Below are 71752 nucleotides of genomic sequence, written 5' to 3'. Positions count from 1 at the left end.
ATATCTGGAAAGGTGTGACTTTGTATATGCAGGTAGTGTGAGATAATAGAATATTTGCATATTTATATGTAGCTATTTGATGCTTGTGGAGATTTACATGTGTATTGAATTTGTAGTTACTAGCATTCCTCAGGTGTCTGTGGGGTATTTTAGAATCTGAGTTGTGTGAAGTAAGATTGTTCAGGGGACATGGGTAACAAGTATTCGAGGGGTCTGGCAGTTTTGATGAATATCTTCTGGGGGAATGTGTTTTAAGTGGGGACTTACTAGTATGTAACTAGGATGTAAGGCTGTCTGATTCTGATGGAATGCTGGGCTTGTGCATTTATGCCAAAAAGTGGGAATTATGTTTGTACGTATTACAGGAATGTAATATGCTACAAGTATTTCTTACTATTTGGGGGATGTAGGAGCTGGTTTCTATTTTTAAAAATAATTTTTTTTTTAAATTTATAAGTGGTTTGATGTATATTTTTAAGTGGCATGCTAGAGAATATTTTGGGTCTTTGGCATGTGTATTACTTTATGTATATTGATCTATGGGGTGGATGAATCATGTAAGTTTATTTTCAGAAATGTGGTTTTTATATCAAAGTGTATTTGTTTGGAGAATGCTGGGGTGTCTACATGTGTGTGGAAATATTTGGGGATAAGGTTTATGTTATGTTCTGAAGATGTGGAATGTGGCAGTGTTTGAGAGAGGTCTCTTATATTTCAGATATTGGGAATGTTTGTGTATATGTGTTAGTGTGTGGGAGTTATGTGTGTATTAGTCATTGTACCTTTGTACATGCGTTTGCTCTTCTGACTGTATTGTTTTGGTACTGTGATTTTAGCCCAGGGCCTCACACTTGTGTAATTAGTGTTTTTGTATGTAGGCATAAAAGTGTTTGGGTATGTTTGGGCTCAAGGGTCCTGTTTCTGTTTATTCTGGAATGTAATGTTTAGAGAGACTGGTGATGTTGCTTGAAAGAGTGGTCCTGATGTTTGTGTCTGGTCTTATGTATTTGAAACCTATAGGCTATTGGTGGTCATGTGAGTATTTTAACTCATGGATATTTGGTGAGTATTCTAGGATCGTGGGAGGTTCCTTGTGTGTGTTTAGAAATAGAAAAGCCATGTAGACTGGTTGTGCATTTGGAATAGCAGATTGTAGGAATTTTAGAGCTTTAGGCTTTTGCTTCAGTCTTGGCTAGGGGTGGTGTGTGAGAAAACTTGTGTATGCTAGGTGGTTTTCTGGAATCTGTGCCCATAGTATTTACACAGTGTGCATATGGACCATGTGTCTATTATATGTTTGTATCTAGTGCATGTGTATGTGTGTGTATAGTTATAGGAATGATGTGAACATTCAGGGTACTAGGGTTTTCTATTTTAGGTAGAAACGGGTAATTTGTCTATGTGTTGATGGTGCATGTGTCACCAGTGAAGGGTTTGAGAATGTCTTCAAAAATGTAGGATCATCTACTCAAACCTTCAGGGTTCTTGGCAGAGAAGAATTTAAGGCCCAGATTTTAGGGAAAGTGAAAGAGCTTGTTTGCAAAGCAAAAGTACACACTTGAAAGGCTGAGTGTGGGCATACTTAGAGGCCAAGTAGCCTCCCAGTCAGATGGTTGGTGGCTTATAATGTTCAGGGGAAGTAATATTTATAAGCAGGGGTTGAATATTAAGGGGATTCTCTTGATTTTGGAGGTCTTTTGTGGAACCCTGCTCAGTTTCATTAGCATCTATTTATGCAACCGACAGGTGTATATGTACATGGGTTAAACAGCCTCAATAAATAAAAAGGTGAAAATTAGGGTTAGGAATGTCTCTGGAGCATCTGCATGAGGAACCAACCTGAGCTTTCTCAAGATTGTGGTCACTTTGTAGTTAGGTAGAATACTGGCTCTGAGCTTGCTGTGTGACCTACCTTGCTTGGAGTCCTCTTTTTTTTTTTTCTATCATTGACAAGAGGACATCATGAGGCCGATTGCTGGAGGATATGGCCTTGGGAGAGCTGCATGTCCCTATCACTTGAGTGAGGCCAGACTGGGGAAGGAGTGCTGTCTGGCAGAGCCATCCCTAATACTGACCCTCAGATGCCGTGCCTGAGAGGATAAATGCCTATCACTTTGAATTGCTGAATTTTCCAGTGTTTGTTAGTCTACAATATCGGTTCACTAGGTAACTAGGGCTCCCCAAAATCAATATACACCATAAACTCAGATTTCAGGTATCAAGTGAAGAGAAAACCACAGAAATTGAAATCATTTTGTACCAGGCAATGTATTCTTCCATTTGCACTTTTCCTCAAGCCTATATTTGTAGCTCTTCCCTTCTTTCTGTAGAGACCCTGTCCTTTAATTGCTTACTGATTCTCTCCAGAAATTCCATGTGTGAATCCATAATACATATATTTGTTTATTGTCTATTTTCTTCTGTGGGATGAAATATCCATAAGAGGGATGGTCTTTCAGTTTCTCTTGGTGCTTAGTAAGTAATCATTGAAGGAATCAAAGAATGCTGCCTTATGTTGAGTTCCTTACAGTTCAGTCCCTGAGACAGTTTTGTAAGCAGGTTTTTTGTTTGTTTGTTCATTTTTTTTTGTTTAAAGTAATATTCAAAGAGAGCATAATCAGGCTGAGGAGAAGTTGAAATATGACCCAGATCCCCAAACAGTCTCAGCTAGCCTTATGTGTCAGTGGAGGATTAATATTGTCATTAGGGGTGTGCTCAGCTTTTTATTACCCATTTATCCATGAAACCACCCTAGAAAGTGATAAGAGCTCTTGCGAGTACTCTCTATAGCTGATGCAAATGTCAAGGGAGCTGACAGCCAAAGCTGTTTCCAGCAGCATTCCCAGAAATTGGTAAAAGAGTCCCTTCATTGAGAATAGATCCAGGTTGCAGATGTCAGTATCCAACATAATCTACTTCTGTTCAGCTCAAATTCATTACTTTCATTTCCATTCTGAGGAAGGAAACAACAAATGTGTGTTTGTGTTCAGGATTGTGGGAGTTTTTTATGTATGTTCAGAGTGCTTTAGGCTTATATGTTTAGGTTTATACGTATGAATTTAGGGGCTGTGAGAACTGTGTATGAAAGGGTTAAAAGCTAGCATATATATTTATATATATATATATATATATATATATATATATATATATATATATAATTTTCAGTTGTAGATGCACACAATTCCTTTATTTTTGTGTGATGCTAAGAATAGAACCCAGTGCCTTACATAAGCTAGGCAAGTGCTCTACCACTGAACCTCAGCCCTAGGCCCAGCCCCTAGCACATACATTTTTGATACAAAAAAATTTCAGGGGAAAATTTGCTAGTTTTTGTTGAGCATTTTACATCATGTGTGTGTGTGTGTTTTCACTATACCCCAATAGAGTCAATGACTTGAGAAGTAGTTTGAATGAGCTTTATTAGCAACAAGCTGGCCTGATGGAATGGAAGATGGTAGGCTCCAAGAAACATATAATGGTCCTAGGTGGGTGCATCAGTTGTCTAGTGTTTCAGAAAAGGAGCCTCTTATGGATTGTGGGCTGTGTATGTCTTATCTTATTCATGTATGTCACCAAGAGTTCCAGTCCAGTAGGTCTAAACAAGACTTAATTGATCAGAGTTTATGTGTTATAATTCTTGATTAGAGTAGTTTGTGGGTTTTTTTTGTGGTCAACATTTCTTTTTCTGTTATTGGGGGGAGGTTATGGTTACTGGGGATTGAACTCAGGGGCACTTGGCCACTGAGCCATATCCCCAGCTCTAGTTTGTCTTTTATTTAGAGACAGAATCATACTGAGTTTCTTAGTTCCTCACTGTTGCTGAGGCTGGCTTTGAACTCTCGATCCTCCTGCCTCAGCCTCCCTCTGAAGGTGCTGGGATTACAGATGTGCACCACCATGCCTGTCATCGTCAACATTTCTGGCAAGCATCTTTTCAGGTCTGACCTTCTCCCAAATCTTTGGACTAGGAGTTTCCAAGAAGGGAGGGTCTTGTGCATTTCTAGCTGGGTTTATAGTGTGCAGATAATCTGTGACAGACAGGGCAGGTATAAGCTAAGAGAATTGGATTTCCATTGGGTGAAAGGCTTATATGTTCTTTCAAGATATTTCTTTGATTATAATTATTAGAAGAGAGCCATTTGACCAAAAGACATTTTGCAATAAAAATTTCTTATCAATTTTTGTGGTTCTCATGTATTGTGCAGTGAAATTGGCGATATGCTCTTATGTGGTATTGGTGGGCTGTTGGGCAGCCCTTGTATGTATTTCTGGATGCTAGGAAAAATTCCTTTCATTTTGATGGGCATGAAAATTATGGGGTGGTTATTTGTATGAGAAAATGAGATGCTGTGCTTTTCTTGGAAGGATGGTAAGAATTCAGAGGGCTTCAGTGTTTTGTACTCTTTTTTTGTGGGTTGCTGGTTTCCCTAAAATGTTGATATGCATTCAAAGTTTAGGGTTTGTTTTGTTTTCAAATTACCCATAAGAATCTGATATATATTCACTGGTATGTGTGATGGTGTCTGCGTGGCTGTTTGAGAACAAGGGAAAGTCATGGTGTCTTGTGAGACTGTGCAGGGTTTGGAGTATTTAGAGGGCTGTTGTTTATTTGTTTAGGCTCATGAATGCACCTTGGGATGTTTGGGTGTAATATGTGTGTTTGCGTATGGGCTATGTTAATGAATGTGTTTGGGTATATATCTATGGGTTTGTCATGTGATTGATATTGTTGGGAAATGGAGGAGTGGTATTTGTGTACTTGAGATATGGCATATACTTGGTTATGCGGGGTTTTATAAAAAAAATTCTTTATTCATGTATATGTACTTGCATGCTTGAAGGCTGGTCAGTTACTAATTTTGTGGAGTAGTAGGATGAATATGTTTAAGTGTGGTGTGGAGTTGGTAGGGTTCTGCATTTTTATAGACAAGGAGTTATTCATATTTGGGAGTGTGTGAACTTGTATATGAAGATAGTATAATATTTGTGTATAATTTGATATATTTGCATATTTTTATGTAATGGGTAACTGTGTAGAAATTAGAAAGTTATTTGTGTCTTCAGTTTGTATTAACTACCACAGCTCAGGTGTGTGTGGGTGTATTTGTGTTGCATGTATCAGTAATAGTTGTGACAAGGAGAATATTTAGGTGTCAATTAGTATGTGTGCTTAAGGGACATGGCAGTTGATGTCTGCTTTCTGGGGCCATATATGTATGAATTAGAAAGTTATTTGTAACTGAGAGGTGAGGAATTTATTTGTAACTTCCTCAAGTAGAAAGTTATTTGTAACTGGTATGTGATGAAGAGGTGACATTGTGCATATATATGGGGATTATGAGAATTTTGTATATATGTTTTAGGGATACATGATACAGCTATTAGCATTTGAGTAAAAACAAGATGTGTTTTACTGGCCCGTGATAATTTGGATTTTGTAAGTGAGCTTATGTGTATTTTAGATGATATTCTTGAGATATTTTTTGTCTCAGGCATGCAAATTGGTTTGTGGCTTTGTAGATGGGTGGTTGAATTCTATAAATTTCTTCATTGGGAATGACGTTGCTAGGAGTATTCAAAGTGTATGTCTTTGGAGAATGCTGTATCATTTCTAGGTGTGGATAGGAATGTTGGCAGGTTGCATTCTGGAGATGTGGAATACTGTGTAATGTTTCAAAGACACTCTATATTCATGATTTGGATATATTTATGTGCCTCTCTTTCCTTTCCTGTTCAGAAATTATCTATATATTGATCCATAAATAGAGATTAATGTATGCATTTTTTATGTGTTTTGCTATTGAACTCTCTGTGTGATTGCATGCAAGACTAGCATTTTTGTGTTTTGTGTGTATGTAGGCACCCAAGTGATTAGGTGTATCTTCATGGATTTGTGGATGTGTGTATTTAAAATCTTTGTATACAGGATTCTCAGGAATTGTGTTTTGTGTTTATTGTGGCATGTAATTCTTGATGATTTTGGTGATGTTCGTAGAATGTGTGGTCCTGATATATAATTATGTTTAGTCTCATGCATTTGAGAAATATAAATTGTTGGTGGATGAGTGTGTTTTGAATTCATTGGGCTCTTGTGATGTGTACTCTGGCAGATGTGAGAGGTTCATTGTGTGCTTGAAAATATATTTGGATATTATGGAATTTGTGTATTTTAGAACTGTGGGATTTCATGTGGGTCTGTTGTGTAGTTCAAGAGATGACTGGTTGTATATTTTTGGTTTTCCAGGGTCTTTGCCTGTAAGATATTCATTGGGTATATATGAGCTGTGTATTTGTTGTACAGGTATGTGTCCAACTGATGTTGTACCTGTATGAATACTTGTAGGACTGTGCTTGAACATTTAGTTTGAATAGGGTATTTTTCTCCAAAAATTCATGTAGTAACAGGTGGTGTTTCTGTGCGTTTGGGATGGAGATATCTGATGTTCATCTGGTCAGAAGCCATGAGGTGTATTTTTGTCTAGAGGTTTTAATGAAGTTTTGTTTGTGTATTTGGGATTGGAATTCAAGTTAGTACCCTGGGACAGGTAAATTTTGTGCACATATTTTTTGTGTGCTAGAGCTGCCAATAACCAGCTATGGTAGCTGATGCTGCTCATCCCTTTCAGTTTGGTGTTCAGAAGCATCGGATTAGTTAGTGTACAAAGTATATCTGTCTCAAGAAGTTAGTCTTGAGATAGATATACTTTGTACACTAAAAGTTAAGGCTTTCTTACCTACCTCTAGATTATTTACTAGAATACTTCTATTGTGTGTGTGTGTGTGTGTGTGTGTGTGTGTTTACCATTTTTTTTTATGAGCAGGCATCTGTGTGAAGTAAATATATTCAGGCAACCATGTGTTCATATCTTACAGATTGCGCATACATTGTGAGTGGGGCATCAGGACATATCACAACAACTATAAAATGTTTGTGCTGCTTTTCTCTGCCTGAGAAAGCCAGTAATGAAGAGGCAGAGAGGTAAGAGAAGAAAGGATTCATTTTTCTAGAATCCTTTTTGTCAGAAATTAATGCCTAGCTCCTGATTTCATCTTGCTTAGTGCTGTTGAGTGAAATGTATAAAGTGTATTATACATTTGTTCTCTCAGTATTGTTCTCTCAGTCTTGGGAAGGTGGGTCCAAGGGCAGTTCACTAGAGTTGACAGAATGTCCTTTAGAGGATCTGGGGTTGTGTGGGTCTTATCTGGGTCGAGTGGACATTGAGCCATCTGTATCTGTGAATCTAAGATAATGTGATTGTTTAGATGCGTGCATTCTGAAGATGTGAGCATCTGGTTTCCCTTCTAGTCGGAATCTGCTCTACACTTCTGCCCATGTCTTTTCATTTGGCCATTTCCTATGACCTATCAAGGAGAAGTTCCCAGTACAAGGGTTAGTACTTTTAACTAACTCTATGGTTAGTCAATATGATACAGTGAGAGTGTGGGGAGAAAGAACGCTATGTTTGTAAATCCAAAAGAAGAGACTAGAGGAAAAAATAACTTTTAATTTAGGGTTCATCATCACTGTGTTCCCTTGAGTCTCAGAGGAGACTTGGTATGAGGACTATTGAGAAAGGCAGGCACCATTGAGATTGGTGGGCTCTTTTAGATGGACTGAATGCTTTTTTTTTCCTTGAGAGACAGATATGAGCTTTGGGACCAGGGGTAGATATTCTGGTATTGATCTTTAGGTTCCCCCAAAGATTCACCATTATACCTGTGTTCCCCACCTGATGGCACTATTGGGAGGTGTGGGAAGTTTTTAGAAAGTGGGACTCAGATGATAAAAGTAATTCATTGGGGATGTGCACCTAAAGGAATACTGGGATCTCTGTGCATTTGTCTCTATTCTGTTTTCTATTTTGTTTCTCTTTGCTTCCCAGCTCTCATGAGGGGAGCAGAACGTAGTCTCTTACAGATGTTCTGGAGTGTATATTTGGGATTGGCCCAGGAGAGCAGGGCTATGAGGAGCAGGGCACAGGGAAGCAGGATCAGAGATAGAAGAGACCAGGGGAGCAAGACTCAATTGAGCAGAGCCAGGAGGAACAGGTCCAGGGGGAGCAGGGCCAGAGGGAGTGGGTCCTGGGGAAGTAGGACCAGGAGGAGCAGGGCCAAGTGGGAACAGGGCTCTGGGGGAGTGGAGCCCATGGGGGAGCAGGGCCCAGGAGAGCAGGGCCAGATAGAACAGAGCCCTGGGGGAGCAAGACCAGAGGGAGAACAACCCAGGGGAGCAGGGCCAGGTAGAGCATGGCCGGGGGAGAAGGGCACACAGGGAATAGGGCCCAGGGGAGCAGGGCCAGGGGAGCAGGCCACAAGGGAAGCAGGGACCTTGGGAGCAGGGCCAGGGGGAAAAGGACCTAGCAGGAGTACGGCCCAGGGGTTTTCCCAGGGGAGCATGGCTGGGGCAGAAGAGCACACAGGGAGTTGGGCCCAGGGGAGCAGGGCCAGTGAGTGCAGGTCCCAGGGGAGCAAGGCACAGGGGACAGAGCCAAGAGAAAAAAGCCAGGGGGAGCAGGGCCCAGGGGGATCTGTGCTTAGGGGGAGCAGAGCCCAGGGCGAGCAGAACCAGGGGGAGCAGAACCAGGGGGAGCAGAGCCAAGGGAGCAGGGTCAGGGGGAGCAGGGCCCAGTGAGAGCAAGGCTCAGTGGGAGACTGGCACAGGGGAACCAGGGCTCAGGAGAAGCAGAACTTGGGGAAGAAAGGCCCAGGGGTTCAGGACTGGGTGTGTAGGGCGAAGGGGAGCAGGGCCAGGGAAAGAAGGGCCCTGGAGGAGCAGGATAAGTTGGAGCAAGGCCAAGGGAGAAGAGGACCAGAGAGAGGAGGGCCAAGGAGAGCAGAGCTAGAAGGAGCAGAGCCATAGAAAGTAGGGCCAGAGGGAGAAGAGCGAGGGGAGCAGGGCCAGGGAGAGAAGGGCCAGGGAGAACAGGGCCAGGGAGGGCAGAGCCAGGGAGAGTAGAGCCAGGAGAAAAGGGCCAGGGAGAGCAGGCCAGGGGGAAAAGGGCCAAGGGGGAGCAGCGTCCAGGAGGAGTGAAGCACAGGTGGGGACAGGGTCCAGAGAACGGGGCCCAGGGGAGCAGGGCCAGGTGCTGCAGGGCCCAGGGAGAGCAGGAAACAGGGGGAGCACGGCCCAGGGAAGCGGGCGCAGGAGAAGCAGGAAAAGGGGGAGCAGAGCCATGGGGAGCAGGGCCAGGCAGTGCAGGACGCAGGTGCACTGGGGCTCATTGGAGCAGGGCCAGGGATAGCAAGTTCCAGAGTAGTATCACCAAGTGGAGAAGCACCAGGAGGAACAGGGCCAGAGGGAGAAGGGCCAGGGGGAGCAGGGCTAGAGGGAGAAGAACCCAGGGAAAGAAGTGCCAGGGGAAGCAGTGCCTCTGGGATTAGGCCCAGGGGAAGCAGGGTCAAGGGGAGGAGGGCCAGGGGAAGCAGGACCAGGTGGAGCAGGGTACAGGGGGAGCAGGGCCCAGGGGGAGTGGGGCCAAGGGGGGACCAGGGCCTAGGAGGAGCAGAAATAGCATAAGCAGGGTGCAGAGGAGTAAGAATTGGGGGAGTAGGGCCCAGTGGAGCAGGGCCATGAGGAGCAGGGCCCGGGGGAGCAAGACCAGTTGCAGTACTGCCCAGGGAAAGGAAGAACACGGGGAGCAGGGCACAGGATATAAGGGCTAGGGGGATCATAGGCTACAGGTGTAAGTCCAGGGGGAGCCAGATCAGGGGAGCAAGGCCTATGGGGAGAAGGACCAGGGGAAGCAGGGCCCAGGGGGAGTGAGGCACAGGAATACAGGGCAATGGGGGAGTAGAACCAGGAGTAGCAGTGTCCAGGGGGTAGGGTCATGGAGAGCAGGGCCAGAGGGAACGGGGCCCAGAGAATCAGGACCAAGAAGAGTAGATCCAAGGGGGAGCACGACTCAGGGGGAGTGGAGCCCAGGGAGGAGCAAGGCCCAGGACAGCAAGGCCAGGAGTAGCCGGGGCAAGGAGAAGCAGGGATCAGGGCAAGCATGGCCCAAGTTAGCATGGCCCATGTGGAGCAACAGCATGGGGTGAAGGGCCCAGAGGGAGCAAGGCCCTGAGGGAGCAAGGCACAGGGGTTCAGGGCCCAGGTTGAAAAGGGCCAGGGGGAGGAGGGCCCATGGGAAGTCGTGCCATAGGGAGGAGGGACCAGGAAAGCAGGACCAGAGGGAGCAAGGCTCAGGGATCAGGGCCCAGGGGGAAACGGCCAGGGGGAGCAGGGCCAAAAGGAGCAGGGCCAAGGGGGAGCAGGGCTCAGAGGAGCAGGGCCAAGGGGATTGGGGACAAGGGAGTAGGGAACATGGGGAGCAGGGCCAGGGAGAGCAGGGCTCAGAGGAGCAGGGCCAAAAAAAGTGGAGACAAGGGAGTAGGGAACATTGGGAACAGGGCCAGGGAGAGCAGGGCACAGAGGAGCAGGGCCAAGGAGAGTTTTGACAAGGGAGTAGGGAACATGTGGAGCAGGTCCAGGGGGAGCAGGTCCAGGGGAAGTATGGCCCAGGGGGTTCATGGCCCAGGGAAGCAGGGACAGAGGAGCAGGGCCAGGGGGAGCAAGTTATGGGAGCAGGGAAGGGGGAGCAGGGCCCAGGGAAGCAGGAACATGGGGAGCAGGAATCGGGGTAGCAAAGCCCAGGGGGAGCAGGACACAGGAAAACTGATGCCCAGGCAGAGAAGAACCTGAGAGAGCAGGTGCCAGAGGAGCAGTTCCAGGGGGAGCAAGTCATGGGAGCAGGGCAGGGGTAACAAGGCCCAGGGAAGCAGGAACATGGGGAGCAGGAATAAGGGGTGCAAAGCCCAGGGGGAGCGGGACACAGGAAAACTGATGCCCAGGCAGAGAAGAACCAGGGAGAGCAGGGCCCAGAGGAGCAGGGCCAGGGGGAGCAAGTCAGGGGAGCAAGTCAGGGGAGAAAGTCAGGGGAGCAAGGCATGGGGAGCAGGGCCCATGGAAGCAGGAACATGGGGAGCAGGACTCAGGGGTAGCAAGGCCCAGGGGGAGCAGAACACAGGAAAACTGATGCCTAGGCAGAGAAGAACCAGGGAGAGCAGGGCACAGAGGAGCAGGGCCAGGGGGAGCAAGTCAGGGAAGCAAGTCAGGGGAGCAAGTCAGGGGAGCAGGGCATGGGAAGCAGGAACATGGGGAGCAGGAACATGGGAAACAGGAATCAGGGGTAGCAAAGTCCAGGGAGAGCAGTACACAGGAAAACTGATGCCCAGGCAGAGAAGAACCAGGGAGAGCAGGGCCCAGAGGAGCAGGGCCTGGGGGAGCAAGTCAGGGTATCAAGTCAGGGGAGCAAGTCAGGGGAGCAGGGCATAAGGAGCAGGGCCCATGGAAGCAGGAACATGGGGAGCAGGACTCAGGGGTAGCAAGGCCCAGGGGGAGCGGGACACAGAATAACCGATGGCCAGGCAGAGAAGAACCAGGGAGAGCAGGGCACAGGGGTGCAGGGCCAGGGGGAAGCAGGGCCCTGGGGAGCAGGGCCAGGAAGTGCAGGGCCCGAGGAAGCAAGACCAGAGGGAGCAGGGCAAAGAGGAGCAGAGCCAGGGGGACCAAGGTAGGGGCAGCTGGCCCAGAGGTATGGGGTCCGGGGAAGCAGGACCAGGGGGGCAGAGCCCAGGGGAAGCAGGGTTCAAGGGGAATGGAGCCCAAGTGGGGAGCAAGGCCCAGAAGAGCAGGGCCAGGTGGAGCAGGGCCCAGGAGGGAACAGGTCCAGAGGGAGAAAAGCCCAGAAGAGCAGGGCCAGGTGGAGCAGGACACAGGGGGAGCAAGGACTAGGGGAGCAGGTACAGGGGGAGAAGAGTAGGGCTCAGGGAGCAGGGCCAGGGAGAGCAGGTCCCAGGGGAGCATATAGCAGGGAAGCAGGGCCAGGGAGAGAAGGGTCCAAGAGAAGCAGGGAACAGGGGGAGCAGACCCCAGTGGAGTAGTCCTATGGGAAGCAGGGGCATGGGAGCAGGGCCCAGGAGAAGCAGGGAACAGAGAGCAGGGAGGCCTACAGGGAATAGAGCCATGAAATTATGCCAGGGGGAGCTGGGTCCATGGGGAGCAGGGCCATGGTTATCACGATCAAGTGGAGCAGGGCACAAGGAGAACAGGAACAGGGAATTAGTGCCAGGGGGAGCAGGGCCCATGGGGAGCTGTGCCTGGAAAGTTGGACCAGAGAAGCAGGGCTCAGGGGAGTAGGGCCTAGTGGGAAAACGGCCCAGGGGAGCAGGGCCAGAAGGAGTGGGGCCAAGGGGGAGCAGGTTCCAGGGGGACCTGGGGCCAGAAGGAGCAGAACAAGGAAGAGAAGGGCCCAGGGGAGCAGGACTGGGGAGAGTAGGACCCAGGGGGACAGGGTGAGGGAAGAAGGGCCCAGGGAGAGGAGAACCAGGGGGAGCAAGACTCAGCAAAGCCAGGCTAGGTGGAGCAGAGCCCATAGGGAGTAGGGCGAGGGGGAGCAGGGCAGCCGAGCAGGGAACATTGGGAGCAGGGCCAGGGAGAGCAGGGCTCAGAGGAGCAGGGCCAAGGGGAGTGGGGACAAGGGAGTAGGGAACATGGGGAGTAGGTCCAGGGGGAGTAGGCCTAAGGGGAGTATGGACCAGGGGGACAATGGTGAAGGGGAGCCCAGTCCAGAGGAGCAGGGCCAGGGGGAGCAAGTCATGGGAGCAGGGCAGGGCGAGTAGGGCCCAGGGAAGCAGGAACATGGGGAGCAAGGAGAGGAGGCCTACATGGAACAGGGCCCAGGAGATTCAGGCTAGGGTGTGAAGGACTCACAGGAAATAGGGTCGGGGTAGCAGGGTCAGTGGAGAAGGGCCCATGGGGAGAAGGACCATGGTGAACAGGGCCCAAAGGAAGCAAGGCCCAGGGGAGCAGGGCACAGGGAAACCAGTGCAGGGGGAGTAGAACCATTTGGAGGAGGGCCCAGGGAGCATGGATGGGGAGAGCTGGGCCCAGGGGAGCATGGTCAGGAGAATCAGGGCCCAGAAATGCAGGGCCAGGGGGAGCAGGGCCCAGGGGAAGCAGGGCCCAGGGGGAGCAGAACCCAGGGTAGCAGGGCTCAGGGAGCACGGCCAAGGTGGAGCAGGTCCAGGGGAGCAGGGCCAGGAGGAGCAGGGCCCAGGAAAGCAGGACCATGGGGAGCAGGACACATGGGTGCAGGGCTCAGGGGAGTAGGTACGGGGGAACAGTACACAGTGATAGCAGGGCCCAAGGGAGTAGGACCAGGGAGAGAAGATGTCAGAGGAGCAAGGCCCAGGGAAGCAGAGCCAGGGGAGCAGACCCAGAGAGAAAAGGGCCAGAGGGAGCAGGGCCAGGGGGAGAAGGGCCCAGGGTGAGCAGTACCAGGGGGAGCAGGGCACGGGGAAGCAGGCCCAAAAGAAGCAGGGAAAGGGGGAGCAGGGCCTATGGGGAACAGGGCCATGGTTATCAGGACCAGGTGGAGCAGGTCCCAAGGAGAGCAGGAAAGGGGATTAGAGCCAGGGGGAGCAGGTCACAAGGAGAGCAGGAAAGGTATTAGGGCCACAGGGAGCAGAGCCCATGGGGAGCAGTGCCATGGGGAGCAGGGACTAAGAAAGCGAGACCAGAGGGAGCACAGCCTAGAGGAACAGGACCCAGGGGAGTAGGGCCACGGGGGAGCAGGGCCCAGGGTGCAGGGTCAGGAGGGAGTAGGGCCCAGGAGAGCAGGGCTAGGAGGAGCAGGGCCCAGGGAAGCAGGACCAGAGAGAGAAGGGCCCAGGGGAGCAAGACCCAGGTGAACAGAGCCAGGAGGAACAGGTCCAGGGGGAGCAGGGCCAGAGGGAGTGGGTCCTGGGGAAGTAGGACCAGGGGGAGCAGGGCCAAGTGGGAACAGGGCTCTGGGGGAGTGGAACCCATGGGGGAGCAGGGCCCAGGAAAGCAGGGCCAGATAGAACAGAGCCCTGGGGAGCAGGACCAGAGGGAGAACAGCCCAGGGGAGCAGGGCCAGGTAGAGCAGGGCCAGGGGAGAAGGGCACACAGGGAGTAGGGCCCAGGAGAGCAGGGCCAGTGGGAGCAGGCCACAGGGGAACCAGGGCCCTGGGGAGAAGGGCCAGGGGGAGAAGGACCTAGCAGGAGTACGGCCCAGGGGAGAAGGGCCAGTGAGTGCAGGGTACAGGGGAGCAGAGCCAGAGGGAACAGAGCCAGGAGAAAAAGGCCTGGGGGAGCAGGGGCCAGGGGGAGCTGTGCCTAGGGGGAGCAGAGCCCAGGGCGAGCAGAACCAGGGGGAGCAGGGCCAAGGGAGCAGGGCCAGCGTGAGCACGGCCCAGTGGGTGCAAGTCTCAGTGCGAGATGGGCACAGGGGAACCAGGGCCCAGGAGGAGCAGAACCAGGGGAAGCAAGGCCCAGGGGTGCAGTACTGCTGGTGTAGGGCCAAGGGGAGCAGTGCCAGGGAAAGAAGGGCCCTGGAGGTGCAGGATAAGTTAGAGCAAGGCCAAGGGAGAAGAGGACCAGAGAGAGCAGGGCCAAGGAGAGCAGGGCTAGAAGGAGCACAGCCCATAGAAAGTAGGACCAGAGGGAGCAGGGCAAGGGGAGCAGGGCCAGGGAGTACAGGGCCAGGGAGAACAGGGCCAGGGAGGGCAGAGCCAGGGAGAGTAGAGCCAGGAGAAAAGGGCCAGGGGGAGCAGGCCAGGGGGAGAAAGGGCCAGGGGGAGAAGGGCCAAGGGAGTGCAGCGCCCAGGAGGAGTGAAGCGTAGGTGGGAACAGGGTCCAGAGGACGGGGCCCAGGGGAGCAGGGCCAGGTGCAGCAGGGCCCAGGGAGAGCAGGACACAGAGGGAGCAGGGCCCGGGGAAGCGGGCACAGGAGAAGCAGGGGAAAGGGGGAGCAGAGCCAGGGGGAGCAGGGCAAGGGAGTGTAGGACGCAGGTGGACTGGGTCTCATTGGAGCAGGGCCAGGGAGCGCAAGTTCCAGAGTAGTATCACCCAGTGGAGAAGCACCAGGGGGAACATGGCCAGAGGGAGAAGGGCCAGGGGGAGCAGGGCCAGGGGGAGAAGGACCCAGGGAAAGCAGTGGCAGGGGAAGCAGTGCCTCCAGGATCAGGCCCAGGGGAAGCAGGGCCAAGGGGAGGAGGGCCAGGGGAAGCAGGGCCCAGGGAAGCAGGGCAAGGTGGAGCAGGGTACAGGGGGAGCAGAGCCCAGGGGGAGCGGGATCCAGGGGGGACCAGGTCCCAGGAGGAGCAGAAAAAGGGGAAGCAGGGCCCAGGGGAGCAAGAATGGGGGGACTAGGGCCCAGTGGATGAGGGCCATGAGGAGCAGGGCCTGAGGGGGAGCAAGACCAGTTGGAGCAGTACCCAGGGAAAGAAAGACCACGGGGAGCAGTACAGAGGATATAAGGGCTAGGGGTATCATAGGCTGCAGGTGTAAGGCCAGGGGGAGCAGGACCAGGGTAGTAAGGCCTATGGGGAGAAGGACCAGGGGGAGCAGGGCCCAGGGAGATTGAGGCACAGGAATACAGGGAAATGGGGTAGTAAAACCAGGAGTAGCAGTGTCTAGGGATTAGGGTCATGGGGAGCAGGGCCAGAGAGAACAGGGCCCAGAGAAGCAGGACCAAGGAGAGTAGAACCAACGGGGAGCACGACTCAGGGGGAATAGAGCCCAGGGAGGAGCAAGGCCCAGGAGAGCAGGGCCAGGAGTAGCAGGGCCCAGGAGAAGTAGGGATCAGGGCAAGCATGGCCCAAGTTAGCATGGCCCATGTGGAGCAAGAGCATGGGGAGAAGGGCCCAGGGGGAGCAAGGCCCTGAGAGAGCAAGGCACAGGGGAACAGGGCCCAGGTGAGCAGGGCCAGGGGGAGGAGGGCCCATGGGGAGTAGTGCTATGGAGAGCAGGGACCAGGAAAGCAGGACCAGAGGGAGCAAGGCCCAGGGAGCAGGGCCCAGGGAGAAAACGGCCAGGGGGAGCAGGGCCAGAGGGAGCTGAGCCAAGGGGGAGCAGGTTCCAGGTGGACCTGCACCCGGAAAGAGCAGAAGCAGGGGGAGAATGGCCCAGGGGAGTAGGACTGGGAGGGGAGGATCCAGGGGAACAGGGCCAGGGGGAGCAGGGCCCAGGGAGAGGAGAAACAGGGGGAGCAAGACTCAGCAAAGCAGGGCTAGGGGTAGCAGAGCCCACAGGGAGTAGGGCCACGGGGAGCAGGACATGGGAGAAGGGAACATGGGGAGCAGTGCCAGCGAGAGCAGGGCTCAGAGGAGCAGGGCCAAGGGGAGTGGGGACAAGGGAGTAGGAAACATGGGGAGCAGGTCCAGGGGGAGCAGGCCCAGGGGGAGTATGGCCCAGGGTGAGCATGGCCAAGGGGAGCAGGGCCCAGAGGAGCAAGGCCAGGGGGAGCAATTCATTAGAGCAGGGCTGGAGGAGCAGTACCCAGGGAAGCAGGAACATGGGGAGCAGGAATCATGGGTAGAAAAGCCCAGGGGGAGCGGGACACAGTAAAACTGATGACCAGGCAGAGAAGAACCAGGGAGAGCAGGCCCCAGAGGAGCAGGGCCTGGGGGAGCAAGTCAGGGGAGCAAGTCAGGGGAGCAAGTCAGGGGAGCAGGGCATGGGGAGCAGGGCCCATGGAAGCAGGAACATGGGGAGCAGGATTCAGGGGTAGCAAGTCCCAGGGGGAGCGGGACACAGGAAAACCGATGGCCAGGCAGAGAAGAACCAGGGAGAGCAGGGTACAGGGGAGCAGGGCCAGGGGGAAGCAGGGCCCTGGGGAGAAGGGCCAGGAAGTGCAGGGCCCGGGGAAGCAAGACCAGCGGGAGCAGGGCCAAGAGGAGCAGAGCCAGGGGGACCAAGGTAGGGGGAGCTGGGCCAGAGGTATGGGGTTTAGGGAAGTAGGACCAGGGGGAGCAGAGTCAAGGGGGAGCAGGGTTCAAGGGGAATGGAGCCCAAGTGGGGAGCAAGGCCCAGAAGAGTAGGGCCAGGTGGAGCAGGTCCCAGGAGGGAACAGGACCAGAGGGAGAACAACCCAGAAGAGCAGGGCCAGGCGGAGCAGGACACAGGGGGAGCAAGGCCTAGGGGAGCAGGGACAGGGGGAAAAGAGTAGGGCGCAGGGAGCAGTGCCAGGGAGAGCAGGTCCCAGGGGAGCATATAGCAGGGAAGCAGGGCCAGGGAGAGAAGGGGCGAGGAGAAGCAAGGAACAGGGTTAGCAGAGCCCAGGAGAGTAGGCCCAGGGGAAGCAAGACCAGGGATTGCAGGGGCAGGGGAGCAGGACCCAGGAGAAGCAGGGAACAGAGAGCAGGGAGGCCTACGGGGAGCAGAGCCAGGGGAATATCGCAGGGGGAGCAGGGCCCATGGAGAGCATGGCCATGGTTATCAGGACCAAGTGGAGCAGAGCCCAAGGGGAACAGGACCAGGGAATTAGGGCCAGGGGGAGCAGGGCCCATGGATAGCTGTGCGAGGAGGAACAGGGCCTGGAAAGTGGAAACAGAGAAGCAGGGCTCAGGGGAGTAGGGCCTAGGGGAGTAGGGCCAAGGGAAACATTGACTGGGGGAGCAGGGCCAGAAAGAACTGGGCCAAGGGACGCAGCACCAGGGGAAGCAGGGACAAGGGGTGCAGGGCCCAGAGGGAGCTGGGCCCAAGGGGGAGGAGGACCCAAGGGAGTATGGCCGGGAAGAGGAGGGCCCAGGGGGAGCAGGACCACAGGGAGCACAGCCCAGGGGAGCACAGCCAGGGGAGAACAGGCCCCAAGGGAGCCGGGTGCAGGGGGAGGAGGTCCAGTTACAGCAGGGCCCAGGAGAGCAGGCCTAGAGGGAACAGAGCCCACAGGGAGTTGGGCCAGGGGTAGCAAGGCCAGGGGAACAGGGCCCATGGGGAGCAGGACCAATAAGAGCAAGTCCTAGTGGGAGCAGGCCTTGGGGGAGCAGAACCAGAGGGAGCAGGGCAAAGAACAGGGCCAAGGGGGAGCAGGGCCAAGGGAATCAAGGTCAGAAGGACCAGGGCCCCGGGAGAGCAGGAACAGTGTGAGCAGGGCCCAGGGGAATAAGTTCCAGGGAAGATGGGCCAGGGGAAACAGGGCCAGCGGGAGCATGGCCAGAGGCAGTGGGGGCCAGGGAAGCAGGACCAGGGGGAGCAGGGCCAAGGAGGAGCAGAACTCAGGGGGAGAGGAGCCCAGTGGGGAGCAGGGCGCAGGAGGACAGGGCCATGAAGAGCATGGACTGGGAGGGGCAGGACAAGAGGGAAAATAGGCCAGGGGAGAAAGGCCAGGGGGAAAAGGACACATCGGGAGCAGGGACCAGGGGAGCAGGGTCAGGGGAAGTAAAGACCAGGAGAGCAGGGCCAGGGGAAGCAGGGACCAGAAGAGGAGGGCGCATGGGAGCAGGACTCTGGCGAGTAGTACCTAGGGGAGCAGGGCCAGGGGGAGCAGGGCCCAGGAGGAGCCGGACCAGGTGGAGCATGAACCAAGAAGAGGAGGCCTACTGGGAACAAGGCCCAGGAGAGCAAGTCTAGGAGAAGAGCCCACAGGAAGTAGGGCCACGTTGAGCAGGGCCAGGAAAAGCAGGGCCCAGGAGGAGCTGGACCAGGTGGAGCATTGCTCAAGGAGAGGAGGCCTACGGGAAACAGGACCCAGGAGATCCAGGCTAGGGTGAGAAGGGCTCACAGGAAATAGAGTCAGGGTATCAGGGTCAGGGGAGCAGGGCCCATGGGGAGAAGGACCATGGCGAACAGGGCCCAAAGGAAGCAGGGCCCAGGAGAGCAGGACACAGGGAAACCAGTGCAGGGGGAGTAGAACCATGGGGAGGAGGGCCCAGGGAGCATGGCTCAGGGTAGCTGGGCCTAGGGTAGCATGGTCAGGAGAATCAGGGCCCAGAAATGCAGGACCAGGGGGAGCAGGGCCCAGGGAAAAAAGTGCCCAGAGGGAGCAGTACCCAGGGTAGCAGGGCTCAGGAATCATGGCCAAGGTGGAGCAAGGCCAGGGGAGCAGGGCCAGGAGGAGCAGGGCCCAGGAAAGCAGGACCATGGGGAGCAGGACACATGGGTGCAGGGCTCAGGGGAGTAGGTACAGGGGGAACAGTACACAGTGATAGCAGGGCCCAGAGTAGTAGGGCCAGGGAGAGAAGATGCCAGAGGAGCAAGGCCCAGGGAAGCAGAGCCAGGGGAGCAGATCCAGAGAGAAAAGGGCCAGAGGCAGCAGGGCCAGGGGGAGAAGGGCCCAGGGTGAGCAGTATCATGAGGAGCAGGGCCCGGGGAAGCAGGGCCCAGGGGTAGCAGAACCCAGGGGATCAGGGCTCAGGAAGCACGACCAAGGGGGACCAGGGTCAGGGGGAACAGGGCCTGGTGAGCAGGGCCCATGAAGACCAAGACCAGAGGAGCAGGGCCCAAGGGAAGAAGGGTCAATGGGGAGTAGGTCACAGGGAAGCAGGGCCTGAGAGGAGCATGGCCCAGGGGAGCAGCGACATGGGAAGCAGGACGGAGGAGAGCAGGGATAGGGCGAGCAGGGCCAGGGGATTAGGGCCAGGAAGAGCAGGGCCCATGGGGAGCAGGGCCAGGTGAAGCAGGACACAGGGGTTGCTGGGCACAGGGGTGCAGGGCCAGGGGGAGAAATACTCAGGGGGAGCAGGGCCCACGGTAGCAGAGAAAGGGTGAGCAGGTCGCAGAGAAGCACGGTCCAGGGGAGCAGAACCAGAGGGAGTAGAGCCAGAGATACAAGGGTCAGGGGGAGCAGGGTCAGAGGCAAGCGCTCAGGGAGAGTAGCACCAAGGGGAGCAGGGCCTGGGGAAGCAGGCCCAGGAGAAGCAGGAAAAAGGGGAGCAAGGCCAGGGGGAACAGGGCCCTGGAGATGCAGAGTAAGTGGTTAACGGACTGCGGGAGCAGGGCCCAGGGAGAGAAGGGACCAGGGGGAGCAGGGCTCAGAAGAGCAGGGCTCAGCAGTAGCAGGACCCAGCAGAGCAGGTCCAGGAGAAGCAGGCCCAGGAAAGCAGGGCCCAAGGGAGAAGGGCCTGAGGGAGCAAGGCCCAGGAAAGCAGGACCAGAGGGAGTAGGGCCTAGGTGAGCAGGGCCCAGGGGAGAAGGGCTAGGGGAAACACAGCCAGAGGGAGCAGGGCCAAATGGAGCAGGGTCCAGTGAAGCAGGACCAGAAGGAGCTGGGCCAATGAAGAGCAGGGCACAGATGGGGCAGAGCCTAGGGGGAAGCAGGCCCAAGGGGAGCAGAGTCAGGAATATCAGGGCCTAGGGGGAGCAGGACCAAAGGGAGCATGGCCTAGGGGCCCTGGGCCAGGGTATAGCATGGCCCAGGGGAGCAGGTCCCAGGAAAGCAGGACCAGGGGGAGCTAGACACAAAAGTAGCAGGCCCCAGGGAACAGGGCCAGGGAGAGAATGTTTCAGGGAAACAGGGCCCAGGGGAGCAGAGCTTGGGGAACAGTGCCTAGAAAAGCAGAACCAGAGGGAGCAGGGGCCAGGGAGAGCAGGGCCTATGGGAGCAATGCCAGAGGGAGCAGCGCCCAGGGAAGCAGGACCAGAGGGAGCAGGCCCCAGGGAGGAACAGGGCCCAGGGTAGCAGGACAGGGTGAACAGGGCCAGGGGAACAGGGCCAGAGGGAGTCGGGTGCTATAAACCTGGACCAGGAGAACAGAACCCAGGGTGTGCAGGGCCCATGGGGAGTGGAGCATAAGGAGGATCAGGGCCCAGAGGAGCAGGGCCAGAGGGCAGCAGGGCCCCGGGGAGCAGGGCTAGAGGGAGTAGGGCCTAGGGGAGCAGGGCCAGAGGGAGTGGAGTCTGCTGAAGCTGGACCAGGGGGAGCAGGATCTCGGGGAAGCAGGGCCAGAGGGAGCATGGCCCAGCGGAGCAGAGCCCATGAAAGCAGGGCCAGGGAGAGCAGGACACAGGGGTTGCAGGGCCCAGGGGAGCAGGGCCAGGGGAAGCAGGGTCCAGGAGAGGAGGGCCCATGGGAGCAGGACCTGGGCGAGTAGTACCTAGGGGTGCAGGGCCAGGGGGAGCAGGGCCCAGGAAGAGCGGACCAGGTGGAGCATGACCCATGAAGAGGAGGACTAAGGGGAACAGGGCCAATGAGAGCCAGACTTGGAGAAGAGCCCACAGAAAGTAGGGCTAAGGTGAGCAGGGCCAGGGAAAGCAGGGCCCAGGAGGAGCTGGACCAGGTGGAGCATGGCCCAAGGAGAGGAGGCCTATGGGGAACAGAACCCAGGAGTTCCAGGCTAGGGTGAGAAGGGCCTACAGGAAATAGGGTCGGGGTAGCAGGGTCAGTGGAGCAGGGCCCATGGGGAGAAGGACCATGTTGAACAGGGCCCAAAGGAAGCAGGGTCCAGGAGAGCAGGACACAGGGAAACCAGTGCAGGGGGAGGAGAACCATGGGGAGGAGGGCCCAGGGAGCATGGTTCGGGGGAGCTGGGCCCAGGGGACCATGGTCAGGAGAATCAGGTCCCAGAAATGCAAGACCAGGGGGAACAAGAACCCAGGGGAAAAAGGGACCAGGGGGAGCAGAACCCAGGGTAGCAGGGCTCTGGGAGCACGGCCAAGGTGGAGCAGGGCCAGGGGAGCAGGGCCAGGAGGAGCAGGGCCCAGGAAAGCAAGACCATGGGGAGCAGGACACATGGGTGCAAGGCTCAGGGGAGTAGGTACAGGGGGAACAGTACACAGTGATAGCAGCAATCAGGTTAGTAGGACCAGGGAGAGAAGATGCCAGAGGAGCAAGGCCCAGGGAAGCAGAGCCAGGGGAGCAGATCCAGAGAGAAAAGGGCCAGAGGCAGCAGGGCCAGGGGGAGAAGGGCCCAGGGTGAGCAGTACCAGGGGGAGCAGGGCCCGGGGAAGCAGGGCCCAGGGGGAGCAGAACCCAGGAAAGCAGGGCTGAGGGAGCACGGCCAAGGGGTACCAGGGTCAGGTAGAACAGGGTCCGGTGAGCAGGGCCCATGAAGAGCAAGACCAGGGGAGCGGGGCCCAAGGGAAAAAGGGTCCATGGGGAGTAGGTCACAGGGAAGCAGGGCCTGGAAGTTGCATGGCCAAGGGGAGCAGGGACAAGGGAAGCAGGACCCAGGAGAGCAGGGATAGGGCGAGCAGGGCCAGGGGATTAGGGCCAGGAAGAGCAGGGCCCATGGGGAGCAGGGCCAGGCGAAGCAGGACACAGGGGTTGCTGGGCACAGGGGTGCAGGGCCAGGGGGAAAAATACTCAGGGGGAGCAGGGCCCAGGGTAGCAGGGACAGGGTGAGCAGGTCGCAGAGGAGTAGGGTCTATGGGAGCAGAACCAGAGGGAGTAGAGCCAGAGATACAAGGGTCAGGGGGAGCAGGGTCAGAGGCAAGCGCTCAGGGAGAGTAGCACCAAGGGGAGCAGGGCCTGGGGAAGCACGCCCAGGAGAAGCAGGGACAGGGGGAGCAAGGACAGGGGGAACAGGGCCCTGGAGATGCAGAGTAAGTGGTTAAGTGACTGGGGGAGCAGGTACCAGGGAGAGAAGGGACCAGGGGGAGAAGGGCTCTGTAGAGCAGGGCTCAGCAGGAGCAGGACCCAGCAGAGCAGGTCCAGGAGAAGCAATCCTAGGAAAGCAAGGCCCAAGGGAGAAGGGCCTGAGGGAGCAAGGCCCAAAAAACCAGGACCAGAGGGAGTAAGGACTAGGTGAGCAGGGCCCAGGGGAGCAGGGCTAGGGGAAACACAGCCAGAAGGAGCAGGGCCAGGGGAGCAGAGCTTGGGGAACAGTGCCTAGAAAAGCAGAACAAGAGGAAGCAGGGGCCAGGGAGAGCCTGGCCCATGGGAGCAATGCCAGGGGGAGCAGCGCCCAGGGAAGCAGGACCAGAGGGAGCAGGCCCCAGGGAGAAACAGGGTCGAGGGGAGCAGGACAGGGTGAACAGGGCCAGAAGAACAGGGCCAGAGGGAGCAGGGTGCTATGAACCTGGACCAGGGGAACAGAACCCAGGGTGTGCAGGGCCCAAGGGGTGTGGAGCACAAAGGGGAGCAGGGCCCAGAGGAGCAGGGCCAGAGGGGATCAGGGCCCAGGGGAGCAGGGCTAAAGGGAGTAGGGCCTAGGGGAACAGGGACAGAGGAAGTGGGGTCTGGTGAAGCTGCATTAGGGGGAGCAGGATCTCGGGGAAGCAGGACCAGAGGGAGCATGCCCCAGCGGAGCAGAGCCCATGAAAGCAGGGCCAGGGAAAGCAGGACACAGGGGTTACAGGGCCCAGGGGTGCAGGGCCAGGGGAAGCAGGGCCCAGGAGAGGAGGGCCCATGGGATCAGGACCCGGGTGAGTAGTGCCTAGGGGAGCAGGGCTAGGGGGAGCAGGGCCCAGGAGGAGCCAGACCTGGTGGAGCATGACCCATGAAGAGGAGGCCTACGGGAAACAGGGCCCAGGAGAGCCAGGCTAGGAGAAGAGCCCACAGAAAGTAGGGCCAGGGTGAGCAGGGCCAGGGAAAGCAGGGCCCAGGAGGAGCTGGACCAGGTGGAGCATGGCTCAAGGAGAGGAGGCCTACGGTGAACAGGACCCAGGAGATCCAGGCTAGGGTGAGAAGGGCTTACAGGAAATAGGGTCGAGGTAGCAGGGTCAGTGGAGCAGGGCCCATGGGGAGAAGGACCATGTTGAACAGGGCCCAAAGGAAGCAGGGCCCTGGAGAGCAGGACACAGGGAAACCAGTGCAGGGGGAGTAGAACCATGGGGAGGAGGGCCCAGGGAGCATGGCTCAGGGTAGCTGGGCCTAGGGGAGCATGGTCAGGAGAATCAGGGCCCAGAAATGCAGGACCAGGGGGAGCAGGGCCCAGGGGGAAGCAGGGCCCAGGTGGAGCATAACCCAGGGTAGCAGGGCTCAGGGAGCATGGCCAAGGTGGAGCAAGGCCTGTAGAACAGGGCCAGGAGGAGGAGGGCCCGGGAAAGTAGGACCATGGGGATCAGGAATCATGGGTGCAGGGCTCAGGGGAGTAGGTACAGGGGTAACAGTACACAGTGATAGCAGGGCCCAGAGTAGTAGGACCAGGGAGAGAAGATGCCAGAGGAGCAAGGCCCAGGGAAGCAGAGTCAGGGGAGCAGATCCAGAGAGAAAAGGGCCAGAGGGAGCAGGGCCAGGGGGAGAAGGGCCCAGGGTGAGCAGTACCAGGGGGAGCAGGGCCCGGGGAAGCAGGGTCTAGTTGGAGCAGAATTCAGGGGAGCAGGGCTCAGGGAGTATGGCCAAGGGGGACCAGAGTCAGGGGGAACAGGGCCTGGTGAGCAGGGCCCATGAGGAGTAAGACCAGGGGAGCAGGGCCCATGAGGAGTAAGACCAGGGGAGCAGGGCCCAAGGGAAGAAGGGTCCATGGGGAGTAGGGCACAGGGAAGCAGGACCTGGAAGTAGCATTACCCAGGGGCGCAGGGACAGGAGAAGCAGGGCCCAGGAGAGGAGGGACAGGGCGAGCAGGGCCAGGGGATTAGGGCCAGGAAGAGCAGGGCCCATGGGGAGCAAGGCCAGGTGAAGCAGGACACAGGGGTTGCTGGGCACAGGGGTGCAGGGCCAGGGGAAGAAATACTCAGGGGGATCAGAGCCCAGGGTAGCAGGGACAGGGCGAGCAGGTCTCAGAGGAGCAGGGTCCAGGGGAGCAGAACCAGAGGGAGCAGAGCCAGGGATACAAGGGCTAGGGGGAGCAGGGTCAGTGGCAAGTGCTCAGGGAGAGCAGCACCAAGGGGAGCAGGGCCTGGGGAAGCAGGCCCAGGAGAAGCAGGGAAAGGGGGAGTAGGGCCAGGGGAAACAGGGCCCTGGAGTTGCAGAGTAAGTGGTTAAGGGCCTGGGGGAGCAGGGCCCAGGGAGAGAAGGGATCAGGGGGAGCAGGGCTCAGAAGAGCAGGGCTCAGCAGGAGCAGGGCCTAGCAGAGCAGGTCCAGGAGAAGCAGGCCCAGGAAAGCAGGGTCCAAGGGAGAAGGGCCTGAGGGAGCAAGGCCCAGAAAATCAGGACCAGAGGAAGTAAGGCCTAGGTGAGCAGGGCCCAGGAAGCAGGGCTAGGGGAAACACAGCCTGAGGGAGCAGGGCCAAGTGGAGCAGGGTCCAGTGAAGCAAGACAAGAAGGAGCAGGGTCAAAGGAGAGCAGGGCACAGATGGGGCAGAGCCTAGGGGGAAGCAGGCCCAAGGGGAGCAGAGTCAGGAGTATCAGGGCCTAGGGGGAGCAGGACCAGAGGGAGCATGGCCTAGGGGACCTTGGCCAGAGTATAGCATGGCCCAGGGGAGTAGGGTCCAGGAAAGCAGGATCAGGGGTGCCAGACACAGGAGTAGCAGGACCCAGGGAGCAGGGCCATGGAGAGAAGGTCCCAGGGGACCAGGGCCCAGGGGAGCAGAGCTTGGGGGAGCAGTGCCTAGGAAAGTAGAATCAGAGGGAGCAGCGGCCAGGGAGAGCAGGGCCCATGGGAGCAATGCCCAGGAGAGCAGCGCCCAGGGAAGAAGGACCAGAGGGAGCAGGACCCATGGAGGAACAGGGCCCAGGGGAGCAGGACAGGGTGAACAGGGTCAGGGGAACAGGGCCAGAGGGAGCAGGGAACAGAACAGAAGTATGAACCTGGACTGGGGGAACAGAACCCAGGGTGTGCAGGGCCCAGGGGGAGTGGAGCACAAATAGGAGCAGGGCCCAGAGGAGCAGGGACAGAGGGGAGTAGGGTTCAGGGGAGCAGGGCTAGAGGGAGTAGGTCCTAGGGGAGCAGGGCCAGAGGGAGTGGTGTCTGGTGAAGCAGGACCAGGGGGAGCAGGAACCTGAAGAGGGAGGGCCAGAGGGAGCATTGCCCAGTGGAGCAGAGCCCATGGGAGCAGGGCCAGGGGTAGCAGGACACAGGGGTTTCAGGGCCCAAGGTAGCAGGGCCAGGGGGAACAGGTATCAGAGGAGCAGAGTTGTGGGGAGCACTGGCCAGGAAAGCAGGACCTGAGGGAGCAGGGCCCCGGGAAGCTGTGCCCATGGGGAGCAGGGCCATGGGTAGCAGGAAAAGGTGAATCAGGGCCCAAGGATAGCAGGACCAGGGGATTAGGCCAGGGGAACAGAGGCTATGGGGAGCAATGCCATGGTGAGAAGTCCCCAGGAAATTAGGACCAGAGGGAGCACAGCTCTGGGGAGACCATGTCCAGGGGTAGCAAGGTCAAGGGAGAGCTTAGTCCAGGTAGGAGCAGGGTTCAGGGGAGAAAGGCCAGGAGGAGCAGGGTCGGGAGAGCAGTGTGCTTGAAAGCAGGACCATGGGGAGCAGGACCAGGTGTAGTAGGGCCCAAGGAGATCAGGACCAGGTGATTAGGGCCAGAGGAGGCAGTGCCCAGAAAAGCAGCACCAGAGGGAGCCTGGCCTAGGGGAGCAGGGCCCAGGGGAGAAGGACCAGGGGAAGTAAGACACAGGGGAAAAAGGGCTGAGGGGAGCAGGGCCAGGGAAAGCAGGTCCCAGAGGACCTGTTATATGGAGAGATTTCAGGGCAATGTTCAGAATCAGGTTGCTAAGGTCAAGGGGGCAAGCTCTCTGGGATAGAAGACTGGTTTGTGCATTCTCCTAGGAACCTGACCCACCACACGTGACAGAACTCCCTCCAGTACTGTGTCCCAGTTGTACTTTTTGTATTTCATGAAGCAAATACCAACCTCCCAGTGCAGCAGCAAGAAACATTACGACAAGTAGAGGATGACCAAATGGCTTCACATCCACACGGGGAGACACTTAGCCTCCAGTGGCCACTGTTTACCTACAAAGATAGAATTCAGCACTTCTGCCTCATGTTCATTGGAAAATCAGAAACCTTGTCCTCCAGGTCACATAGATGCAGACCCAGCTTTGATGGTCTTACTACAAAGGCAGCTAAAGCTCCTGACAACAACATATATTTCAAGTGCCCAACCTCAGAGGCAGTTTCTCACGAACTCTAGGCCAGCAGAGCTCCATCTTTGTGGAGTGTTTACCCTGTCCCTTCCTTATGGAAACTTCTCTACCACCTCCAAGGTTGTGAACTCCTGAGCATTATCCATTCGGCATATGTATTCACTGCTTTTCTAACTCTTCTCCTGGAATTGAGTCTTAGTTGCTACGAAGGTACTGTCCAAGCATTGTTCTGGATGAGAGTGGGAAGATTTGTGTGTAGTCCGTATTTGCATACACATTGGATTCATTTTCATATTTTCCATTTTAAAAACTGAATCTCTGACACTAACTTATACCCTACTAAACTCTGACTACGAATCCTAATATGATGGAGAAAAATAACCCAAACAGAATAGAAATACAAGCAGTTCAGAGGAGTCATGGTGTATAGTTGCACTTGCCTTTTGCATTATAAAAGGTAGGTGTTATAAATCTAGTCGAAATTAATAGAAATAGTTCTCCATGTGTTTTTCAAGTTAACAAATATGTGAATTCCTGTCTCCATTTCTCTGTAGCCTATTAATCATATGTATTTTTTATGCACATATAGAATCCTACTTGATATCCCATATACCTTCTTGTGAGTTGGCTGACTTGGCAGATACAAATTGTGAGAAGAGATCACTTCTCCTAAACGCTGTTGGAACTGAAAATTCTACCTTTGGGTGAGCTTCCTACTTGAACAACATGATACATAAATCCATGTTCAGTATAATGAATATTTATGGATCTGTGGATGATATATATTTCATAGTGAATTTCCATTGGCATATATATTTCGACTTTTTAATGTCTGTGTGTGTTTTGTGTGTATATATATATATGCACACACACTCTCCAGATTTCTCAAAATATGAAATATATGTGTCTTATTATACAATCCCTACATTTATTCATGTTCATATATGTGGATTTATAATCAATGTTTCACTAGATTATTTTCAGAAATATTCATCCACCTGAGATACATATTTGTTTCCTAGTACTGAAAACTAACTTCAGTGGATGAAGCATAGGAATCCTAATCTTTCTACAGTAACTGACCCAGTTTAACATCAATCCAAGTAGATTTCTATGGGACATGATATGTATTTTGACCTTCATTTTTATTCAACACTGGTACATTACAATTTCTTCAGTTGGTGCACATCATAGGATATATATTTCATCCTCAAGTTCCAAAGTTCTAGGTATCTGGTTCACTTTCAATCACTTCCTGCTTCAGAACACATGTATTCCTCCATGTTTCTTGACTGGTTTGTTCATGGGACTTCTTTCCAAACACATTATTTTCCATTTCCATAATCACTTTTGAAGCAAAACTCACACACCCTTCATGGTAAACCATAACCCTAATATTACCATTAGATGTATAACTGGTTAGAATGAATGATTGTGTATCAATATAAGATTTCTGATATATTTTCAGATATCAATTCAATTCAATGCATTATATATATTGGAACCAGTTATATTCTTTATTCACAGTATGGTCTATTCATGCATTATCTCTATACTCATAGACCCAGCGTACACCTATTTGTACCTCTGAATTCTAATTTATACGTCTTCAACATATTGCTCTACAAAATAGTGGAAGAAATACTAATGTCACCTGATCTACATATATATTTTATCACAGTGATATCCTGGACACAAAATGAAAAGGTCACACTTATGATTGTACCAAAGCCTAATTGGAAAGTGAGCATGGATTACTAAAACCATCCTTGTCTAGGTTGTCTAATGCTCTCAAATGGCAATCCTATTGGTGACTACACATTTGTTTCTGCCTAAGATTATACATTCAACCTCAATCCTGTTAAAAATGTCTAATCCTATCACTCACTTTATACTCTGCCTGATTTCCTAATGTCTATATTCATATCTGCTTTCCTACATATTTTCACCAGTTCATCACTGTGACTGACTCTTCACCTGCGCTGACATTTACATTCACACTCTAACAGACACCCTATTGCTAAAGAACTTTTGGTCCAAATATTATACTCACTCCTCTTCTTAAAACTACTGACTATCTTCCTAATCCTACCTACTATCCCTTTTTGACTGGATCTTCTCTTCTACATTCAATCATCCAAGGTACAAGGTCCTATGCCATTGTATATGAATTTATAAGAGACATCTGTACAGAATGTAATTCAAAGCTAAGTATCCCAATCAAGGGCCCAATGCCCTTCTGGCCTTCAAATCTTACTTAGGTTTCTGTTTTCATACATATATTTCACCTCTATATTATTATAAATATCACAGGTTCCCAATACCATTCTTCATCCAGCAGAATGATTTCTAACCCAAATCGAATATGTTCTTAACCCCAAACATTCACTGTTCCCTCAATCTAACTTTACAGAAGAGCAGGGACAGAGTTGGTCTTACAATACAGGAATGTAGGGGATCTTTTACCTGCTGAGAACCTCAAAGGTCCATGCAAAAATGATCCCTGGAGAAGATGTAGGCAGCTAGGAAGGACCTGAGAGAGCAAAAGTCATCTTCTATTGCAAACAACCTGGTCAGAATGAAGGGATGTGTCTGAATGAGCCTCTCTCTTCTTAATGTAGACAAGATGGACAAAACCAGGCCTTTGTGGAGAGCTTTTCTTGGGTGCCTATGGTTGATATACCATTCTAACTTGTGAAAGTGTCACAGAAAGCAGGGGCAACCTTCATCTCATAGGACCCTTGGATGCAAAAGTTAGGACAATCTGGTTTCCCAGGCAGTGACCTCATTCAGTTCCTGAAGGAAGTGACCTCACCACACTTCCTTGGTGATGGAACTCTCTGAAATTGGTATCCAGGAAGCCAGGCACCTAAAGGCAGTCCCAGTGCCAGTCCCAGTGGGCTCACTTGTTTGGATTTACCTAGGACAGAGTCAGTCTTTCTTGGTACCTACAAATGTGAGGATGGCCAATTGCTAGGAAAGCTCTGAAGGGGTTCTTTCCTGAGAAAGCATGTAGTGGCTCACCCCTGGCTCCTGACAACTTCACAGAATTGGCCAAGGAAGCCAGATCTGAGACAAGACAGGCCATTTCAGGGGAACATAGTATAACCCACCATTCAGAGGACAATACGGGTAGTCACAGACCTCTTTGGGGGAAGGAGGTGGCTTTGTGGGTGTGGGTGTGAGTTTGTGGTTTTGTCTCATGTTCCAAGAAGAGCTAGGAAAGGCGGATTGTTTTGTTTGGAGTGGACTGTTTCTAGCAAGTCTTTTGACAAGGCGAGTGTTGCTATGTCTGTGTATCGCACTGTGTCCATGGTTGTAGACATTAGAAAAGAGAATGAAACAATGGATGTGTCCTGTCTAGTAGAAAGCTTCCAGCATTCATACTGCCCAATTTTTGAATGGACTGTGGCTTGCCTTATCCTTGGGCAAAACCTACTATCTTCCTAAATTCCTGTTTTCTTCCTGAATTCTGGCCACTCTTCAGAATAGGCTCATGGTTTTATGTCCAAGATATGTACAACCTCCAACCTTGGTGACATGGCCATGTACTAGATAGCTGAAAGGAATGATGAGCATCTCAGAAAACTCAGATATCAGTGGGCCCGGTAAAGACTCAGTGGAGAAACCCTGCTTTGGGTCTTTTGCTTACCTATTGTTCTGTTTTCCTGGATGTCAGCAAGGTCTTTGCCTCAGGACACACCTTTGTTAAGCTTGAAGAAAACGGTTTTCAAATGCAAACGAATGGGCATCACTTGTGGCTCTTTGCTTAATTGCTTAGCAAAGGGATGTGTCTGAATCAGCCTCTTGGCCCTGTGTGAGGCTGTGGATTAGATTGTCAGCACCTGATGGATCTCAAGAAAGATCCAGTATGCACATCCAAAGCCAATATGGCAACAAAGCAGTCATTGTGCATGAAGTCTCTCGCCTTTCTCTGTAAGGTTCCTGACCTCCATCAAGTGAGAATAGGGATCCTTTGAGTCAAATGAGTTTTTCAAAGCCCTGCTGAGGCTAGTCATTATGTGCTTGGGTTTTCTCATGACTCCAATTCACACAAAGAGTCTATACCCCACCATCAGCAGGCTTCCAAGTGGAGAAGCTGAGCAGTATTAAAGGCAGGCCTATTTGATCACTCCAGGTTCAAAGGAAGGGTGTCCAGGCCACCCTGACATTAGACAAATGAGGGGCAAGAGAGCTTATTGTTGACACTGTCTTAGGCTGCGCCCCTCATGGAAACCTCCAGCCAGAGGTTATGAGGATTGTCTATATGGAAGAAGATTAGGGCCTTGTAGCAGTGTTTTGGTTTGAATTGTGGTCATTTGTGTGGCGGTGGAAGAGATGACTGGGTCCGCCTGGGCTTGAACTCTGGTGTGATTCCCCTTGGAGACTGAGTTCTGGAACTGATCTCAGAGAAGTATTGCCATGAATTGAGTTGGGATTTTCCGAGGCCACGCATGAGAGTCCCCCCTGGAAACTGAGATCGAAGCCCAGGGTGACTTTCCACAGAACACTGGGAATCTCAGCCAGGATATCACATGATTTTATTCTTAAAGACCTGGCAGCCATAGTTGAGAGTCAAAACACACATGGACCTCACATTGTAGACCTCAGTGGGCCTGGTTTCATGTGACGTTTTGGCCACTCTTTGGAAAGCCTTGTTTGTGAGAGTTCTCCAGAGCTTTCATTGAAATGATCTTTCTCACCATTTAATGGTTCCTGAATGAATGGAAACCCACAGTGCCTCCAACTTCATCCTTTAAAAATGGCTAGATAAATACCATGCAATCTTTGAAATTCCCATGACCAGGTGGCACTGGAGAACCTTTGGATGTCCTGTTGCTGATCATGAATGTACCAGACAGGTACCTTGATTGACGGGTTTCATGAAAATGATGAACAGAGATGCGAGTAAGGTGGGGCCTGCTGAGTAGTGGGCCTAGAGCAGTGGTGTCCAGGTGTGTGATAAAACATCTGTGGTAGGGCCATGTGGATCTGCTATGGGCTTCCAAATTTCTTGTGACTGACATGGTGCAGCCAGCAGACCCTTATATGTAAAGGCATCTTGTTATATGGAGAGGTTTAAGAACGATGTTCAGAATCAGGTTGCTATGGTCAAGGGGCCAAGCTCTGTGGGATAGAAGAGTGGTTGGTGCATTCTCCTAAAACCCTGACCAACCACACGTGACAGAACTCCCTCCACCACTGTGTCCCAGTTGAACTCCTTGTATTTCGTGAAGCAAATACCAAACTTCCAGTGCAGCAGCAAGAAACACCACGAAAAGTGGAGGATGACCAAATGGCTTCACAGTCTCCACGGGGAGACACTCTGGCCCAGTGGCCACAGTTTACCTACAAAGAGAGAATTCAGCACTTCTGTCTCATGTTCATTGGAAAATCAGAAGCCATGTCCTCCAGGTCACATAGATGCACACCCAGCTTTGATGGTCTCACTACAAAGGAAGCTAAAGCTCCTGACAACAACATATATTTCAAGAGCCCAACCTCAGAGGCAGTTTCTCAAGAAGTCTTTAGGCCAGCAGAGCTCCATGTTTGTGGAGTATTTATCCTGTCCCTTACTTATGGAAACTCCTCTACCACCTCCAAAGTTGTGAACTCCTGAGCATTTTTCATTCCACATATGTATTCAAAGATTTTCTAACTCTTTCCTCGAATTGTGTCTTTCTTGGGGCAAGGGTATTGTCAAGGCATTTTTCTGGATGACAGTGGGAAGATTTTGTGTAGCACATATTTGCATGCACATTGGATTCATTTTCCTATTTTCCATTCCAAATATTGAATACCTGACACTAACCCATACCCTACTAGACTCTGACTATGAATCCTAATATGATAGAGAAAAATAACCCAAACAGAATAGAAATACAAGCAGTTCAGAGGAGGCATGGTGTGTAGTTGGACAGGCCTTTTGCATTTTAAAGGGTAGATGTTATGAATCTAGTCCACTGTAATAGTTCTCCATGTGTTTTTAGACTTAACAAATATGTGAATTCCTGTCTCCCTTTCTCTGCAGCCTATTCGCACATGTATTTTTACATGCACATATAGAATCCTACCTGGTTTCCATCTACATTCTTGTGAGGTGGCTGACTTGGCAGATACAAAGTGTGAGAAGAAATCACTCCTCCTAAATGCTGTTGGAACTGAAAATCAACCTATGGGTGAGCTTTCTACTTGAATAACATGATACATACATCCATGTTCAGTAAAATAAATATTTTTGGATCTTTGGATGATATATATTTCATGATGAATTTCAATTGGCATATATATTTTTACTTTTTAATGTCTCATTTTATATGTATATATACACACACACACTCTCCAGATTTTTCAAAATATAAAATATATGTGTCTTATATTACACTCCCTAAATTCATGTTCATGTATGTGGATTTATAATAAACTTTTTACAAGATTATTCTCAGAAATATTCATCCACCTGAAATACATATTTGTTTCCTAGTACTGAAAACTAACTTCAGTGAATGGTGCATAGAAATCCTAACATTTCTACAGTAACTGACCCTGTTTAACATCAATGCAAGTAGACTCCTATGGGACATGATGTGTATTTTGACATTTATTTTTATTCAACACTGGTACATTACTATTTCTTCAGTTGATGCACATCATAGGATATATATTTCATCCTCAAGTTCACAAATTTCTAGGCATTTGGTTCACTTTTAATCAAATCCTGCTTCAGAACACATGTATTTCTCCATGTTTCTTGACTGGTCTTTTAATGAGACTTCTATCCAAACACATTATTTTGGATTTCCATAATAACTTTGGAACCAAAACTCACACACCCCTCATGGTAAACCATCACCCTAATATTACCATTAGATGTATAACTGGTTGGAATGAATGATCCTGTATCAATATAAGATTTCCTATGTTTTCAGATATAAATTCAATCCATTATTTAAATTGAAACCAGTTATATTCTTTATTCACAGTATGGTCTATTCATGCATTATCTCTATACTCATAGACCCAAGGTACACCTGTTTGTACCCCTGAATGCTAATTTATACGTCTTCAACATATTGCTGCCAAAAATAGTGGAAGAAATACTCATTTCACATGATCTACATATATATTTTATAACAGTGATATTCTGGACACAAAATTCAAAGGTCACACTTATGATTGTACCTAAGCCTAATTAAAAAGTGAGCATGGGTTACTAAAACCATCCTTGTCCAGGTTGCCTAATGCTCTCAAATGTCAATCCTATTCTTGACTACATATTTGTTTCTGCCTAAGATTATATATTCAAACTCAATCCTGTTGAAAATGTCTAATCCTATCACTCACTTTATACTTTGCCTGATTTCCTAATGTCTATATTCATATCTGCTTTCCTACATATCTTCCCGAGTTCATCATTGTGACTGACTCTTCACCTATGCTGACATTTACATTCACTCTCTAACAGACACCCTATTGCTAAAGAACTTTTGGTCCAAATATTATAGTCACTCTTCTTCCTAAACATACTGACTATCTTCCTAATCCTACCTACTATCCTTTTTTGACTGGATCTTCTCTTCTACATTCAGTCATCCAAGGTACAAGGTCCTATGCCATTGTATATGGATTTATCAGAGACATCTGTACAGAACGTAATTCAAAGCTAAGTATCCCAATCAAGGGCCCAATGCCCTTCTGGTCTTCAAATCTTACTTAGATGTCTGTTTTCATACATATATTTCACCTCTATATTATTATAAATATCACAGGTTCCCAATACCATTCTTCATCCAGCAGAATGATTTCTATCCCAAATCGAACATGTTCTTAACCCCAAGCATTCACTGTTCCCTCAATCTAACTTTACAGAAGAGCAGGGACAGAGTTGGTCTTACAATACAGGAATGTAGGGGATCTTCCACCTGCTGAGAACCTCAACAGTCCATGCAGAAATGACACCTGGAGAAGATGTAGGCAGCTAGGAAGGACCTGAGAGAGCAAAAGTCATCTTCCGTGGCAAACAACCTGGTCAGGATGAAGGGATGTGTCTGAATGAGCCTCTCTCTTCTTAATGTAGACAAGATGGACCAAACCAGGCCTGTGTGGAGAGCTTTTCCTGGGTGCCTATGGTTGATATACCATTCTAACTTGTGAAAGTGTCACAGGAAGCAGGGGAACCCTCCATCTCATGGGACCCTTGGAAGCAACAGTTAAGAAAAAGTGGTTTCCAAGGCAGTGACCTGATTCAGTTCCTGAAGGAAGTGACCTCACCACACTTTCTTGGTGATGGAACTCTCTGAACTTGGGATCCAGGAAGCCAGGCACCCAGAGGAAGTCCCAGTGCAAGTTCCAGTGGGCTCACTTGTTTGGATTTACCAAGGACAGAGTCAGTCTTTCTTGGTACCTACAGATGTGAGGATGGCCAATTGCCAGGAAAACTCTGAAGGGGGTCTTTCCTGAGAAAGCAGGTAGTGGCTCACCCCTGGTTCCTGAAAACTTCACAGAATTGGCCAAGGAGGCCAGATCTGAGACCGGACAGGCCATTTTGGGGAACATAGTATGGCCCACCAGTCAGAGGACACTGCGGGTAGTCACAGACCTCCTTGGGGGAAGGAGGTGGCTTTGTGTGTGTGGGTGTGAGTTTGTGGTTTGGTCTCATGTCCTGAGAAGAGCTAGGAAAGGCGGATTGTTTGGTTTTGAGTGGACTGTTTCTAGCAAGTCTTTTGACAAGGCGAGTGTTGCTATATCTGTGTATCGCACTGTGTCTGTGGTTGTAGACATTAGAAAAGAGAATGCATCAATGGATGTGTACTGTCTAGTAGAAAGCTTCCAGCATTCATCCTGCCCAATTTATGAATGGACTGCGGCTTGCCTTATCCATGGGCAAAACCTACTATCTTAATAAATACCCGTTTTCTTCCTGAATTCTGGCCACTCTTCAGAATAGGCTCATGATTTTGTGTCCAAGATATGTACCACCTCCAAGCTTGGTGACATGGCCATGTACTAGATAGCTGAATGGAATGGAGAGCATCTCAGAAAACTCAAATATCAGTGGGCCTAGTAAAGTCTCAGTGGAGAAACCCTGCTTTGGGCCTTTTGCTTACCTATTGTTCTGTTTCCCTGAATGTCAGCAAGCTCTTTGCCTCAGGACACCCCTTTGTGAAGCCTGAAGAAAACAGTTTTCAAATGCAAACGAATGGGCATCACTTGTGGCTCTTTGCTTAATTGCTTAGCAAAGAGATGTGTCTGAATCAGCCTCTTGGCCCTGTGTGAGGCTGTGGCTTAGATTGTCAGCACCTGATGGATCTCAAGAAAGATCCCATATGTGCATCCAAAGGCAATATGCAAAACAGCAGTCATTGTGGATGAAGTCTCTCCCTTTCCTCTGTAAGGTTCCTGACCTCCATCAAGTGAGAATAGGGATCCTTTGGGTCAAATGAGTATTTCAAAGCCCTGCAGAGGCTAGCAATTATGTGCTTGGGTTTTCTCATGACTCCAATTCACACAAAGAATCTATACCCCACCATCAGCAGGCCTCCAAGTGGAGAAGCTGAGCAGTATTAAAGGCAGGCCTATTTGATCACTCCAGGTTCAAAGGAAGGGTGTCCAGGCCACCCTGGCATTAGTCAAATGAGGGGCAAGGGAGCTTATTGTGGACACTGTCTTAGGCTGCGCCCTTCATGGAAACCTCCAGCCAGAGGTTATGAGGATTGTCTACATAGAAGAAGATGAGGGCCTTGTGGCAGTGTTTTGTTTTGAATTGTGGTCATTTGTGTGGAGGTGAAAGAGATAATTTGGTCTGCCTGGGCTTGAACTTTGGTGTGATTCCCCTTGGAGACTGAATTCTGGAACTGATCTCAGAGAAGTATTGCCATGAATTGAGTTGGGAGTTTTGGAGGCCACGCATGAGAGTCCCCCCTGGAAACTGAGATCAAAGCCCAGGGTGACTTTCCACAGAACACTGAAAATCTCAGGAGGATATCACATGATTTTATTCTTAAAGACCTGGCAGTCATAGTTGAGAGTCAAAACACACATGGACCTCACATTGTAGACCTCAGTGGGCCTGGTTTCATGTGACGTTTTGGCCAGTCTTTGGGAAGCCAGGTTTGTGATTGTTCTCCAGAGCTTTTATTGAAATGATCTTCCTCACCATTTAATGGTTCCTGAATGAATGGAAACCCACAGTGCCTCCAACTTCATCCTTTAAAACTGGCTAGATAAATACCATGCAATCTTTGAAATTCCCATGAAAAGGTGGGACTGGAGAACCTTTGGATCTCCTGTTGCTGATCATGAGTGTACCAGACAGTTGCCTTGACTGACGGGTTTCATGAAAATGATGAAGAACAGAGATACCAGTAAGGTGGGGCCTGCTGAGTAGTGGGCCTATAGCAGTGGTGTTCAGGTGTGTGATAAAACATCTGTGGTGGGGCCATGTGGATCTGCCATGGGCTTCCAAATTTCTTGTGACTGACATGGTGCAGCCAGCAGATTCTTATATGTAAAGGCATCTTCTTATATAGAGAGGTTTCAGAACAATTTTCAGAATCAGGTTGCTATGGTCAAGGGGCCAAGCTCTGTGGGATAGAAGCATGGTTGTTGCATTCTCCAAGAAACCTGACCCACCACACGTGACAGAACTCCCTCCAGCAGTGTGTTTCAGTTGAAGTCCTTGTATTTCATAAAGCAAATACCAAACTCCCACTGCAGCAGCAAAAAACACCACGAAAAGTGGAGGATGACCAAATGCCTTCACAGTCCCCATGGGGAGACACTTAGCCCCCAGTGGCCACAGTTTACCTACAAAGAGAGAATTCAGCACTTCTGCCTCATGTTCATTGGAAAATCAGAAACAATGTCCTCCAGATCACATAGATGCAGACCCAGCTTTGATGGTCTCACTACACAGGAAGCTAAAGCTCCTGACAACAACATATATTTCAAGAGCCCAACCTCAGAGGCAGTTTCTCAAGAAGTCTTTAGGCCAGCAGGGCTCCATGTTTGTGGAGTGTTTATCCTGTCCCTTACTTATGGAAACTCCTCTACCACCTCCAAAGTTGTGAACTCCTGAGCATTTTTCATTCCACATATGTATTCAAAGATTTTCTAACTCTTTCCTCGAATTGCGTCTTACTTGGGGCAAGGGTATTGTTAAGGCATTTTTCTGGATGACAGTGGGAAGATTTTTTGTAGCACATATTTGCATACACATTAGATTCATTTTCCTATTTTCCATTTTAAATACTGAATCCCTGACACTAACCCATACCCTACTAGACTCTGACTACGAATCCTAATATTATAGAGAAAAATAACCTAAACAGAACAGAAATACAAGCAGTTTAGAGGAGGCATGGTGTTTAGTTGGACAGGCCTTTTGCATTATAAAGGGTAGATGTTATGAATCTAGTCCAATGTAATTGTTTTCCATGTGATTTTAAACTTAACAAATATGTGAATTCCTGTCTCCCTTTCTCTGCAGCCTATTCAGCACATGTATTTTTACATGCACATATAGAATCCTACCTGGTTTCCCAGCTACATTCTTGTGAGGTGGCTGACTTGGCAGATACAAAGTGTGAGAAGAAATCACTCCTCCTAAATGCTGTTGGAAGTGAAAATCAACCTATGGGTGAGCTTTCTACTAGAACAACATGATACATACATCCATGTTCAGTAAAATAAATATTTTTGGATCTTTGGATGATATATATTTCATGATGAATTTCAATTGGCATATATATTGTTACTTTTTAATGTCTCTCTGTGTGTGTTTTGTGTATATATATATATATATATATATATATATATATATATATATATATATATATGTATATATACACACACACACTCTCCAGATTTTTCAAATTATAAAATATTTGTGTCTTATTTTACACTCCCTAAATTCATGTTCATGTATGTGGATTTATAATCAACTTTTCACAAGAATATTCTCAGAAATATTCATCCACCTGAAATACATATTTGTTTCCTAGTACTGAAAACTAACTTCAGTGAATGGTGCATAGAAATCCTAACATTTCTACAGTAACTGACCCTGTTTAACATCAATGCAAGTACACTCCTATGGGACATGATGTGTATTTTGACATTTATTTTTATTCAACACTGGTACATTACTATTTCTTCAGTTGATGCACATCATAGGGTATATATTTCATCCTCAAGTTCACAAATTTCTAGGCATTTGGTTCACTTTCAATCAAATCTTGCTTCAGAACACATGTATTCCTCCATTTTTCTTGACTGGTCTTTTCATGAGACTTCTTTCCAAACACATTATTTTGGATTTCCATCGTCACTTTGGAACCAAAACTCACACACCCCTCATGGTAAACCATCACCCTAATATTTCCATTAGATGTATAACTGGTTGGAATGAATGATCGTGTATCAATATAAGATTTCCTATATGTTTTCAGATATCAATTCAATCCATTATTTAAATTGAAACCAGTTATATTCTTTATTCACAGTATAGTCTATTCATGAATTATCTCTATACTCATAGACTCAGGGTACACCTATTTGTACCCCCGAATTCTAATTTATACGTCTTCAACATATTGCTGCCAAAAATAGTGGAAGAAATACTCATGTCACCTGATCTATATATATATTTTATCACAGTGATATTCTGGACACAAAATGCAAAGGTCACACTTATGATTGTACCAAAGCCTAATTGGAAAGTGAGCATGGATTACTAAAACCATTCTTGTCTAGGTTGCCTAATGCTCTGAAATGTCAATCCTATTGGCGACTACACATTAGTTTCTGCTTAAGATTATATATTCAACCTCAACCCTGTTAAAAGTGTCTAATCCTATAACTCACATTATACTTTGCCTGATTTCCTAATGTCTATATTCATATCTGCTTTCCTACATATCTTCCCCAGTTCATGATTGTGACTGACTCTTCACATGTGCTGACATTTACATTCACTCTCTAACAGACACCCTATTGGTAAAGAACTTTTGGTCCAAATATTATACTCACTCTTCTTCCTAAACCTACTGACTATCTTCCTAATCCTACCTACTATCCCTTTTTGACTGGACCTTCTCTTCTACATTCAATCATCCAAGGTACATGGTCATACGCCATTGTATATGGATTTATCAGAGACATCTGTACAGAATGTAATTCAAAGCTAAGTATCCCAATCAAGGGCCCAATGCCCTTCTGGTCTTCAAATCTTACTTAGATGTCTGTTTTCATACATATATTTCACCTCTATATTATTATAAATATCACAGGTTCCCAATACCATTCTTCATCCAGCAGAATGATTTCTAAACCAAATCAAACATGTTCTTAACCGCAAGCATTCACTGTTCCCTCAATCTAACTTTACAGAAGAGCAGAGACAGAATTGGTCTTACAATAGAGGAATGTAGGGGATCTTTTACCTGCTGAGAAACTCAAAGGTCCATGCAGAAATGATCCCTGGAGAAGATGTAGGCAGCTAGGAAGGACCTGAGAGAGCAGAAGTCATCTTCTGTGGCAAACAACCTGGTAAGCATGAAGGGATGTGTCTGAATGAGCCTCTCTCTTCTTAATGAAGACAAGATGGACCAAACCAGGCCTGTGTGGAGAGCTTTTCCTGGGTGCCTATGGTTGATATACCATTCTAACTTGTGAAAGTGTCACAGGAAGCAGAGGCAGCCTCCATCTCATGGGACCCTTGAAAGCAACAGTTAGGACAGAGTGGTTTCCAAGGCAGTGACCTCATTCTGATCCTGAAGGAAGTGACTTCACCACACTTCCTTGGTGATGGAACTCTCTGAAATTGGGATCCAGGAAGCCAGGCACCCAGAGGCAGTCCCAGTGCAAGTCCCAGTGGGCACACTTGTTTGGATTTACCAAGGACAGAGTCAGTCTTTCTTGGTACCTACAGATGTGAGGATGGCTAATTGCCAGGAAATCTCTGAAGGGGGTCTTTCCTGAGAAAGCAGGTAGTGGCTCACCCCTGGCTCCTGACAACTTCACAGAATTGGCCAAAGAGGCCAGATCTGAGACAGGACAGGCCATTTCGGGGAAACATAGTATGGCCCACCAGTCAGAGGACACTGTGGTAGTCACAGACCTACTTGGGGGAAGGAGGTGGCTTTGTGGATGTGGGTGTGAGTCTGTAGTTTGGTCTCATGTTGTGAGAAGAGCTAGGAAAGGCGGTTTGTTTGGTTTGGAGTGGACTGTTTCTAGCAAGTCTTTGGAAAAGGTGAGTGTTGCTATGTCTGTGTATAGCACTGTGTCCGTGGTTGTAGACATTAGAAAAGAGAATGCATCACTGGATGTGTCCTGTCTTGTAGAAAGCTTCCAGCATTCATACTGCCCAATTTATGAATGGACTGCAGCTTGCCTTATTAATAGGCAAAACCTACTATCTTCCTAAATTTCTGTTTTCATCCTGAATTCTGGCCACTCTTCAGAATAGGCTCATGGTTTTGTGTCCAAGATATGTACCACCTCCAAACTTGGTGACATTGCCTTGTCCTAGATAGCTTAAAGGAATGGCGAGTATCTCAGAAAACTCAGATATCAGTGGGCCCAGGAAAGACTCAGTGGAGAAATTCTGCTTTGGGCCTTTTGCTTACATATTGTTCTGTTTCCCTGGATGTCAGCAAGGTCTTTGCCTCAGGACACCCCTTTGTGAAGCCTCAAGACAACAGTTTTCAAATGCAAACGAATGGGCATCACTTGTGGCTCTCTGCTTAATTGCTTTGCAAAGGGATGTGTCTGAATCAGCCTCTTGGCCCTGTGTGAGGCTGTGGCTTAGATTGTCAGCACCTGATGGATCTCAAGAAAGATCCCATATGTGCATCCAAAGCCAATATGGCAAAAAAGCAGTCATTGTGGATAAAGTCTCTCGCCATTCTTTGTAAGGTTCCTGACCTCTATCAAGTGAGAATAGGGATCCGTTGGGTCAAATGAGTTTTTCAAAGCCCTGCAGAGGCTAGCCATTATGTGCTTGGGTTTTCTCATGTCTCCAATTCACACAAAGAATCTATAACCCACCATCAAGAGGCTTCAAAGTGGAGAAGCTGAGCAGTATTAAAGGCAGGCCTATTTGAAAACTCCTGGTTCAAAGTAAGGGTGTCCAGGGCACCCTGACATTAGGCAAATGAGGGGCAAGGGAGCTTATTGTGGATACTGTCTTAGGCTGCGCCCCTCATGGAAACCTTTAGCCAGATGTTATGAGGATTGCCTATATGGAAGAAGATGAGGGCCTTGTTGCAGTGTTTTGGTTTGAATTGTGGTCATTTGTGTGGAGGTGGAAGAGATGATTGGGTCTGCCTGGGCTTGAACTTTGGTGTGATTCCCCTTGGAGACTGAGTTCTGGAACTGATCTCAGAGAAGTATTGCCATGAATTGAGTTGGGATTTTCCGAGGCCACGCATGAGAGTCCCCCCTGGAAACTGAGATCGAAGCCCAAGGTGACTTTCCACAGAACACTGGTAATCTCAGCCAGGATATCGCATGATATTATTCTTAAAGACCTGGCAGCCATAGTTGAGAGTCAAAACACACATGGACCTCACATTTTTTTCTAATTTATTTATTTTTTTATTGTTGGTCGTTCAAAACCTTACACAGTTCTTAATACATCATATTTCACAGTTTGATTCAAGCGGGTTATGAACTCCCAACTTTACCCCGTATACAGATTGCTGTATCACATCAGTTACCCTTCCATTGATTGACATATTGCCTTTCTAGTGTCTGATGTATTCTGCTGTCAGTCCTATTCTCTACTATCCCCCCTCCCCTCCCCTCCCCTCCCCTTTTCTTTCTCTACCCCTTCTACTGTAAATCATTTCTTCCATTTGTATTATCTTGTCTTACCCCTCCATTACATAGTTCTTGATATATCATATTTCACATTTTGATTCAAGTGGGTTATGCACTCCCATATTGCCCCTTATACAGCTTGCAGAATCACATCAGTTTCACTTCCATTGCTTTACATATTGCCATCCTAGTGTCTGTTGTATTCTGCTGCCTTTCCTATCCTCTACTATCCCCCCTCCCCTCCCCTCCCCTCCCCTCTTCTCTCTCTACCCCCACTACTGCAATTCATTCCTCCCCCTTGTATTATTTTTCCCTTTCCCCTCACTTCCTCTTGTATGTAATTTTGTATAAACCTGAGGGTCTCATTCCATTTCCATGCTATTTCCCTTCTCTCTCCCTTTCCCTCCCACCTCTCAACCCTGTTTAATGATGGTCTTCTTCTTGTGCTCTTCTTCCCTAGTCTGTTCTTAATTACTCTCCTTATATCAAAGAAGACATTTGGCATTTGTTTTTTAGGGCTTGGCTAGCTTCGCTTAGCATAATCTGCTCTAATGCCATCCATTTCCCTCCAAATTCTATGATTTTGTCATTTCTTAATGCAGAGTAATACTCCATTGTGTATAAATACCACATTTTTTTTATCCATTCGTCTATTGAAGGGCATCTAGGTTGGTTCCACAGTCTTCCTATTGTGAATTGTGCTGCTATGAACATCGATGTAGCAGTGTCCCTGTAGCATGCTCTTTTTAGGTCTTTAGGGAATAGACCGAGAAGGGGGATAGCTGGGTCAAATGGTGGTTCCATTCCCAGCTTTCCAAGAAATCTCCATACTGCTTTCCAAATTGGCTGCACCAATTTGCAGTCCCACCAACAATGTACAAGTGTACCCTTTTACCCACATCCTCGCCAGCACTTATTGTTGTTTGACTTCATAATGGCTTCCAATCTTACTGGAGTGAGATGGTATCTTAGTGTGGTTTTGATTTGCATTTCTCTGACTGCTAGAGATGGTGAGCATTTTTTCATGTACTTGTTGATTGATTGTATGTCCTCCTCTGAGAAGTGTCTGTTCAAGTCCTTGGCCCATTTGTTGATGGGATTATTTGTTATCTTATTGTCTAATTTTCTGAGTTCTTTATATACTCTGGATATTAGGGCTCTATCTGAAGTGTGAGGAGTAAAGATTTGTTCCCATGATGTAGGCTCCCTATTTACCTCTCTTATTGTTTCTTTTGCTGAGAAAAAACTTTTTAGTTTGAGTAAGTCCCATTTGTTGATTCTAGATGTTTACTCTTGTGCTATGGGTGTCCTATTAAGAATTTGGAGCCCGACCCCACAGCATGTAGGTCGTAGTCAACTTTCTCTTCTATCAGATGCCGTGTCTCTGATTTGATATCAAGCTCCTTGATCCATTTTGAGTTAACTTTTGTGCATGGCGAGAGAAAGGGATTCAATTTCATTTTGTTGCATATGGATTTCCAATTTTCCCAGCACCATTTGTTGAAGATGCTATCCTTCCTCCATTGCATGCTTTTAGCCCCTTTATCAAATATAAGAAAGTTGTAGTTTTGTGGGTTGGTTTCTGTGTCCTCTATTCTGTACCATTGGTCCACCCGCCTGTTTTGGTACCAGTACCATGCTGTTTTTGTTACTATTGCTCTGTAGTATAGTTTGAAATCTGGAATCGCTATACCACCTGATTCACACTTCCTGCTTAGTATTGTTTTTGCTATTCTGGGTCTTTTATTCTTCCATATGAATTTCATGATTGCTTTCTCCATTTCTACAAGAAATGCCGTTAGGATTTTGATTGGCATTGCATTAAACCTATAGAGAACTTTTGGTAATATCGCCATTTTGATGATGTTAGTTCTGCCTATCCATGAACAGGGTATATTTTTCCATCTTCTAAGGTCTTCTTCAATTTCTCTCTTTAGGGTTCTGTAGTTTTCATTGTATAAGTCTTTCACCTCTTTTGTTAGGTTGATTCCCAAGTATTTTATTCTTTTTGAGGATATTGTGAACGGGGTGGTTGTCCTCATGTCCATTTCAGAGGATTTGTCGCTGATATACAGGAATGCCTTTGATTTATGCGTGTTGATTTTATAACCTGTCACTTTGCTGAATTCATTTATTAGCTCTAACAGTTTCTTTGTAGACCATATTGGGTCTGCTAGGTATAGAATCATGTCATCTGCAAATAGTGATAACTTAAGTTCTTCTTTTCCTATTTTTATGCCTTTAATTTCTTTCGTCTGTCTAATTGCTCTGGCCAGTGTTTCAAGAACTATGTTGAACAGGAGTGGTGAGAGAGGGCATCCCTGTCTTGTTCCAGATTTTAGAGGGAATGCCTTCAATTTTTCTCCATTCAGAATGATGCTAGCCTGAGGCTTAGCATCAATTGCTTTTACAATGTTGAGGTATGTTCCTGTTATCCCTAGTTTTTCGAGAGTTTTGAACATAAACGGATGCTGTACTTTGTCGAATGCTTTTTCTGCATCTATCGAGATGATCATATGGTTCTTATTTTTAAGTCTATTGATGTGGTGAATAACATTTATTGATTTCCGTATATTGAACCAACCTTGCATACCAGGGATGAATCCTACTTGATCATGGTGCACAATTTTTTTGATATGTTTTTGTATCCGATTTGCCAGAATTTTATTGAGGATTTTTGCATCTAGGTTCATTAGAGATATTGGTCTGTAGTTTTCTTTCTTTGAAGTGTCTTTGTCTGTTTTCGGAATCAGGGTGATGTTGGCCTCGTAGAATGAATTTGGAAGTTCTCCCTCTTTTTCTATTTCCTGAAATAGCTCGAAAAGTATTGGTATTAGTTCTTCTTTAAAGGTTTTGTAAAACTCTGCTGTAAACCCATCCAGTCCTGGGCTTTTCTTAGATGGTAATCTTTTGATGGTTTCTTCTATTTCCTCAATTGATATTGGTCTGTTTAGGTTGTCTATATCCTCCTGACTCAATCTGGGCAGATTATATGACTTAAGAAATTTATCGATGCCTTCACTATCTTCTATTTTATTGGAGTATAAGGATTCAAAATAATTTCTGATTATCTTCTGTATTTCTGAAGTGTCTGTCGTGATCTTGCCTTTTTCATCCCTTATGCTAGTAATTTGAGTTCTCTCTCTTCTTCTCTTAGCTAGCATGGCTAAGGGTCTGTCAATTTTATTTATCTTTTCGAAGAACCAACTTTTCGTTTTGTCAATTTTTTCAATTGTTTCTTTTGTTTCGATTTCATTAATTTCAGCTCTGATTTTAATTATTTCTTGCCTTCTACTTCTTTTGCTGTTGTTTTGCTCTTCTTTTTCTAGAATTTTTAGATGAAGTATGAGATCATTTATTTGTTGGTTTTTTCTTTTTTTAAGGAATGAACTCCAAGCAATGAATTTTCCTCTTAGAACTGCTTTCAATGTGTCCCATAGATTCCGATATGTTGTGTCTGTGTTTTCATTAAACTCTAAGAATTTTTTAATTTCTTCCTTGATGTCTTCTAAAACCCATTGATCATTCAGTAACCTATTGTTCATTCTTTAAGTGATGCATGATTTTTCCTTGCTTCTTTTATGGTTGATTTTTAGTTTCATTCCATTTTGATCAGATAAGATGCATGGGATTATCTCCGCTCCTTTATATTGTCTAAGAGTTGCCCTGTGACATAATATATGATCTATTTTTGAGAAGGATCCATGTGCTGCTGAGAAAAAAGTGTAGCTGCTTGATGTTGGGTGGTATATTCTATATATGTCAATTAAGTCTAGGTTGTTAATTGTGTTATTGAGTTCTATAGTTTCCTTATTCAACTTTTGTTTGGAAGATCTGTCCAGTGGTGAGAGAGGTGTGTTGAAGTCTCCCATGATTATTGTATGGTGGTCTATTAGACTCTTGAACTTGAGAAGAGTTTGCTTGATGAACGCAGCAGCACCACTGTTGTTTGGGGCATATATATTTATGATTGTTATGTCTTGTTGGTGTATGGTTCCCTTGAGCAGTATGTAGTGTCCTTCTTTATCCCTTTTGATTAACTTTGGTTTGAAATCTATTTTATTTGATATGAGTATGGACACTCCTGCTTGTTTCCGCAGTCCATATGAGTGGTATGATTTTTCCCAACCTTTCACCTTCAGTCTATGTATATCCTTTCCTATCAAATGCGTCTCCTGTAGGCAGCATATTGTTGGATCTTGTTTTGTGATCCATTCAACTAGCCTGTGTCTCTTAATTGGTGAGTTTAAGCCATTAACATTTAGGGTTATTATTGAGATATGGTTTGTTCTTCCAGCCATATTTGTTTATTAATGCTGTTAAACCTGATTTGTTTTTCTCTTTGATTTCCCCCCCCTTTACTGTCCTACCTCCCACTGTTGGTTTTCATTGTTGTTTTCCATTTCCTCTTCCTGTAGTGTTTTGCCAAGGATTTTTTGAAGAGATGGTTTTCTAGCTGCAAATTCTTTTAACTTTTGTTTATCATGGAATGTTTTAATTTCATCTTCCATCCTGAAGCTTAATTTCGCCGGATACACGATTCTTGGTTGGAACCCATTTTCTTTTAGCGTTTGAAATATGTTATTCCAGGATCTTCTAGCTTTTAGAGTCTGTTGAGAGATCAGCTGTTATCCTGATTGGTTTACCCCTAAATGTAATCTGCTTCCTTTCTCTTGTAGCTTTTAAAATTCTCTTCTTATTCTGTATGTTGGACATCTTCATTATAATGTGTCTAGGTGTGGATTTCTTATGATTTTGCACATTCGGCATCCTGTAGGCTTCAAGGATTTGGGGTTCTGTCTCATTCTTCAAGTCTGGGAAGTTTTCTCGTATTATTTCACTGAATAAATTGTCTATTCCTTTGGTTTGGAGCTCTGTGCCTTCCTGTATCCCAATGACTCTTAAGTTTGGTCTTTTGATATTATCCCATATTTCTTGGATGTTCTGCTCATGGTTTCTTAGCAGACTTGCTGAGCTGTCTATGCTCTTTTCAAGTTGAAATACTCTGTCTTCATTGTCTGATGTTCTATCTTCTAAGTGATCCACTCTGCTGGTAGTTTTCTCAATTGAGTTTTTAAGTTGGTTTATTGCTTCCTGCATTTCTAGGATTTCTATTTGTTTGTTTTTTATTTCCTCTATCTCCCTGTGAAATTGATCTTTTACTTCCTGGATTTGTTTATGAAGTTCCTTGTCAATGTGATCTTTCATTGTCTGATTTTGCTGTCTCATGTCTTCCTTGAGACTCCAGATCATCTGAAGCATGTATATCCTGACCTCTCTGTCTGACATTCCATCTGTTGCAGCTATTACCTCTTCTAGAGTTGAGTTGACCTGCATTGCCTGTGGTCCTTTCTTTCCTTGTCTTTTCATACTGCTGGCGTTTCTTTCTGCTTGGTGAAACTGTTGTGTTTTTGAAATTTTCCCTCTATTTATTTATATTGCTCTTGTATAGTTGAAAAGTCTCCCATGCAGGACAGATGGTGGCTGTGATCCTCCACCAATTGGTGCGATCTGTCTACCACGCTGGCGGCCCCTAGGTCTGCTCTGCTGGCCGGTCGAAGGTCCGCCTACCCAGCAGGCGCGAGGGGCACCTCTGTCTCTCCGTAGGTTGCTGGGCCTAACCTCCCAATGGGTCCCCGGTACGCCTACCTTGCAGGCACTCGGGGTGGGGCCGGCTCTGGCCAGAAACCAGCCGCTGGGCCTGCTCTGCCGGTGGTCACAGTCCCGCCTACCTTGCTGGCACTGGGGGAGGGGACGGGCCTGCCCCACAGAAGGCCGCTGGTGGGTCGCAGGACCCCGTTCCCTGCAGGCGCGTGTGTCAGCTCTGTCTCTTCGCAGATTGCTGGGCCTGACCTGCCTGTGGGTCGCCGGTTCTCCTACCTTGCAGGCACTGGGGGTGGGGCCGGCTCCGGCCTGCAACCAGACGCTGGGCCTGCTCTGCCGGTGGTCACAGTCCCGCCTACCTTGCAGGCACTGGGGGAGGGGACTGTCCTGCCCCTCAGCAGGCCACTAAGCCTGATCTGCTGGAGGTGACAGTCCCGCCTACCTTGCAGGCACTATGGGAAGGGACGGGCCTGCCCCACAGAAGGCCGCTGGTGGGTCGCAGGACCCCGTTCCCTGCAGGCGCGTGTGTCAGCTCTGTCTGTCTGCAGATTGCTGGGCCTGGCCTGCCCGTGGGTCGCCGGTTCTCCTACCTTGCAGGCACTGGGGGTGGGGCCGGCTCTGGCCCCAACCAGGCGCTGGGCCTGCTCTGCCGGTGGTCACAGTCCCGCCTACCTTGCAGGCACTGGGGGAGGGGATGGGCCTGCCCCACAGAAGGCCGCTGGTGGGTCGCAGAACCCCGTTCCCTGCAGGCGCGTGTGTCAGCTCTGTCTGTCTGCAGATTGCTGGGCCTGGCCTGCCCGTGACTCGCCGGTTCTCCTACCTTGCAGGCACTGGGGGTGGGGCCGGCTCTGGCCCCAACCAGCCGCTGGGCCTGCTCTGCCGGTGGTCACAGTCCCGCCTACCTTGCAGGCACTGGGGGAGGGGATGGGCCTGCCCCAGAGAAGGCCGCTGGTGGGTCGCAGGACCCCGTTCCCTGCAGGCGCGTGTGTCAGCTCTGTCTCTCCACAGATTGCTGGGCCTGACCTGCCCGTGGGTCGCCGGTTCTCCTAACTTGCAGGCACTGGGGGTGGGGACGGCTCCGGCCCGCAACCAGCCGCTGGGCCTGCTCTATGGACCTCACATTGTAGAACTCAGTGGGCCTGGTTTCATGTGACGTTTTGGCCACTCTTTGGAAAGCCTTGTTTGTGAGAGTTCTCCAGAGCTTTCATTGAAATGATCTTTCTCACCATTTAATGGTTCCTGAATGAATGGAAACCCACAGTGCCTCCAACTTCATCCTTTAAAAATGGCTAGATAAATACCATGCAATCTTTGAAATTCCCATGACCAGGTGGCACTGGAGAACCTTTGGATGTCCTGTTGCTGATCATGAATGTACCAGACAGGTGCATTGATTGACAGGTTTCATGAAAATGATGAAGAACAGAGATGCCAGTAAGTTGGGGCCTGCTGAGTAGTGGGCCTAGAGCATTGGTGTGCAGCTGTGTGATAAAACATCTGTGGTGGGGCCATGTGGATCTGCCATGGGCTTCCAAATGTCTTGTGACTGACATGGTGCAGCCAGCAGACCCTTATATGTAAAGGCATCTTGTTATATGGAGAGGTTTCAGAACAATGTTCAGAATCAGGTTGCTATGGTCAAGGGGCAAAGCTCTGTGGGATAGAAGCATGGTTGGTGCATTCACCTAGTACTCTGACCCACCACACGTGACAGAACTCCCTCCAGCACTGTGTCCCAGTTGAAGTCCTTGTATTTCGTGAAGCAAATACCAAACTCCCAGTGCAGCAGCAAGAAACACGACGAAAATTGAAGGATGACCAAATAGCTTCACAGTCCCCACGGGGAGACACTTAGCCCCCACTGGCCACAGAGTACCTACAGAGAGAGAATTCAGCTCTTCTGCCTCATGTTCATTGGAAAAACAGAAACCATGTCCTCCAGGTCACATAGATGCAGACCCAGCTTTGATGGTCTCACTATAAAAGAAGCTAAAGCTCCTGACAACAACATATATTTCAAAAGCCCAACCTCAGAGGCAGTTTCTCAAGAAGTCTGTAGGCCAGCAGAGCTCCATGTTTGTGGAGTGTTTATCCTGTCCCTTACTTATGGAAACTCCTCTACCACCTCCAAAGTTGTGAACTCCTGAGCATTTTTCATTCCACATATGTATTCAAAGATTTTCTAACTCTTCTACTCGAATTGCGTCTTACTTGGGGCAAGGGTATTGTCAAGGCATTTTTCTGGATGACAGTGGAAAGATTTTGTGTAGCACATATTTGCATACACATTGGATTCATTTTCCTATTTTCCATTCCAAATACTGAATCCCTGACACTAACCCATACCCTACTAGACTCTGACTACGAATCCTAATATGATAGAGAAAAATAACCCAAACAGAATAGAAATACAAGCAGTTCAGAGGAGGCATGGTGTGTAGTTGGACAGGCCTTTTGCATTATAAAGAGTAGATGTTATGAATCTAGTCCAATGTAATAGTTCTCCATGTGTTTTTAAACTTAACAAATGTGTGAATTCCTGTCTTTCTTTCTCTGCAGCCTATTCAGCACATGTATTTTTACATGCACATATAGAATCCTACCTGGTTTCCCAACTACATTTTTGTGAGGTGGCTGACTTGGCAGATACAACGTGTGAGAAGAAATCACTCCTCCTAAATGCTGTTGGAACTGAAAATCAACCTATGGGTGAGCTTCCTACTTGAACAACATGATACATACATCCATGTTCAGTAAAATAAATATTTTTGGATCTTTGGATGATATATATTTCATGATGAATTTCAATTGGCATATATATTTTTACTTTTTAATGTCTCTGTGTTTGTGTTTTTGTATATATATCTATGTATATATACACACACACACTCTCCAGATTTTTCAAAATATAAAATATATGTGTCTTATTTTACACTCCCTAAATTCATGTTCATGTATGTGGATTTATAATCAAATTTTCACAAGATTATTCTCAGAAATATTCATCCACCTGAAATACATATTTGTTTCCTAGTACTGAAAACTAACTTCATTGAATGGTGCATAGGAATCTTAACATTTCTTCAGTAACTGACCCTGTTTAACATCAATGCAAGTAGACTCCTATGGGACATGATGTGTATTTAGACATTCATTTTTATTCAACACTGGTACATTACTATTTCTTCAGTTGATGCACATCATAGGATATATATTTCATCCTCAAGTTCACAAATTTTTAGGCATTTGGCTCAATTTCAATCAAATCCTGCTTCAGAACACGTGTATTCCTCCATGTTTCTTGACTGGACTTTTCATGAGACTCTTTTCCAAACACATTATTTTGGGTTTCCATAATCACTTTGGAACCAAAACTCACACACCCCTCATGGTAAACCATCACCCTAATATTACCATTAGATGTATAACTGGTTAGAATGAATGATCGTGTATCAATATAAGATTTCCTATATGTTTTCAGATATGAATTCAATCCATTATTTAAATTGAAACCAGTTATATTCTTTATTCACATTATGGTCTATTCATGCATTATCTTTATACTCATAGACCCAGGGTACACTTATTTGTACCCTCGAATTCTAATTTATACGTTTTCAACATATGGCTCCAAAAAAGAGTGGAAGAAATACTCATGTCACCTGATCTACATATATATTTTATCACAGTGATATTCTGGACACAAAATGCAAAGGTCACACTTATGATTGTACCTAAGCCTAATTAAAAAGTGAGCATAGATTACTAAAACCATCCTTGTCTAGGTTGCCTAATGCTCTCAAATGTCAATCCTATTGGTGACTACACATTTGTTTCTGCCTAAGATTATATATTCAACCTCAACCCTGTTGAAAATGTCTAATCCTATCAATCACTTTATACTTTGCCTGATTTCCTAATGTCTATATTCATATCTGCTTTCCTACATATCTTCCCCAGTTCATGATTGTGACTGACTCTTCACATGTGCTGACATTTACATTCACTCTCTAACAGACACCCTATTGGTAAAGAACTTTTGGTCCAAATATTATACTCACTCTTTTTCCTAAACCTACTGACTATCTTCCTAATTCTACCTTCTATCCCTTTTTGACTGGATCTTCTTCTCTACATTCAATCATCCAAGGTACAAGGTCCTATGCCATTGTATATGGATTTATCAGAGACATCTGTACAGAATGTAATTCAAAGCTAAGTATCCCAATCAAGGGCCCAATGCCCTTCTGGCCTTCAAATCTTATTTAGATTTCAGACATATATTTCACCTCTATATTATTATAAATATCACAGGTTCCCAATACCATTCTTCATCCAGCAGAATGATTCCTAACCCAAATCGAACATGTTCTTAACCCCAAGCATACACCATTCCCTCAATCTAATGTTACAGAAGAGCAGGGACAGAGTTGGTCTTACAATACAGGAATGTAGGGGATCTTCCACCTGATGAGAACCTCAAAGGTCCATGGAGAAATGATCCCTGGAGAAGATGTAGGCAGGTAGGAAGTACCTGAGAGAGCAAAAGTCATCTTCTGTTGCAAACAACGTGGTCAATATCTAGGGATGTGTCTGAATGAGCCTCTCTCTTCTTAATGAAGACAAGATGGACCAAACCAGGCCTGTTTGGAGAGCTTTTCCTGGGTGCCTATGGTTGATATACCATTCTAACTTGTGAAAGTGTCACAGGAAGCAGGGGCAGCCTCCATCTCATTGGACCCTTGGAAGCAACAGTTAAGAAAAAGTGGTTTCCAAGGCAGTGACCTTATTCAGTTCCTGAAGAAAGTGACCTCACCACACTTCCTTGGTGATGGAACTCTCTGAACTTGGGATCAAAGATGCCAGGCACCCAAAGGCAGTCCCAGTGCCAGTCCCAGTGGGCTCACTTGTTTGGATTTACCAAGGACAGAGTCAGTCTTTTTTGGTACCTAAAAATGTGAGGATGGCCAATTGCCAGGAAAGCTCTGAAGGGGGTCTTTCCTGAGAAAGCAGGTAGTGGTTCACCCATGGCTCCTGACAACTTCACAGAATTGGCCAAGGAGGCCAGATCTGAGACAGGACAGGCCATTTCGGGGGAACATAGTATGGCCCACCAGTCAGAGGACACTGCGGGTAGTCACAGACCTCCTTGGGGGAAGGAGGTGGCTTTGTGGGTGTGGGTGTGTGTTTGTGGTTTTGTCTCATGTTCTGAGAAGAGCTAGGAAAGGCAGTTTGTTTGGTTTGGAGTGGAATGTTTCTAGCAAGTCTTTTGACAATGCAAGTGTTGCTATGTCTGTGTATCCCACTGTGTCTGTGGTTGTAGACATTAGAAAAGATAATTCATCAATGGATGTGTCCTGTCTAGTAGAAAGCTTCCAGCATTCATCCTTCCCAATTTATGAATAAACTGTGGCTTGCCTTATCCATGGGCAACACCTACTATCTTCCTAATTTCTTTTTTTTCATGAATTCTGGCCACTCTCCAGAATAGGCTCATGGTTTTGTGTCCAAGATATGTACCACCTCCAACCTTGGTGACATGGCCATGTACTGGATAGCTGAAAGGAATGTCCAGCATCTCAGAAAACTCAGATATTAGTTGGCCCAGTAAAGTCTCAGTGGAGAAACCCTGCTTTGGGCCTTTTGCTTACCTATTGTTCTGTTTCTCTGGATGTCAGCAAGGTCTTTGACTTAGGGCATCCCTTTGTGAAGCCTGAAGAAAACACTTTTCAAATGCAAATGAATGAGCATCACCTGTGGCTCTTTGTTTAATTGCTTTACAAAGGGATGTGTCTGAATCAGCCTCTTGGCCCTGTGTGAGGCTTTGGCTTAGATTGTCAGCCCCTGATGGATCTCAAAAAAGATCCTATATGTGCATCCAAAGCCAATATGGCAAAAAAGCAGTCATTGTGGATGAAGTTTCTTGCCTTCCTCTGTAAGGTTCCTGACCTCCATTGAAAGACTGCAGGGCCCCAGACCCAATGTTAAGAATTCTAACCCCCGCGCCCTCTAGAAAGTCCCCATGCACAAGCACTCCCCAGCCGCATGTAGCACTCCCTGACTGCATGTAACACTCCAAATGCTATACAATGCCACCGCCAGATGTTCCATATAGATAATCCTGGGAAAGACAAGCCTGAGGAAATAGGGGGAAAACGGGAACAATAAGGACAGGATGTAATTTATGGGTTTCTTTTCTGAGAATGTAAAGTGGAAAAAAACAAGTTTACCCCCCAGGTGACCCCAGGACTGAATTCTGAGGAACCTATAGAATGGTTGTTGCTGTGCTAAACAGAAAACTGACCCCCGCTCCCTATAAAAACTCTGTTCTTCCGAGCCCGGGTGTGCAAGCCACCGAAGCCACGGCCGAGATGTTGCTATGCACCCACGGGCGCCTGTGAGAATAAATCCTCCTGCTGATTGTATCCAGTGTCTCGCGTGGTCCATTCTGGGTTGGGGAATCTGGGGGTCTTTCATTTGGGGGCTCGTCCGGGATCACCGGTTCAGCCCAGACCCAAATCCGGAGGACACTCGACATCACTGGAAGGTAAGCCGGCCAGCTCGAGCTCTTTGTCTTGTCTTGTGTTTAATGTCTTGTGCAGCGTCTGTAAGGTCTTTGAGACTATGCGTAGTCACCTAGTATTCTGGGCAGCTTGAGAAGGAGTTGACGAACTCGGACTTCTCTCCTGCCACCCTGGGAGACGTCCCAGGGATTTTTGTAGGCGGTGGTGGAGCCATCTGTATTTGTAGGCAATGGTGGGGCTTCTGCTCCACCTAAGCCATCTGATCTGAAGTTGGTCAGTGCTCTTTCTATTCGGTCTTATTGTAGTGTTATTGTGATTATTGTGTTATTGTTTCCGTCTCTGTATTCTATCTCCCAATCTGGGGTTGTCAGACCCAATCTGAGGGGGATGCTCTCCCAATCCGTTTGTCTGAAGGGAAGACCCCAGTCAGCTTCGGGCCAGCACCCATTTTCATTTTTTTTTGACAATCTGAAAAGGGAATCTATGTCTTTGTGTGTGTCTCTGTGTGTCTTTTTGTCTGTGTCTCTGTTAAATGTGATGGCATTGTTTTACTTTGAACCGATGCAGCGTCCCAAATTCTAATCTGCCTTAGAGGTGTGGAGATAACTTTAGCTAGATTTTAACCTAAATTGTAAACGAGATTAGAGAAGCAGTGTTTTCTTTTCTTCCCATAGTTGGCCTGAGTACACCCACTGCTGTTAAGAAATGCCTGCTGGGGATCTAAGAACTTTGATATCTCCCTTTAACTTTTCTCAAAACCCGGTCCTCATTATTAAATTGGTGTTAATTGGCTTTGGGGGATGGAAACCAAATTTTCAGTCACAAATTTTGACACTCCCGAGGGGTTTTTAAACCTAGCACTCGAAACAACTGCAAGCAGAGGATGAGCTTTTTGGGAGCTGGTTAAAAAAAAAAAAAAAAAAAAAAAAAGAAAGAAAGAAAAAATGTGCCTAGTGCCTAAGGTCAAACCAAACTGGAGGAGAGCTAATCTTGCAAGTGAAAGAGAAAAACTGAGGAATTTCCAGCAGCTGCCAGAGCCTTTTTCGCTTTGGGGAAATTTCCTCATTTTTTTCTGCACTGTAAGGATTACTCCACCTAAATGCAGTAAGTCAGTCACACTGAGAATTGCCTCTATGTGAAAATATCTGGTCCACTCATGGGAAATCTAAGGTGCCACTGATGGGAGTCATAATTAAATGAAAGTTCAAAACCTGGAGAGATATTTTCTTATCTGGTTGTCTGATTGTTTCTTAGGGATAATCTAGGTTAAATGTGTGTCTAAAAATTAATTTTTATTGTAACAATCTGGCATCTGAATGGGTTTCTAAGGCATTGCACTATCTTGCAGTTAAAAGTTGGGTTTAAGCAATTGTTTAGTTTGATTTCAGAAAGTTCATGCTAAAAAAAACTTAAATACTTGGGATTAAAAAAAAAATTAAAGGGTTTCAATTTTGAACGGGGTAGCCTGAAAAGATTTCACTAAGGTGTACCAGTGCATTAACTGGGATAAAAATAGTAAATTGTGATATGATATCTTTCCCCCTCAGTGTGTAAGATTCAGGAAAAAAAAAGATGTTAAATTACAACGTTAGTCTGGCTTATTACAATAACATTAGATAATTAAATACCAACAGTCTTAGAAATTTTCAAAGCTTAATTTCAGATATATATGGTACTGTGTGGGCAAATTTAATGTAACTTAATGCTACTTTAAAAACTTCAGGAAAAGCAAAGTGGCTTAGAGGTCCTAAAGAAATTTCTTCTGATGGTAGAGATCCTATTTCTAGTTTTATGTGAACAAGTTTTTCTAGCATAAAAGAATATAAAATTTTAAAAATTGCTTCTTAAATTTGTAAATATAACTTAAGGTTAAAATGCCTTAGGCCTAAAGTGTCTGCTCAAAATAGCAGTTTTTCCCTGCTCCTTCCAGATCTTAGCCAGGGCTTAAGCCGGTATGCAAACAGAAGCAGCTTGGAGTTCAGGCCCAAGGGAAAAAAAAAAAGGAGTAAAAGTGTCTTTTTACCTGATCTCAAACTAGACCAAACCAAGAAGTAAATTGTATGGTATTTACTAACTACTGGCCAGTCATCTTTTTTTAGGACTCTTGTTTTTTTCTTAGTTCTGTATTTCTTTTGAGCTTGTGATTCTGATCCTACAGACCTAGGTTAATATTTTTCTGATCAGTAGAGTTTTTTTTTTTTTTTTTTTTTTTTGGAACATTGCAATGGATATTTCATCTGTGAAAAACTACGAGGCCTTTATCATTGTTATGTGTGCACACTCCTGTTATGTGTTGTATGTCGGTATGTCTGTATGTGTGTATGTCCATATATCCTGCAGTGATATAACAATTGACAGATGAGGAGCGCTCATGAAAAATTAAAAATGGATCCAAATATCTTTGATTCACGTGATTCGAATGGTTCAATTTAGATTGGGTAAACAGATAAAAGAAAAGATGTCTTTAAGATTAAACTTATAAGTTCCTCAAGGTGTTCAAAAAGGCCCTAATAAAATGTTAACTCTGCTTAAATTCAAAAGTTTACAAGTATTGTTTCAAGATGTGAACAGAAGGAGGTTAACAGATGAAAAAGAGAAACTAGAAGGTTCTAGGTATGGATTTAATAGAGGAAAAATGTGTTTCTGGATAAGAGTTTAAGTAAATAAGAGGGTTTAAGTAAGTGATACAAAAGTCTGTGTAAGTTGGTTACAAGTGTAAGTTTTTGAACAGGTAATCTTTAAGAAATTAAACAGCTGATTAAACAAGTGCTGTTGTTTTAGAAAATTGTGCTATGTTATTTCTTTAAAAGCCAAACTTGGTTAGCATAAAATCATCAATGCAATTGTGATGTTACTAATGTGTTCATACCTTCCAGGTATACAAGTCTGTAAAGTAGAAGCTTTACAAACTGGTGTTCTAAAGTTGTATGGTAATTTTAGGTTCAAAGAAAGAAAAAAAAAAAACATGTTGGAGATTCAATTATATCATTTGTGTTCTATAACTGGACTTGTTATCAGTAAGATATATAAAGTTCTATGTTGCTTTCTATACTAAGACACAATTTAAATGTATTTTTAAGTTAATGAGAGCCTAATCTGGGTAAAGGTTTTATTGTAAAACACAGAAGTACTTTGCTACTTTTCTACAAAAGGTTAAAAGCTTTCGGCCTTTCTTTAATTCTTGTTTTAGATGTGATATTATGTTGTGTTTGCTCAAGTTCACAACAATTTATGTAGGCTTTGTAAAATGATGTCTAAAAAGCAAAGATCAGCTTCAGAACTATAGTATTTAAGACTGTTTCTGTCAAGTGTGTCTGTATCTGCCAAGAGAGACTGCATGAAGAACCCCACCTTGAGATAAGGCTCTATGTCCCATCTCACTGTATGTGAAAGTGACTATGAAAGAAGTAGGCCAGATTTCAGTGCATTTAAGGTTGTGTCCAAAAGTTGGTTTTTGTCACGATTGCCAGGATCTCAAACGGGATTATAATGTATAACTGCCAGAATTCAAGGTAGCTATTACATAAACTAAATATGATTTTATCCTAGTTAGTTTTGTTTTGTAGTTTGCTTTTAGATGGTCTAAGGATTGCCTTTTAATGTTTTAAAGAGGTACTGCTTTAAGAACTCACAACCTGGCTTAACTTAAGATAAGGAGTTATCACCTACAGAATAGAGAGATAGGTACTAAAGCCCAGTACTTAGTATAAGGCTGTTGAAGTTTATTTGCTGGATGTTTAAGATTAAGTTTTAAAATTAAAGTTAAATTAAAGGGGCCAAGAAAACCAATATTTGGCTCTTGCCCTCTGAGTCAGTCTGAATCAGGGATAGGGTCTTCTCCAAAGGGCTCTGCAACTCTAGGCCACATAACCTCCTGATCAGGGAGATTAATGAGACCAGTGGAGGACAGAAAGCCAATCAGTGCATTTGCTGTGAAGAGGAGGATCATCAGAGAAGGGAGACATCCCTGATGCTTCCAAGGGAAGGCACATGGTCAAGCAAGGCCTGGACCCATCCTAGCGCAAATGGCACTAGCAGAACTGAAAAGCTGCTGTGAAGTTCCCGAGGACTCCCAGGAGATTCAACTGACTATTAATAAATAGATGGAAACAAAGTCAGTTTGACTTGCTTCATCTTAAACACTTAGCAAAGATGGTCGAAGCCAAAACATAGCTATTCCTGGACATTTTAAATGATAATAATAGTTAAATGTAACTTCCATAATTAAGTAGACTGGAGGCTACAAAAGAGATTCTTAGACAAAAATGCCTGATAACTGTCAAAGGGACTGTTGGAGTAGTTTTAGTCTAAGGCCTTTATTTCTAACCAACGCAGGTAGCCTTGATGTTTGCCAGTATGGTTATCCAGCCCTGAGTAGCAAAATTAAAGATTTCTCTATTAGACACAGAGGGCAGTAAAAGGATTTTGCAGGATCAGATGGCATTAAATTATTAGACTATATCTTAAGGGAAAATACATCTGTAACCCTAAATGTTAGTTGTTGTGTTGACATCCCTGACATTTCTGACAATGTGACAAATATCCTTAAAGATTTACATGCTCAGATAGAAGCCATGTCCTCAGCAACTTTATCATGTAAACAATATCTTAGCTTCTGGTTCTTGGCACTTTCTGATGAAAAACATTGTCTTTGACTTTGCCATCATACTCATTGGCATATTCCTGTACTATGGCATTTATTGCTACGTCAATATGGTTCCAGTACTAATGAATTCTTGTTTCTTTTATAGACTACCCATCACTCAAATGGCCCTCCAGCCTATCATGGACCACTCGATAGACCCGATTTTTTTTTAAAAAAAGAGGGGACTCCAAACTGCTTGCCCCAACATCGCCCCTTTTTGTCAGCCTGAAGAAGCCAGAAAGATCTTCGCCCCCTTTCCTTACAGCAGTAAGGAGTTCCCAAATTAGAGGGGGAAATGAAGCCAGATTTAAAGTTAGGTAGTTAATATAGTTAGGTAAATCGGGTCTAATATTGAGTGAAATCTAAAATGGAGGGACACCCCAGGCCCACAGGGACTAACCCCATTTGAAATTCTGTACGGTGCACCACAACCTGCTATTAACTTTTATGAAACTGAAACCTATACCTCCCTCACCCCATCTATGCAGACTTATTTATGTGCCTTGCAATTGGTCCAGAACGAGGTCTGAAAGCCTCTAGCCACAGCATACAAAGAGGAACTCAAAACCCCATCACTGCCACATCCCTTCAAAGTCGGAGACACCGTCTAGGTACGCAGGCACCAGAGCAAGAACCTCGAACCGCTGTGAAAAGGACTCTACTCTGTTCTGCTGACCACTCCTACTACAATCAAGGTGGACGGCATCACCACTTGCATCCACGCTTCCCACGTGAAGGCTGCACATCCACAGGAGTCCGCAGACACCCCTCCGGATCCAGAATGGAAGTTGCAACGCACCCAGAATCCGCTAAAGATAAGACTCACTCGCTGTTGATTTTTCTTACCTTGTATTCTTTATTCCACCTATTGAATGCAAGCCCCCATGTGACCACTACTGAGAGGTTAGCCAAGGGAAAAAAAAATTTTGAAGCCTAGCAAGGGTGATTTGAAAGCTGGTTTAATAAGTCTCCTTGGTTAACTACTATACTATCCTCGATAGCCGGCCCCTTGATTGTGTTGCTGTTGATTTTAACGTTTGGACCCTGCATATTCAACAGATTAATGCAGTTTATAAAAGAAAGGCTGTCCGTAATCCAAACTATGGTCCTTACGCAGCAATACCATTTGCTCCAACAACATGTTGAGCCGTCAGCCGAGCTAGTGTTGGAATCTGAGCATGAGGATCAATGGATATAAGATTATATCCATGATATAGAAAAGGGGGGAATAAAAGACTGCTGGGCCCCAGACCCAACGTTAATAATTCTGACCCCGGTGCCCACTAGAAAGTCCCCATGCACAAGCACTCCCCAGCCGCACGTAGCACTCCCCGACTGCATGTAACACTCCAAACGCTATACAATGCCACCGCCAGATGTTCCATATAGATAATCCTGGGAAAGACAAGCCTGAGGAAATAGGGGAAAAACGGGAACAATAAGGACGGGATGTAATTTATGGGTTTCTTTTCTGAGAACTTAAAGTGGAAAAAAACAAGTTTACCCCCCAGGTGACCCCAGGACTGAATTCCGAGGAACCTATAGAATGGCTGTTGCTGTGCTAAGCTGAAAACTGACCCCCGCTCCCTATAAAAACTCTGTTCCCCTGAGCCCGGGTGTGCAAGCCACCGAAGCTACAGCCGAGGTGTTGCTGTGCACCCATGGGCACCTGTGAGAATAAATCCTCCTGCTGATTGCATCCAGTGTCTCGCGTGGTCCATTCCGGGTTGGGGAATCTGGGGGTCTTTCACCATCAAGTGAGAATAGGGATCCTTTGGGTCAAATGAGTTTTTCAAAGCCCTGCAGAGGCTAGCCATTATGTGCTTGGGTTTTCTCATGACTCCAATTCACACAAAGAATCTATACCCCACCATTAGCAGGCCTCAAAGTGGAGAAGCTGAGCAGTATTAAAGGCAGGCCTATTTGATCACTCTTGGTTCAAAGGAAGGGTGTCCAGGCCACCCTGATATTAGGCTAATGAGGGGCAAGGGAGCTTATTGTGGACACTGTCTTAGGCTGCGCCCCTCATTGAAACCTCCAGCCAGAGGTTATGAGGATTGTCTATATGGAAGAAGATGAGGGCCTTGTGGCAGTGTTTTGGTTTGAATTGTGGTCATTTGTGTGGCTGTGGAAGAGATGACTGGGTCCGCCTGGGCTTGAACTCTGGTGTGATTCCCCTTCGAGACTGAGTACTGGAACTGACTTCAGAGAAGTATTGCCATGAATTGTGTTGGGATTTTCAGAGGCCACGCATGAGATTCACCGCTGAAAACTGAGATCGAAGCCCAGGGTGACTTTCCACAGAACACTGGGATTCTCAGCCAGGATATCACATGATTTTATTCTTAAAGACCTGGCAGCCATAGTTGAGAGTCAAAACACACAAGGACCTCACATTGTAGACCTCAGTGGGCCTGGTTTCTTGTGACGTTTTGTCCACTCTTTGGGAAGCCTTGCTTGTGAGAGTTCTCCAGAGCTTTCATTGAAATGATCTTCCTCACCATTTAATGGTTCCTGAATGAATGGAAACCCGCAGTGCCTCCAACTTCATCCTTTAAAAATGGCTAGATTAATACCATGCAATCTTTGAAATTCCCTATGTTCTGACAGTTTGAGAAGCCAGCAGGAAGCAGGAGAGCTCAGAGCCCTGGGACCCTGAGAGGGGAGAGTGGATGAATCAGCTGTCACTCAGGGGCAGACCCTAGGAGGACTGGTGCCCTGGCTTTGTTTACTTAAGAGTAGCAAAGTGAATGTTGGCATAGCTTGGTTGGGATACTCCCTGGAAACTGAGGACCATGAGAGATGGTCACCTGGGCTGGGGACGCTGGACACTGAGCACAGCTTTGCTCCTGACTCTCTAATCTCTGCCTGCCCGAGAAGGATGGTGTGGGCAGTCCTACCACGACAAACCTCACTGCCTTGTTTGTTTCAGGCACTGAAATATTGAGATGAGGAAAAACCCCAGGCAGAAGGCATCAGAGAGAACACATGCATAGAGAGTTAGATGCCCTTGAATTTGGGGACCGTGTTGATCACGGAAGGAGCTGCCGAGGCCGGCTACCAGCTAGAGTGTGCTTGGCACTGCTCCAAAGAACCAGAATCAACCTGACCTTTCCGACAGTTTATCCAGACCCTGGAGGGATCGTCCAGGGCTGGAGCCCCTCGACAGAGAGTGCTTCACTGAGACAGACCCAAACCTCCACCAAGAAGAAACTCCAAGCAAGAGGCCTGTCTGCAGACGTGTACACATGTGTCGACACATAAGGTGATGCATGCCTGCCTAGAAAGCATCTGCAAGGACACGCAGTAGCATCAGGAGTGGGAATCTCAGGGCAATTTTAGGTTCTTGGTTTTGCCATACCGACTTTCCTAAACTTCTACAGTGCCTACGTAATATATGTGTGATGATATTTTTTTTTTGATTAAACAAATAAAGAGCAATTACGTATTCCAGATGTGTGCCCCAGTTTGAGAAGCAGCATTTGAAGCACTACCTCTGGTTCCCTGGAGAAAAGCAGCAGCCCTGAGCCTGAGCTCCCAGCAGCCCCTGCCCTGCCCTGTCCTGTGGTGCCACAGGCCTCTCATGAACCTGCTCCACGTGGAAGGAAGGGGCTAGAGTAGGACTGAGCACTTCTGAATCTCAGCTTCACACCAGTGTCTGAGTCTTTCTGGAATATTCCACGCTCCTCCTATCCCCACTTAGCCACACCTGGCCAGACACCACCGCCAGGACTCAGAGAGCATGGATTTTGCTGGGAAAATTGCAAGCACAGGTAAGACCCTAGCAAAAGCCCCAGCTTCAGGCTGCGGATGGAAGCTCCTTCCAGCCCAGGGGAGACTCTCATCACAGAATGAATGTAAACCAATGGCAGGGCCTGGGCCCCATTATTCCAGCATTGGAGAGGGATGCCAAGCTCTGAGGTCACCGAACACCATCTGAATGCAGACCCACAAGGCAATGTTCTCTGTACGGTAAGAGGCCACTCATTTTTCTAAGCTGAAGGAGCCAGGACACCTTAGTTCTCAAACTCAGATGTACCCAAGGAAGTGCAAGGACTGAAGATTCCCAGGCCATAGTTTCTGAAGACTTTAATTCACTGGGTTTGAGGGGCCCTCTAGAATTTGCAGTGGATAAAGATCTCTCACTAGGATACAGTGATAAGCTAAGTTACACCATGAAGAAGTGACCAGATAAGAAGTCCAGAAAGTAGGAACTTAAGCAGAATAAATGATCTGACTCCAGCAATCCAGATTCATGTAAAAGTAAAGGATGGAAAATTAAAGGATGAGGCAGAGGGGGGAAGGGGGGGGGCATGGCACTGGGTCGCTCAGGACACAGAGTTCATGGGGATGGGTGGAGTTAGCACAGGCCCGGTTAGGGCCTGGACGTCTTTAGCTTTAAAGAAACAACTAATTGTAAGGGATACCTGTGGGTCAACTGAGCTGATTTTCTTATAGAAAGAAACAAATTATTTTCCTATAGAAAAATGCAATCCATGTGTGTGTGTGAGTGTGTGTGTGTGTGTGTGTGTGTGTGTGTGCACGTGCATGTGGTGCTGGGGATGGAACCAGGACCTGTGTACACCAGGCAAATACTCCACCACCAAGCCACGTCCCCAGTCCTAGAGACTTTTAACTAAGGAAAGCAGTTTTGAAAATAGCATGCATGATGCCGTTTCACTTTGTTCAAAGATATATAGCACACACGCTTACACATGTGCATACACACACGTACACACTCTGCTAAGAAGCTGGAGGGACCACATTAAGACTGCTGGTCTCCAAGTTCTTGCTTTTGCTTATATGACTTATCTAAATTCCTACCAAACACACGTGATATTTCAAAATAATAAATTGTTTAAATTAATAAAACAAAGACCAGTCTGGGTGAGAAGCAAGCCTTCTAGCAGTTTCTTAACTTCCTGGGGAAGTGGGATCACCTGGGGCACCCATCAGGCTGGCTTCTCAGGGTCCCAGGGACTTCTCAGGGACTGTGTGGGAGGGGGGCTTTCAGATGGACCTGGGTCCTTCCTCAGCAGCCAGGTTGAGAACCTCTCCCTTAGTCCAGCTCTGGGGGTCTAGGTCACATCATGGGGTTCCCCTGGGAAGGCCTGGGGACAAGTCCCTGATTCTCAAATCCTAATAATCCCCAAGTGACAGTACGCTGCTGCCCCTGCCACACTAGGGAGCCAAGGTGGCGGGCAGACAGGAAGACACCTGGAGCCTTCTCAGAGAAACGCCTGCAGTGCCCTGTCAACAGGGCTGCCCTGGAGACATCTGGACAAGGGACACCAAAGCAAGGGTCCACAACAGCCTCCCAAAGACTGTGAAAAGGCAGAGTGCAAGGCGATAGGGCCTGGTGGGGACCGTGGCAGCCCTGATCCAGATAGGCAGCTGCTGCCGAGTGCTGAGAGTCTTAAATGAAATCTCATTTTGAAAACATGGCACAGTTCAAACAAAATAAACCTGCCAGCCAGGCCTCAGGCCAGGAAAGTGCCCTCCATCTCACTGAGAGTAGGTGAGCTCCAAGATGGGGTTTAACCAAAATCACTCTTGCTGACATTGAAAGCAAAAAGCCTACATGACAGACATTTGTGAATACTCAACTCCTTTGAATTACAGTGAACACGATGAGAATTAACTCCAGTTGGCACTTGGACATGCTGTGTAGACTCTGTGTCGCAAGGCAGAGAAGGGGGACCGCAGAGGGAAGGGTGGGGGACAATCACAGGGGCCGGCGGGTGTCCTGAGAGGGCCAGGTATTGGACACTTCTTCCCTTTAGCTTCTGTCCACTAACCATCTCACAGGTGGACATTCTCAACCACGTCCGAGACTTGCCCTGAGTCAAAGTTCTTGAGATTTGCAAGAAAAACCTACGGAAGCTCCACAGGCAAGCTGACTCATGAATCCTGTTTACATTGTTCACCTCTCTCTGATTGCTCACCTCTCAGATTTCTGAGCACTGTTCGGGGGGAGGCCTGCTCTGTTCATTTACTTCAGGTTTCTAACTGACCAGGGTGACAGTCCCCCGCAGGACCATGCCACTCCTGTGCTACAGCAGGAAAATACACCCAAGAGCTAGTATCCATCTAGAGCTCCCCAAGGCCCAACCTTCCGGAGTCACAGCGACTTGGGAAACAGGGACCGGCCGGGAGTGCCGACACCTGCCACAGGTAATTAGCTCTCAGTGGAAAACCTTAGCCCACCCTGGGGGGCCTCTTCCTGCAGGGGCCTCAGCTCTCAGCCTCAGGAATCACACAGCTAACGGGGATGCCCACAGTGTCACAGGTGAGCCAGGGACAGCTGCTGTGGTTCACCTGGGTGAGTTTCTGCTGTGGACATTAGAGCCTGGTTGACCAACCGCCAGTGTCTGACCCTCCTCTTCTGACCTGTGATACAGTTGAAGAACATAGGGACTTAGTCTTCCCATCCTTCCTTGCAACTAGGAGTGGGCATGGGATTCAACCCTGGCCAAGTGCAGTGCGGCCCAAGTCTCTTACAGTAGAGGGGACCTGGGCTTCCCAGGCTCAATGACCATGAAGGAGCAGGCAATGCTTCTTCCCATTTAGGAGGGTGGCAGCGAGGCCACACTGACGTCATCCGTCAACATCTGCAGCCCTCAAATGACTCCCAAATCATTTACGCCACCGTGGTCAGAATTTTCATTACTTGTAGCCAAACACCATCATGAAATATATAACTCCTCATAAAATTAGATAAGAATACAAACTCTTGGGCTGGGGATGTGGCTCAATCGGTAGCGCGCTCGCCCGGCATGCGTGCGGCCCGGGTTCGATCCTCAGCACCACATACAAACAAAGATGTTGTGTCCGCCGAGAACTAAAAAATAAATATTAAAAATTCTCTCTCTCTCTCTCTCTCTCTCTCTCTCTCTCTCTCTCTCTCTCTCTCTCTCCCCTCTCTCAAAAAAAAAGAATACAAACTCTTTCCTAGAAGCACGTGACCACATAGAGCAAGGGGGCCCTACTTCACAGTAGAGCCTGCATCCCCAATGGAGGGCTTTATGGTAACTCTCTCTGGATGGGGCAGATGGCTCTGAGAATCCTATTCCTGTGGCTTCTAGGTAACTCTCTGTTGCCCGAGTGTCAGTATCACACCCAGAGAACTGACCCAGAGATATATTTGCTTTCACTTAAGGGAGTTGTCACTAGCAAGTCCCATTTAAAAGTGGGAAGACATTGAGGTCCCTGACCAGGTATCTCTGCCTCCGACAGTCCAGTACCCTGGGAACCCCACTTCTCTGTGGCCAAGTCCTGATGCTTGCTTTATTGAGTGGTTGCTTTTGGATTTGATTAAGAGACCCTTGCTGCTGCTCTAGGCTAATCAGGGCTTGTCAGTGAAGGATCTGGGACCCTGAGTCCAGCTCCACTTCAAACCCAGCACAGCTGATATTTTTTCAACACGTACGTGTTTCCAACTAGCTTGCCCTCCCAAACTGGGAGGTGGGTGCCAGTGTGATTGCAGATGAGTGATGGGTTGAGAAAACCACAGTGACTTCGAAGAAGCATCCACAGCTGCACATAGAGAGGCTGGGTCTAGAATCTGGGTTGCCTGAAGCTGAAGGTCAGGTTCTACAGGATTATGATAACCTACATCTTGATAACCACCCAAAGGCGCTCAAAGTGGGAGGGGTCCACGTTAGAGAGAGGCATATAACTTCTACCATTCCCCTCTCCTTCCTTCAGCCCGTAGGTGAAGGTGGGCCAGCTAGGAACGGCAACCATGGCTAGGTACCAAGGCTCCATGTGTGCCCCATTGTCCCCAGCCTCTCTGCAGTCAGGTGAGGCCACATGACTAGTCCTGGCTATGGGGCTGAGAACAGATGTGACACGTTTTATTCCTGGTATGAGCAAGGTAAGAGCAGAAGTCATTCTGATCCCTCTTCCCATGCATGAGTGACCAGAGAGAGACCGCATGTTCCGTAGGCATTAGCTGCCAGATCGAGGGGGCCAGTCCTGCCATATCAGACATCATCAAGGAATCATTTTGTCTCATGAAGGTACAGAGGCTTGGTTTGTTTGTTACTGCGGCATAGCTGAGCTTATCCTGAGAGGTGCTCAGGCTACCTCATGTGGAGCAATCAAGCAAAAGTAGGGATTCAAGACTGGAAGCTGTCATAATAGGGTTTCATTTATCACTGGGGCCACTCTGCATCCAAATCACAGGGTGTCTTATCTGCCTAATGAGGCGGACAACTTCTGAGCATTAACAAGAAGATGTTACTTGTGTTGCAAAATTTGGCACTACTTAATGGAGACAATGATCCTCTCTAATTTAAACTAATACTTCCAGCTGCTGTCTCTTAAGAATTTTGTACTTTCGTTAGATATTTTCATAGGGTGAAATGTTTGCAAAACAGATGTATAAGCATGTGCATGCTAACGGATGTAATTTCATGACCCATTACACTCTCCACACCAGTGTGGAGGCAGTGGGGCTGCTGCACTGGGAGTTGGCTGGTGTTTGCCAGCTGCCTGGGTTTAACAATGAACCTGAAGAGCTTATTGGGGATAAAAATAAACATTGGTTCATTAAAGTACTTACTGAGCATATACTATGTGACAGACTCTTTCGTAGAGGGCGGCCATACCATGGTAACTAAGACAGCGACCCTGCCCATGGGGCTACTATAGAATAAATAGAAAAACAGCCTGCCAAGGTGCTGGGTTGGAGGGCTCAGGGGGATGACTTGCATATGGGGGATGTTTGGCAGGAACTCAGCCCCTAAGCTCTAGTTGCCAATAGCAGTCCCCAGTTATGACAATAAGAGCCCTCTACAGACATTACCAAATGGACCCTGGACCTCAGAGGGGGAGGGGGCACGGCCAGAATCAGCCCCAGTTGAGAACCACTGCTGTATCTGGAGCAGAATGGGAAAGGGACATTGCTGGGATGGCTGGGTGGCTTGACCTGGGCCTGTAGTTTGGAGCAGCCTGACTTGCCGGTATGCGTGGCGGTGATGTGGGAGAGTGTCCTTCTTCAGGGAATACTCAGTGGAGACCTGAGTGGGAGGGGCCTCTCCAAGTTACATATGGTCCACAAGGCTGAGGTGGATATCGAGAGCCAGGCACTGGGGGTGCTTTGTTCTGTTCTTGAGACTTTGCTCTAAATTTGAAATCATCTCAAAATACCCTGCTTTCATGAATGGACCTGACACCATCAGCCTTGAGGACTCTCTGTGCTAGTTGGTGGGAACTGTGGAGAAGGGAGAAGCTGGTGCCTGTCAGCTGTGGAGCGAGATGGGACTGAGTCATGGTTTCACTTCTTTCTCCAGTGTCCCTGGGTGGGGCAGTTGCTATTCTCCCAGGGAGGAGGAAGCAGAGGTTCTAAGAAGGCAAGCCACTTACGCATGGCCACACGGTGAGGACCTGCCCAGTGGGGTTGAAGCCCTGTGTACAGGTCCCTGGGCTGCATTCCAAGTCATTAGGTTGCAGGAGCAAGTTTTAGCCTCTGTTGTCCACACAGGGCTCGGGATGAAGCAGGCACTCCGTGTGGGTGTGTATGTGTGTGTGTGTGCGTGCGCGCGTGCACCCATACGCATGCAGGAGCCGGGTTGCCAAGAATCAGCCCGACACACGGGTGTCCCTGTCATTCCACACTTGTGAATTCAAATGTAAGAAACTCCTTGGCAGCACCTCTAGCCTGTAGAAGCCACAGACAGGTGGGGTGACCTCATGAGGGAGGAGCTCATCTTCTCCCGCCTTATTCCCTATTCCTGGGTCCAGACCTGGGCAGCCTTTACCCAGAGTTATTTGGCCCAGATAGACCATCAGGGACACAAGCGAGCTCCTGTGAGTGTTGGAGTTACGGAGGTGACGTGGGACGGGGTGATGTGCAGGGTGGTGGCTGCCTGGTGACTGGGGAGAGGGAGAATCTGTAAAGAGCTTACAGCTTATAGGGTTCAAGACCCGAAATCTAGAAGAGCAGCATGGCAGGGTTTGGAGGGGTCTTGCTCATATGATCTTGGCTCAAAGAACTGCAGAAGTGAAGGGAAGGAGTGCAACTCTCCAGGTCATGGCCGGCTGTAGTCAGAGAGGCCTGGGAACACCCAGAGGCAGGCAGGTGCCGCCCAGTGTCATGAGTCCAGAAAGATGGGCATGGGCAGCAGAAAGGGGAGGGCCCGTGCCCTGGGCGTCCAGCAGTGAGGAGCCAGTGGAGGCTGGAGGGACGTGCTGGGTCTGGAGCCACAGAGGAGACGTGATCTTCAGAAAGCAGAGAAGGGCGCATTGGCCTCAGTGTTCAGTGAAAACCTAATCAGGAGTTCTACTATCTGCCAAAAACAAATGGATTTAGTGTGTAGCTAGGGACAGGAGGCTGCAGCTAAGAACCCAGGGAAACTTTAACACCAAAACTAGGTATTCTTAATCAATCTGAATGTGGTCATCTCATACGAGGACCACGGACAGCGGGTTATATAGCCCCCCATGGAGTGTCTGCCTGGGGGGGGGGAAGTTCTGTGCTCCAGCTGGTAGCTGCCTCCCAGTGGACAGTTCTCTCCTCTCTCTCTCTAGAAGGACAGGGCGGGCCTTGGGTGACGCACCTGATGAAACTTTCCATTCACCATCCATCTTGCTGCTCTGAGGCTACACAATGAATACTGGCCAATGAACTGAAGCTAAGGTGCACTTGGGAGGGGAAGGTGCTGCAGGTCTGGAGCACAGATGTGAAGGCTGGAGGTCCAGCAGGCACCTCCAGCCATGCAGCCCTGACAGTGAAGGGCATGTGCTGAGGACAGCTGAGCCTTGGGGCTGTGGCCATCTCCAGGTGCCACATCAGAAGCTCTGGGGTCTGTCATGTGAGAAAATGAACTTCTCACTGTCATTTGAGATTGTTTTCTGATCCATGCTGCTGAGCCTCACCCTAAGGCAGGTAGACAGGAGGCTTTCAACTGTACCTGTCATGTCCCATACCCTAAAACACACCTGGGGACAAGAATAGAAGGGACAGGCTGATGGAAGGTGGCCCATGAGGGTTAACTTCCTCCTGCTGTTTGAGAATTTTAAACAAACACAGGAAAGCACAAAGAACAACGGTGGGAGGCTGCGCCCCTCCATCTGGGATCGCCAGCTGTTAGCCTGGCCACCTCGCTCTATCGTTATTTTATTAAAGAAATAACACATTGCACACCAAGCCTGGTCCCTTTATCCACCACACACTGTCCCGTCCCTTAACACTGTGCATGTCCTCGTCTGTTTAATGTCATCTGAGGTGCATGTTCACTTCCAAGGACATTGTATTTATTGTTTTTTATATGTGCAATGTATGACTTTAAAAATTAATTATATCCCATGGAATATGCTTCAAACTTGGCTTTCTCTTTTTGAGCTCTTTGTTAACTTTACTTATATATAGAAACATTATATATAATGATTATATAAAGTTTTTGCACTCTCTCTTCAACATTTATATAAACTGACTTAATGTATAAAGAAAATATTTGGTTCATTCCTTTGAATTATAATATTTTTAATAGTTGATTTTTGTACTCCATTAGCCCATTTTTCTCCCAGCTCAAATCAAAGCAACTTCTAATTTATCACTTTTTAAGCAATGCAGCAATGACCACCTATGAGTGTCACCTTGTGCACACGTATGATCCTTCCTGAAGACTGAGAAGCCAGGAGATGGCAAATATGTGGTCTTGTCATTTCAGGAAGGCATCTGAAAAATCCTCTTGGGATCTTGTGGTACAGCCATTGGGGAAGGAGGGCTGGGCCAGCAGCCTCTCGGGGGCTTGTAACTGGTGGTCAACTTCTCCCACCCCTGCATAGTGGGTTTCCAGGCAGAGATGTCTCACAGTGTGGCAGAGCTGTGACTGTACTTACTTCAACATCCACCCAGCCAATGTCTCCCAGCATCTGGATACCAAGAGCCATGGTGTACACTGGCCCACAGAGTCCACTGCACCTGCACAGCTCTTGACACACAGTTGGCAACTGAGGAACATGTGTTGGCTGACACTGGAGAGAGATGTGATCGCTGCCTCCTACATCAGACAGAGCTCTTTATGCTTTGGTAGATTCAGCGAGCTGCCTATGAGTGTAAGAGTTAAGAGGAAGACAAAGAGGGAATCTTAGTTTTGATTTGCATTTCTCTAATTGCTAAAGATGTTGAACACTTTTTAAAACATTTGTTGATGGATTTTATTTCTTCTTCTGTGAAGGGTCTGTTCAGTTCCTTGGCTCATTTATTGATTGGGTTGTTTGTTTTTTTTTTTTTTGGTGTTAAGTTTTTTGAGTTCTTTATATCCTGGAGATTAATGCAGTATCTGAGGTGCATGTGGTAAAGATTTTCTCCCATTCTGTAGGCTCTCTCTTCATGTTATTGATTGTTTCCTTTGCTGTGAAGAAGCTTTTTAGTTTGAATTTGTCTCATTTATTGATTCTTGATTTTACTTCTTGCATTATAGAAGTCTTGTTAGGAAGTCAGATCCTAG

At 47.9% G+C, this 71752-nt stretch overlaps 1 long non-coding RNA gene across 1 annotated transcript; it reads left to right on the top strand.

The window, feature by feature from the left end:
* Window positions 1-53856: 53856 nt before the first annotated feature.
* Window positions 53857-60993, top strand: LOC120891933 (uncharacterized). The gene is made up of 2 exons (XR_013429731.1): window positions 53857-54672; window positions 59401-60993. It is a non-coding gene; the product is annotated as an uncharacterized LOC120891933 (long non-coding RNA).
* Window positions 60994-71752: the final 10759 nt, after the last annotated feature.

The sequence above is a fragment of the Ictidomys tridecemlineatus genome, chromosome 13, assembly GCF_052094955.1.
Source record: "Ictidomys tridecemlineatus isolate mIctTri1 chromosome 13, mIctTri1.hap1, whole genome shotgun sequence".
NCBI classification, from domain to species: domain Eukaryota; kingdom Metazoa; phylum Chordata; class Mammalia; order Rodentia; family Sciuridae; genus Ictidomys; species Ictidomys tridecemlineatus.
The sequence above is the reverse complement of the archived record's forward strand: the minus strand, read 5'-3'. Positions and strand labels throughout refer to the sequence as shown.